The sequence below is a fragment of the Schistocerca serialis genome, chromosome 1 (assembly GCF_023864345.2).
Source record: "Schistocerca serialis cubense isolate TAMUIC-IGC-003099 chromosome 1, iqSchSeri2.2, whole genome shotgun sequence".
In the NCBI taxonomy this organism is placed as follows: Eukaryota; Metazoa; Arthropoda; class Insecta; order Orthoptera; family Acrididae; genus Schistocerca; species Schistocerca serialis.
The window spans coordinates 726,233,408-726,305,496 of record NC_064638.1 but is presented as its reverse complement, the minus strand read 5'-3'; the positions used below and the strand labels follow the sequence as shown (position 1 = coordinate 726,305,496).

Genomic DNA, 72,089 nt, shown 5'->3' with positions numbered 1-72,089 from the left:
ATGTCTCCATGCTGATCATTTATTAATTTTTTAAATTACAGACAGACATGTTAGTCAGTAATTCCTACCCATCACCGTTTACACATTCGAGCAATAGATAATCTTCTGCAGAACAGGAAAAGTTGTTAAAGAGAACCGTTTTCAGTTTATTTTCAAATTTTTCTTTGCTGTCTGTGAGACATTTTATATCACTGGATAAGTGATCAGAACTTTTCGTTGCAGCATTGTCAACCCTTCTTTGTGCTGCAGAGAACCTTGACGGCATAATGAATTTTTTTTTCTTTTGGTACTGTAATTATGTACATCACTGTTCCTGTTGAAATGCAACGGATTATTCACAACAAACTTCACGAGGAAATAACTATATTGCGAATCTGTTGACTGCTGCCGGCCGCGGTGGCCGTGCGGTTCTAGGCGCTACTGTCCGCAACCGTGGGACTGCTACGGTCGCAGGTTCGAATCCTGCCTCGGGCATGGATGTGTGTGTTGTCCTCAGGTTAATTAGGTTTAAGTAGTTGTAAATTCTAGGGGACTAATGACTAAAACGTTAAGTCCCATAGTGCTCAGAGCCATTTGAACGATTTGTTGACTGCTACTAAGAGGCCGAGCAATAGACAGGCACGACGAAAAGAGTGTTCACGTAAGTTTTCTGCCAAAGACTTCTTCAGAAAGGAAGCAAAACACACACACACACACACACACACATATTACCCTGTCTCCGGCTGTTCTAGCCAGAATGTTTTTTAAAGAGAGAGAGTTAATGTGAACAACGAATAATTATCGGGGGGAGGAATTTAGACCATGCGATGCTGCACAACCTATCAGTGCGGCCACGTAGCCGTGTGTTGCGCGGAGACGTGTCTGTTGATACAGTGCGGATGTCGGATCGTATGCGGTTTGGAAGGCAATGAAAAACACAGGAAAGCATAAAAGTGAACAGCGCAGCGAACATAATTCATGTATGCAAAAGAAAATATTACTTGCATGGCTCCACTTACGAATGAAATGTTATTCCTTTAAACTTCAGTTTACGATTGGATCAATTAGTACACCCGTAACTGATACAATCTGGCATTTTTGGTGAAACAATGACGTCTTCGTACAATGAAATCACCAGATACTAGTTGGGATTCGGCCACAAAACTCGATAGACATCCCAAACGGTTGAAACTGGGCATGACAACGTCAAAGTGACATCATGAGGAAGTACCACTGCGGTGAATCACGGGGGTATAAATACGGAGATACTAATATTTGCGGCTACGTAAGATGGTGGACGCCGACTTCATGTTTGTGACGTAATGACAACTCCCTTCTTGGTTTTACCCTCATGGTTGCCCCTCTATTGTACTCTGTCTCTTTGATGCTGTTGCTTGCAGTCAGAGAACGAGTTACACTGTCAAAAACATGGAGGTAATAAAAAAAAGGGGGAGGTGCCATTACGTCACAAACTTGCATTCTTAACTACCAACAAAACATTAGGTTCACCGCATTCATATCTCCATAGTTCACCACGGTGATACTTCCCCGTGACGTCACTCTGACCTGTCCGTGCCGTTTCGACAGTGATGGGTGGTTTGATTGTGTGGAGACGTAGTTCTTTCATCAAAAATGCCAGCTTGCGCTGTTTATGGGTGTACTACTCGATCTGAACGTAATCTAAAGTTTAAAGAATCGCATTTCATTCATAAGCGGAGCCGTTCAATCAATATTTTCTTTTGTATACATGAATTACTGTCGTACTCTTTACTTTTATTGTAGCGGTTTTATTTCTGTCATTTGACTTTAGATTTGGCTTACTTTACTCAGTGTTCGTTCTGTCTCTTCTTTCCTGTGCTGTCTCTTCTTTCCCGTGCTTTTCAGTGCCTTCGAAATCGCAAACGCTCCAACATCCTAGCCACACTGTATCATCGGTTTTGTTCCAGCACAACTCACGGCTACGTAACCGCGCTGATTGTTGGGGCAGCATCTCATGTCCTAAATTCCTCTCGTCGATAACTGTTATTCATTGTTCACATTTCCTCCCCATTAAAACAGCCTAGAACAGCCGGAGACAGCGGTCATGTGTGCATGAGTTTTGCGTGTATAACTGTATGAATGTGTATGCTTCCTTTCTGGCGGAGGTTTGGCTGAAAATTTATGAGAACACTCTTTTCGTAGTGCCTGCCTTGTGGTCGGCGTTTGAGTGGCATTCTATCCGTTTCACAGTATAGTTACTGCCTCAGGAAGTTTGTTGTAAATAATACACTGCACTTCAACAGGAACAATGATGTACATAACTACAATACTAGAAGAAGAAAAATCCCATTCATTACGCCATATTAAAGTTTTCTGTAGTACAAACAGGGGTTCACAATGCTGCAACCAAACGTTTTGTTCACGTACCCACTGATATAAAATGCCTGACACGCAGAAAAGTAAAATTTGAAACTAAAATGAGAACGTTTATCTTTGACTACTCCTCCTATTCCGCGGAAGATTGTCTATTAATGTAATGTGTAAACTGTGATGGGTAGGACTTACTAACTAAGATCTGTCTGTCTTCAGTTAAAAACCATTAACACTAATAAATGCTCAGCATGGAGGCATATCTACAAAAAAAACTGATGTCAGTATTTAACGACCCGTTCCATATCATTATGATTTATCGGACAAATGGTATGTGGAACATGAAACAACTAACTGTTGGTATATCACAAAGCATATATACTTTGAAAACCTCAAAATGAAATTTGAAAGTAAAATCATGCGGATGATCAAAGTAGACGTACATTCCAATTGTACTATGTTTGGTTATTCCTAAAAAAAAACTGGCAGAGTTACTGGCTAGAAACATTCCGAGAAAAGAAAAAAACAGGTTGGGTCTTAAGCGTTTGAGACTACTCCTTTAACAACATTTATAGCATTCCACAATGCTGGAAGACGTTTAAAAAACTATACATTGTTTTTTCACCCTGTACATTTCTATTATTAGCCACACACTGAATGACGTGTCGAAGATGTCAAAGTTAGAAGATGGGTAAACTACAGCGAAACTAACGCACTGACAATCTAATAACATAAAAACTTTGTTCTGCATGGACGTATACCACTACGCAGTTCTATTTCTTTGACGTTTCAATAATCGTTCGTTTTGTTGACATGTACAAGATGCGATAGCATGTCTTGCTTCTTTCCTCATTACACACGTTTATGAGCTAACAAAGAACACGTAGGTAAGTGTTTTGCAAACGTGAACATAAAAATGTGGTGCATACCAGTTGAAAGCTCAACATGTACCGAACAAGAGCAGTGCCACTAAGCAAACAAGCGTTAGTTTCCGAGTTCCAGTTTAATTTGCTATCGATACAAATATACTACAAGTGGAATAAAATGCATTACGAAAGCATCCTTTTTACATGATATCCTTCTGTTCTTCGTTATTCGAAATCCATCAAAAAAACAAGTTACATTAATGAGGTTAAATATGTCGTATTACTAGAGCAAACACGCATCAAGGAAACAAAAACGTTCGAAATTGGATTCCTGACACTACGTTATTCAAGTAAGCACCGTAATTTTTAGTATTTATAACAGTTGTTGAATGTACACGATAGAAATAATGAGCAAGAAGCAATCGTAAACAACAGACTGCTAATGTTTTGGGCTACTTAAAATGGCGGCACGCGCCGCTCTCTCCGGCTTCAAAACAACGTACAGCGTAAGTCTGTTGTGACATCTCTTCTTTTTTTACCTGCATGGTCAGACAGAAAAGAATGTGTGTATATAAACTCTTTTTAAACCTGTGATACGATAGTGTGTGTTCTGAATTAAAAGCGTTAATTCCTTCCCCTAAAATCGCTAATAATGACGAATATATTCTGCAATATTAAAATAATAATGCCTAAACACGCAGAAAGAGGAGAAAATCGAAGAAGATATAAATACGGGGAGATATTTAGGAGATCTAGCCTCGAATATTACGAACATCTCACATTATGTTTAGCAGACAGGTAAGTCGCAGCATTCGCTATCCGCCTTTGCATGCATGCTAGTTGCTTATTTCTAATTGGCTACATATGGGTCTGTGATTGCAGAGCGCAGCCTCGTCAGCAACAGTGCTTTTAAAGAGTTGGTCGTTAAGAAATCATCTAAGCGCGTCATTTGTAATCTCTGAGTCTTCAATATTCACACGGAAATGTAAATATTCTTGCATGTAATTAGGAATGAATACTTAATGCCTTACTTTTCTGCCATATGGCTAATTGCACTGTCCTTTCATGGATGCGGTACCGGCTGTAACGCTAAACGGATCTTCGCAATTACTCAGTTCGAGGATAATTACGATTTCACGCTAACTTGTACATGTCGTAACAATACAAGTCTACTTCTCGCGGTTTTTGTCATACAAAATTGTCTTTCGCTTCAATAATGCTCTGCAGAAGCACACATTTAGACAAATCCCGCTGGATAGTGGATCTTTTCATTAAAATTCACGGCAATCGGACTGTTAATAGAAAGAATTGATTACCACTGCAAACAACGCTGTTCTTATCGTTATATTATACTCACAGAATGGCAGATAAGTAAATCACAAAACTTCCGTACCAATTTTTGTAAATTCCAATTGACCACCATTATACAGACAAGTTGATTAGAAGCTGAAAATTAATTCAGTTAATTCAAATGACTCTTTCGCTATCTCTCTTTCGTTTCAGCAAATTCCTACTCACACACATTCAGACATTCACAGAGTGACCTTACTTACATTAACTACGCTTTCATTGATGTTGCTCCACTATTGAGCAAGGTGGCTTTATAATGGTTAATTATTAAACATGTATGCCGTTGCTTCAAATAACGAACTGTTCATTACGCCACATTAGTGGAACGTGGCAGTACTGATTAACGAAGCCACAGTGAAAATCAGAGATTGAGATACTGCGTTACATAATGAATCCAGAACAATGAAAGGGTCATTCTATGGTTAAGGATGTAACAATTGTGCAATTTACATTGAAGCATTAACATTACAATAAAAAACAGATAGACCAAAATGTGAACAATACGCAGCGAAGGTTTGATGATGCGAGCCGTGTTGATTTTCCACTAAGGAACAGGAAGTGCTACAGATGTAGCAAAACCTTCATTTTTCATGAAATGACCCGGAAATATTGAAAATTGTAAGAATGGTACAATTCCTGCATTTAACCATAACACACGTACGTACAGTTATCCTAAATAATTATCTGAGGCCTGTTATCCTAAATAATTATCTGAGGCCTGTCCACAGCAAACAGAAATTGGACTGTAGGCTAGGGTTTTTGAACGCCACACACCCATACTGGACATCAGTTAGATGTATTGCTTTATTTTCTTAACACTAAATGAAGGTGTAGTTACGTGAGCTAAGCCTTTCTACTACACGGAGCAGCTATCACCTGCAGATGTTATTACTATGTAGTACGTGTTACCCCCTCAATTTCGCCTGTTCATTCTCTATACCTCACTCAACAAAACATTACATACGTGCTGCCGATAATTCATCTTTCTGAAACTGCCTAATAGCATTACGGAGGTCTACATGTCCCTGTTGAGCACAGCTATCTATCGACTGAACTCTCCGGTGGCTACTGTACACTTGCCCGCACAATTCCTGCCTGTCTTCCATACAATGTCAGTTTTTTTTTAATTAATAACGCTCTACTCTGACCTTCATACTAATATATTATTTTATATGTTTAAACAATTTCAGAATATTGCCGTTTTTAGACTTCCTGTAAAGGCTGTCATTACATCAGGATCATATAACAGTTATCGCTCTATACAATATACAAAATGGAAAGCATCACACACGAATATAAAGTTGATAAATTTCGTGCAGTTAGCAGCACTGTTCAAATCAGTCATGCGCTACAAAGCGTCGACAGAAAATATTCCAAGTAGCACAAGTTAATGATTACACAACGTATCGAAATGATAAGGCGAACGAAATACAGCTGTACAGGAGTCTGGCGATGGCTGTATTCAGCGTGACACTCAGCTGTAGTCCACAGGGGTTCACTGAAACTATTGCGCGTTCTTAATTTTTCTGTGCTACTCGAGATGCAATTTATTTACCTGACAAAAGACGTTATTATCGAACGTAAATCGATGGATTAAATAGAGGTCTGCTACGGCAGAGTTTCCAGTACAATAGGAACATGGAGCAACAGATGTTTCAGAACATAACACAATAATCTACGACCACGTATGCGGTCAATGTTTTCCAGCTAATACGACAGAAAAAGTCTGGACTCAAGGACTAGCTGCTGCTTCATCGCGACAATGACTCTGCATGTGGACTTCAAAATACATTGAGACATCAACAATGAAAATCGTGAGTCATTCCCTCATACTTGAAACATGATTCCGTGTGACTTTTACTGTCATTAAAAATACACGAAGGACTCGCATTCTGGAAATCTCTAAACCGCTTGAATCATGTTCTAAGATGCATTTGGAAGTACACGGTCTATATGCTTCTCTATCCTTGGCCTATCCGAGTTTGTGCACAACATCTAATGATTTCGTCTTGGACGAGACGATAAACCTTCAACTTCCATCATTCCGAATAACAGGATTAAACATAAAGCCAAACAACTAGCACCAGTGCAAGCTAAACAGTGCAAACAGCGATTTAAAAATATCCTGAGAGTCCGTAGTGGGAAAACATCAGGTATGACGTAGTCTCCGAGGATCTTGTTATAAGCTAGATTTCCTTGTCACGGCACATGTTGTGTTGGGTAAGACCAGTCTCATCTACGCGCTCTGTTCATCAACAGTCAATTAATCGCTCAGTTCCTCCATGACTACCATTATACTGCCACATCGTTTATCTCGCGAAGGGGCCGCGAGAGTAAGATCGAACAGATAACGACACGTACAGAGGTGTCCAGGCATTCATTTTTCCCCTGCCCAGGATGCGTGTGGAACATGGCAGGAAACCGATAATACTGGCACTACGTGCTATCTTCCACGGACTGTGCAGTGGCTTCTGGAGTATTTCTGTAGATGATAAAGATTGAACAGTTCACTGCGCTTGCAGCCGTTTTAGGTAGTGACGTAAGTGGGGTAACTGGCACCCAGGGCAGAATTTGACTTTATTCCCCCCACCGGGCCGTTATCCCACCACTTTTTGGTTAATCCTCAACGCTGCTTAGCCTGTTTATTCCTGTGTTAGAATCAACACGTCTTCGCAATTAAATGGAAGGCACACATTTCAACAGTTATACAAACTAGCTGCCAAACCGGCATTGCCCGGGTATCCATGTTGCCAGTTTTCTATTAGAAGCGAAAACAAAAAGTGAACAGTGTTGGTAGCGTAATATCCCGAGCAGTTCCTGTACGCTAGACGCGGCTGCTTCGCGCGTCTACAACGCGATTTTGTAAACGTTTCTATGGCAATGCCCCTTCATAGTTGTACAGATGACGATTGTTTTCGCTTACAGCCGTTTGTGCTTCGCAGTAAAAACCTGTACAAAACGCTAGAAGGTGTTAAGAAATTACTTGAGCTGACTCGACTGTAGCAGTGTCTTAGTAGTAAAGAATAAATGTAATAAAAGTTCATGCGTGATGCAGCATTTTTTCAAGCAATTTAGTGTTTATGACGTCACAGCCTTTGAAATATGTGTCGTACAGTATACTCGTTTAATAGGTACATTCCTACCTCGTCCTCTCTCTTCTACCTGTTTTCTTTTCTCAGTCGTCATTTTTTCTCGGTTGTCCTAAAACTGCAATCCCATGAACAAGGTGCCCAGGGATAGCATCCCGGCTGCCATACACATTGCTCTGCAGAACTTAAGTATCGCCGGCCGGTGTGGCTGTGTGGTTCTAGGCGCTTCAGTCTGGAACCGCGTGACCGCTACGGTCGCAGGTTCGAATCCTGCCTCGGGCATGGATGTGTGTGATGTCCTTAGGTTAGTTAGGTTTAAGTAGTTCAAAGTTCTATCAAAGTTCTAGGGGACTGATGACCACAGATGTCCCATAGTGCTTTTGAACCACCTTAAGAATCAGCTACATACAGTAAAAAAACTTGCAGCTTTTTGGGTCCCATTATCTGTGACCCTTGGTCACTTGTAATGTGTAATATCCTACTAACTCTGATATTAAAGACAACTTTAAAACATAAGCAAGTGAAGCTGTTATCACCCGAAGGTTGGTTTACACACCGCAGTGCATTACTAGGCATGGTGTTATGGAAAGCGGTACGCCCTTATTTTCTTTTGACCCGTGATTCAAGATATGCATACAATTCAAAATATTCCTATGCGATATAGTGTCCTCCATTGATGTTTGGTCTCCGTTTTACAGGGGCGCAGTTCCTATTACCACTGAAAGCCAAACCGAGTAGAGTATAATGCCGTCCAGGACATTTCAGTAAAATAAAAAATTAAAAATATCTGAGCAATGGAACTCCCTAGTGGGTAACTGTTTCCATTGACCGTAAATTTCGAAAACATTTCGTAGTGGATCTCTAAGATGCACTTGTTGTTGCACAGAAAGAGTTCACTAACCACTAATTTTCACAGTATAGTGTTGATAATTGGTTATAATTTTTTCTCCTTTCACGAATAACTTCTATGATGATTTACAAGTCCACGATAGAAATACTGTAGCAAGATGCTATAGAAACGAGTTAAACACCTAGAACGAGGAGGGAAGAAAATAAAATGAAACTTTACACATGGTGTTTCACGTGGTTTTATTTAAGTTATTCATCAAATTAAATGAAAGGCAAAATTTGTAGTTAGAGCACAGTGCTAGTCTCATGTGAGCAGGATGTTGCATAGCGTTGAACCTGGATGCGTCCGCTGGTTCGGCCGCAGATGATGCCATACAACCATGGTACATACATACACATATACATTAATACTTGCTCCATAGATCATGAATATGACATTTCGTAATGATGTGGAACGTGTCACTTTAACGTAAGTTTTCTTTACACAAAATAAATTTTTTTACACTTACTAGTTATTATCAAAAAATTCGTCTATTGAGTAGAAGGAGTTGTCATTGAGAAATTCTTTTAATTTGTTGTTAAATGTTGTTTGACTATCTATCAGACTTTTAATGCTATTTGGCAAATGACCAAAGATTTTTGTGGCAGCATGATTCACCCCTTTCTGTGCCAAAGTCGGATTTAACCCAGAATAGTGAAGAGCATCCTTTCTTCTAGTGTTGTAGCTATGCACTTCGCTGTTATTTGTGAATTGGTCTGGGTTATTAGTAACAAATTTCATAAGTGAATATGTGTATTGCGAAGGTACTGTGAATATCCCGAGTTCCTTAAATAAATGTCTGCAAGTTGATCTTGGGTGAGCTCCAACTATTATTCTGATTACGCGCTTTTTTGCAATGAATAGTTTTTCTCTTAATGATGAATTACACCAAAATACGACGCCATATGAAAGCAGTGAATGAAAATAGGCGTAGTAGGCTAATTTACTGATATGTTTATCACCAAAATTTGCAGTAACCTTATTAGCATAAGTATCTGAACCTAACCATTTCAGCAGATCACCGATGTGTTTCTTTTAATTCAATTTCTCATCAGTGCACACACCCAGAAATTTCGAATATCCTGCCTTAGCAAAAGACTTCTGTTCATAGCCTAATTTATCAATGACGATAATCCATTTACTGTACTGAATTGTATATATCGTGTTTTCTCTAAATTTAGTGAGAGTCCATTTTTAGAGAACCACTAAATAATTTTCTGAAAGACATCGTTTGCAATTTTCTCAACTGATTTTTCTTGTTGGATGTGATTATTATACTTGTATCATCCGCAAAAAGAATTAGCTTTGCACCTTAATGAATATAGAGTGCACATCATTAACATATATTAAGAACAATAAGGGACCCAAGAGTGGACGCTGTGGGACACCATTCTTGATACCTGTCCAGCTAGGGGACTCTGCTGACTTTTGTAGACTATGTGTGGCGTAATTTGCAATGTTCTGCATTCTTCCAGTTAAATACGAATTAAACCATTTGTGCGCTGTCCCGCTCATACCACAATACTTAAGCTTGTCTATAAGAATTTTATGGTTCACACAGTCAAAAGCCTTTGAGAGACCACAAAATATCCCAATGACTGATATTCGGTTATTCAATACATTTGATATTTGATCAGTGTAAGCATATATAGCATTTTTTGTTGAAAAGCCTTTCTAAAAACAAAGCTGACATTTTATTAGTGCTTCATTTTTACAAATATGTGATGCTACTCTTGAACACAATGTATCATCTCCTGCGCTAAGTTGACACACAACTGTTGTAACTGGACCTCGATACACTGGATATCGGCTCTGGGATAGAGCTGACGTCCAAGCTAACCCCTCACATGTTCCGTTGGGGACTGATAGTTGGGTCTTGCTGATCAATAGAGCATCTTAACATTGTGCAGGCAGTTCACAGATACAAGAGCTTTTAACACTACAACCTAGTGCCTCGCGTATTTTTCAGATACTTGATTTCAGGAGTGCAATACAATTTTTGTGACTATATGTATTTCTGAAATTTATCGGTAATTAGCGTTTATGGAAATATATGTATGCTGAAAGAATAAGTGAGAAATTATGTCAAATCGTTACGGAAAACACGCTTGCAATGTCAGGAAAATGTAAATTGTACGAAACACAAAGAATATCTTTCATGTAACAATAACATCACACCACGAGCAACTCCTCACGAAGTACGATCCAGCCAGTATTTTTATAGTTGTTTAATGGGCATGTCAGCTAAGTAACTTTTTTGGAACATTAGGGTGTCTTTAGTAAAAGCATGAAGTTCCGAGAAAGTCATGAATGAAAGAAATAGTTAAAAAAACAGATTCAGTTAAATTTACAGTTGATTATCACTCAAGTAATTATTTTAACAAAAAGCAGTTGTAAATACAGTGGTTCATATAGTGTTGCACTACTACTGCAGACAGTCAGTTCAAACTGTAAGTGATTTAAATGACTTCATATTTCTCTGACAAAGGATACTTGGCTGTCTTGTAGTCTAAGGGATTTTATGATGTGTTCTGTAAACGATATTATGTGCGTATGCCTACGAAACATTAGCACTGACATAACTGTTGCCGTGACTGAAAGTTTTACGGTATCATCTGACGAGCAATCACTACAGAGCAGTAATTACATTTGATCACGATTATACAAAAATCTAAACAGACAGCATCACTGTGAGTTATGCAATACAACATTGATTCTATGACGTGTTGCTGGTCGTAGCATATTATTGCTTTTCAGAATTATAATTACCATAATTGCATCGAAAATTAAAGTCTTTAGTCCAGCTCGCTAATGTGCGCTTTTTCAGTTACCGCATTTTCATTTGTGCCCAATATTTGTGTGATTTCAAAGTCACTTACCAAATATAACTTTTGCTCTTTTTGGAGCTGTCGACAGTTTTTTCTGCAATCTACATTCATTCAAGCAATTTTGGTATAAAAAATTACGGGAAACTACAAAGAAAATTTAACTTATTACTTTTTTATTTCGACCATTGTTGTACACAGTAAACACTCGTACGATAAGGACCAGCTTGTATCTATATTCTGTCGATAAGCATTTATCTTTATATTCGATGCCTTTACAACACTGCAATTGTATTTACGTAGCTTATAAATCAAATACCAAGTTTGGCTTATTATGTACTATGCCCCAACAGAACAAAGTAGTCCTGTCACGGAAAAGCCACGTATAACACTCCTGTCCGCTACTGCTATACCATAACCTCAAAGCTGGAGGCAGTTTGTAAAATGGAATTATTCTTATTCTAGTAATTATGGTATAAAGCAACTGAGCAGTGTTACCCTCTGAGAGGAATTTTGTTATGTTGACCGTGTTGTACCTAACGGAGGTGGATCATCGGAAGTGAAAGTCAGAATTACGTAAATATTCAAACAGTAATTAATAATGTTTTACCTAGCTACACTGTTTAAAGAATAAGGAAAACGGTCGTCAGCCTAATTAGGCAAGAGAAAGATTAACGTTCTTGTAAAAGAAAGTAGGTATGAGTAACTTTAACGGATAACACAACCTATATTTTATCACACGCGAGTGCAATGAACTCTGACACCTGCATATGTTAGCGTTAAGGTTGGAAGTAACAGCTAGAGCAGCACAAACTATTTGCATAAATATAACAAATAACGAAACACACTATTACTTTCAGTGCTTATTCAGACTGAATGGTTTTTATATAACGTTATTATTACTATTCACTGCAGAATCATTAATTGGACATAGGTTCAGTATTTTTGTTCAAATTATAAATGCAGTTCACTGCATTTTTATGGACTGGTCACAGGTTAAATATATCTCAACTATATATTATTCTAATTAGAATGAAAGTTAAATGGAATTCACTAACAGGTTACTTCTCACTGTCTTTTGAATAAAGAAATTATGGTTTTCATAAATAGTGGTCTTCCTGTTACTTGTTACCTAGCATTAGCACAACAGACAAACTGTGGATCCTGTTATACTATTAATGTGCACTTCCAATACACAAGAGAAACAAACACTTAGTAAACATGAATATATAACTATCCACTATTGCAGTTTTCCACTTTTACTACAGTGAAACATAATGTTGACAAATTTGCAAGAACTGACTCACCTTTTAAAATATACTACAAGCAGCACTATGATCATTAACTAATCAACACTTTATAAGCCTCAGTTTTAAGAGCTTTTAATCTTTAAAAGAAACTGCAAATTGTCTTTATTACCACAGTCTTCTACTTTCAAGTAAATGATTAAATAGGAGACTTTGAAACTCCACAAAACTTTAAGTTAGACTGTTTCCATCCCTGGTAGGCTTTTACAAGACTACATTTACTACCTCCCGCAATTTCACTAAATCCACGGTAAATCTGAATACTCCCTTCTTACCAAAGATCAAACAACATTATTTAATGTTCTGAGGCTTTCATTTTTTTTCCACAAATTAGGACGCTCAGTAATCATAGTTTAAAGGGCGAGGAAACTGAAAGGTGTTGTTATAGGGAAAAATCAATGTAGGTACATGAATTCAATTATAATTTACCTTATATTTGAGTACACTAAAACATCTAATAACCTGATCCTTCACTGTACATTATTATAGCATTCCGATACAGTGATTGCGCAATGTGGTGGCAACTACATGTTGGTAGGTGGATTTGCAGGCAGAATTGCTGGACTCTGTCCCTTCTTGGTGGCGATGATGGATACCAATTCCAATCGTTTCAGCTATCTATCCATCCATCCGAGGCATTGGAAAGTGGCAAAAAAAACTTCTCTCGGAATCAGCACAATATACAACTTTTACATGGCAGTGCACAGCTTGGTAGCTCGTCCCCGAATGACTCTCAGTTCCAGCTTTTCTACCTAGGCCAACCACAATTTGTGCGCGCTACTAAGTTCCGTTCCCGAGGGGAACCACACTATCTCTTACACGCAAATTAACTAAGAATCCTAAGTGAAGGTCAGCAGTTTACATAACAGCAAACAAACATTTTAAATAACACAGAACATTTGCACATATTGATATTTCTACAAAAAATTATTCACACAGAAATTACAATTATATATAGTAAGTTTTGTTCCCTCCAAATGGGACAAAGAATTTAAATGACGGATAAATTACATTGCATAGAATCAAACCACGACATCAAAGTTTTAACAAAGAAAGGAGTATTCAGTTTTATGTTATCGATTCAAACACATTTACAGATACTCAATGTTATAACATTAAACCAAAGCAAAAGGCAAAATAAATCCGTACAACATTAGAGCTATGGTGTTTCTGTTAATCACTGAACGTTAAATACACGTGTCACAAAAACCATTTTTACACTAGATATTAACTCGTAGGTACGTTATAAGCTGTGTATGTAAGAACATTGTCGTGTTCGAAGACGGTATCAGAATCTTGTCTCATGAAACATATCATATTAGGAAGAAGGATATTTGTGATTTTCTACTGTGGAAACATTAATTCAGTATGCTGGCCGTTCTAGCCTTCCAAAATTTGTGCAGTTCTAATCATTCGAATACCAGCTGGTGGTATGTACGTGTATAGAATTTCTTCTACATAAGACTGTTACATTTTTGACAGTTAGCGAAATTTGATGAACGTAATTATTTTGTTTGAACATTTTAGTAGCGAATATCTCTACACGCCTATATTTTTGGGATCAATTGGCAATTTTTTTGTGGAAATTAATTACTGAGCATCTTTGTAGTCTATTGGATGTAATCTACTTAGGCTAAGCGCATCCACGCTTGAATGGGAACAGAATTGATGATTATTGATTGCGTATGAAGCTTTAATGTAAAACACAAGGTTTCACTTTAATGGAAATATTCGGTAAACCCCTCTGAAGAAGAAAGGTTGTTAGGTAAGGTCTATAGCGAGCTCATTAGGGAGGGACCAGGAACTTTGTTTACACAACGACTGAGGAAATCGGTCGTAGCCTCGCGCGAGTAATTACATTGCATTCACGTAGACTGATGAAGGAAAACGACGCAGAAAATAAATTACAGCCGGCAGGCTCGGATCCTGTTTTCAAAGCGTGGGGTTTTGTTGCTGGTTCGTAATGAATGGAAGCAGTAAATTGTATTGTTCAAGAAGAAGACGAAACACATTTTTTTGTAGTTTACTCTCTCGGTTCCGTGTTGGAAACACAGAAACAGGTGGGCAGTAGCTGACAGTTCACGCGCTTTCAAAAAGAAAAAAACTTTTCTTCTTATTTTCTGCCGTTCCTTCGTTTCACTCCTCTCCAAGAGATTAGGAAATCGATATTCGATATTACTTATTATCAAAATGTGGCGAATTACTGTGTGTTGCTCGTTGCTACCGTACTATACGGTAACTCGTTTCCGTTGTCGAGATCGGTAATGCACACTGGCGCAGTGGCAGTTAACTCTGACGTAGCCGGTTCCAATCCCACCACCAGAGTGAGTTTGGCAATCAAGGGAAGAGGTGCAACCGTTCAGCTTATGATTACTGTAGTTTGCACCAATCATCTGTGTTTAATTTTGTAATGCTTTCACGAGTCCAGTGGAATGAGGATATTTATTATAACGTTGGCGGTCATATACCCGGCGAATAATTGCGTTAAGCTCGGCGGTCCTTTTGGTGTTAGTGTAGGCTATGTGACGATACGAGGTTTGATGCCTTCTGTACCATCGTTGAGAATAACAAAAACACGACGCTGAAGTCTATACGTACTTGTCGCAGCCACCAACACTGAACCGTCAACTACAACGCAACACACGTTTCCTGAAGGAACACTGCTGTTGCGCCCGAAAAAAGGAAACATTTCCAGTTAGACTTTTGAAGAAACTTTTGCTGTTCTCCCAGCCTTCAGTACTTTCGCAAACTGCATTGTCCCGCGCTGAATCCCAAACCTCTCCGTAGTGTTTTATGGAGTGAGAGCAAGCGTCATGGTTCATGGACAAGAACGGTACGTTCGGAGGACCCTTTTCTGATGTTAGAGCGGATAGGCTTTCCATAATTGTAGATAACGCGTCAAACAAAGTGTACAAAACCTATAGATACGACACAGTAATTTAGTTGACACGTTATGCTAAAGAAATAAGAGGACTCTGAAATCAGTATGCCAACGTCGTGCTAAAACTTATATAAATGGACTGCAAATGTTTACTCCATCTACTGACGGGAATTAGATTATAGCAAAAGAAAAATATAATTGATTTCGATAAACATGAGAGCTCACTGCTGAGATTCTAAAGAACAGATCAGTTGCTTATTCAATAGTTCGTGCAATGCGGCACGAACATTCGATCGATAGGTGTAACTATGCGATAATCGCTATTACGCCTGCTACACAAACAGAATACCTTTAGTAGAGTTTAGCAGTCACATCGCCTCTGATTAGGGAAGTAATACGTATTATGGACCAAGGGAAGTGTCAGTAAGCTACGCCTATCTATGGCAGGTTGACTGCCACAGAGGAATCACAAAGTTTGGTCGAAATTAAGTCCTTCACAAATTTATTGTTTCTCTGATGGGACATAGGCCAGCCGTAGACGTAGTAAACGGCAGATTTCGATTCGCTGCCATAGCATGGGAGAAAAATAATTTGTATGCGGAAGAGACTGAGTGAAAACCGTTGCACGGACAATACAAGAATACTTCTCAAGTTTATGGGCCATATAAAGTCAGACTAACAGGTGAGATATAAAGAAGAGCAGTGCGATTGTGCATAAGTCTGACTGCTTCGCGTGCGACTGTAATACAAACGTTAAAAATGTGAACTAATTGTAGAAAAACGACAAATACCCTCTCGAAGTCATTCTTAGAAAATTCTGTTTGCTCCTCTTTAGCTACGATTTCTTCAATTTCCATCCGAAACTATTGCCCACAGACCGGTAAGATACTCAGCTCACACAGACAAACGAAAGTAGTCATTGTTCCTACGTTCCTACGCGCGAACCGAATGGGAAAAGCCATAATATATGACACCGTATAAAGTGACCGCTGCCATGTGCTTTACCATTAATATGGAGAGTATAGATTTAGATGTACATGTCAAGCCAGTTTGCGCTACAAGGTCGTGGATTTGCATAGCGTCAGTTAGTTGAGGAGTTGGCCATTAGATTTATTTACAATTAAATACCATAGAACCAACGGCGAAACAGTGAAATTCCACACCAAACAGTCCAATAACCGTTGGCGTTCTGTGTGTAATTTAAGATATAAAAAGTATCTATCCTTCTTTTAATAGTCATCAAATTTTATTCAATTTAGTATATACATGCAAGTAGCAAAACTTATTAACGAATGTTACATTATTTTTCGTTTCAGTTTATCCTTTTGAACTTCTCTCTTTTATTACATTTCCACTGAATATGTTTCGCGTGTTTTAGAGTTCGTTTTCTTTTTGGTTTGAGGATATTTTTCCTTATGTTTATTTTTGGAAAGCTTTCAGCCTTTTTGTGACGTTTTTGAATTAGGTTTGTTCACTTCTTCCTTCTTTGTGTATGAGTTTTTTGTTTGTCGATTGACGTCAACAAATAAATAACTTTACGTTATTAGCATACACATTTTTTAGAATACAGATGTAAGAGGGTAGGTTGACAGATTGTACTGTTACTAGTTTGCAGTGAAATTTTTAGTATATATTGATTTTCGTAGGACTTCACTATATAGTTTGGAGAACAATATTGTATGTGGAAAATGTGACATATTTATCATAGGGGCAATGCGATTAAACACTTAAGCTTATAATACGGCTTACAATTTTAACATTACTAAGACTTTGACACGGAGACTGTGATACATAATGAAACCTAAATAAAGGAAATGTGAGGAAACACGTAATGTGTGTGAAATCTTATGGAACTTAACTCAAAAATGTTCAAATGTGTGTGAAATCTTATGGGACTTGACTGCTGAGGTCATCAGTCCCTAAGCTTACACACTACTTAACCTAAATTATCCGAAGGACAAACACACACACCTATGCCCGAGGGAGGACTCGAACCTCCGCCGGGACCAGCCGCACAGTCCATGAGTGCAGCGCCTTTGACCCCTCGGATAATCCCGCGCGGCAGGAAACACGTACCGAGGGATAGTTTAAATTAGTCACCTCATGTTTATAGTGATTATGCACGAGGTTTAAGAGTAGTATTAGCTTTTTGTATGGGTGCGTTTTAGCGTAGTAATATTCTTAGCACAGGTTAATTTAAGCATATGTAAATTCATTAAGCTCTAATTTTTGGTTGATTATTTGATACTGTTTTTGGCAGAGAGAGAATATTAATATTACCTTCTGATTTCTCATTTCTCTGATATTCACTATTCAGTGGAATTGGTGATGACATCCGATGGCACTAAAACAAAACAAATCTCACACGAGACTGAATCACTGCCCTCTGCGTGTTTTGCAGGGGAGGGTACTGTTCAAGAGGGGCATGGGTGGAGACACTGACCTTCTCTCAGCTGGGGCCCCTGCCGGTGAGGGGGGGGGAGGGGGGAGGCAGAGATGTCACGCAGCCTGAGTGGCTTCCTTGAAGGTCATCTCAAGGGTTTTTTGCAAAATGTTCCTGAATTCTGATCGGTATCTTTTGGAAATCAAGTTTTTTTCCCTCTCCCATAAGTATGAAAGTTATTCTATGCTGTTTTTGTGCTTTAATTCGATTACTGAATACACATTCAGGCCTAAAATCCATTTGGTGCTTAGCCTTTTTTGTTTGGGAAAAAGTTTTGGGTTCGGTGCGGTCGGTAGCTCTAAGTTTATGTTTAACGGAGCGGTTCTGTTGATGAACGCTAGCATTTCTTTGCATGCTTAGCATGTTCTTGCTGTGTTCCCGCGCTGGAAGCGATGTTCTAAAGTGTTACTGGAGTCACAATTATGGCATTTGTCAATTGTTCTCAGGTTGATTATTGCAAGTTTTATACAATTCGTTTATTCCCTTATACCAGGTTGTTTTTACTTTGGTATTTAATGCAACTTGGTCCAAGTTTTGCCCTCGGTACGTGTTTCCTGCCGCGCGGGATTATCCGAGGGGTCAAAGGCGCTGCACTCATGGACTGTGCGGCTGGTCCCGGCGGAGGTTCGAGTCCTCCCTCGGGCATAGGTGTGTGTGTTCGTCCTTCGGATAATTTAGGTTAAGTAGTGTGTAAGCTTAGGGACTGATGACCTCAGCAGTCAAGTCCCATAAGATTTCACACACATTTGAACATTTTTGAGTTAAGTTCCATAAGATTTCACACACATTACGTGTTTCCTCACATTTCCTTTATTTAGGTTTCATTATGTATCACAGTCTCCGTGTCAAAGTCTTAGTAATGTTAAAATTGTAAGCCAAATTTGTTTCCATTTAAGGTTTGTTTGTTCTTATTTCAATTCTGTTTCGTCGCTTTTCTCCTCTCACTTCTGCTTAAAGCGTTTTTGTTGTCCTTACGCGTGGGTCGTCGGCTATTTCTTGTACGTATCCTTATTGCAAGAAATATTTCCTTACGTGTTTTAGTTTGAAAGGAATCTTTGCTAGATTTACCGACGTCTTTTTTCTGTCTGGCCGGTATGCGTTTAACATGGCGACTGTCAAGCAGTTCGAACTGTTTTTGCGACGGCAATCAAACGGTGGATGAGAAGTACCGCACATTTCCTTTGTTGGTCGATAAGGTCCACTTCTTCTTCGTGTATATCCAATGTGCACGTGGTGCGTTGCACTTCAAAGATTTCGGAGAATGACTGAAACCTTAGGGCTATTTATGACAGCGTGGTCAGGTCAGCATGCAACGTGTTCTGTGGCAGATCCTGCACGGGCTTCGAAAGAGTGACCTCGGGAGAGGAATGAGTACACAGTGATTACAGATGTGTGTGTTGATTACAAGTCTAATATACTTAATTTTAGATGCCAGGTGATATCTAATCGCGGTATGTTTCGTTCGCAGACTCGTTAAACAAAAAATTTTCATATTTTTCTTTTAAACACTTTACTGCAAAGCGAGATGTGAAAAGGAACACTAGTCACAGATGATCGATAATGTTAAAAATTTACATGCAGAAAATTTCATTATTCGTGCGTCTCATCCTATTTGATATGCGCTTCAACTTAATTAGTAACTCATTTACTTTTGAATCACTTAGAGGCCCTTAACAGTACTTAAAATTATTACTGGAGGCGCCGGGTATCGATCCCGGTACCTCTCACATGCTAAGCGAGCGCTCTACCATCTGAGCTACGCCCCCAGACGTAACAAAAACGCTGGAGAGCGATATCTACCGTGCCGTCAGCCTCTACTTTCACCGCTCCGGTTGGCGGTGACCTGGTCTGACGACAACACGCTGCGCGGCTGAACTAGCGCGCGTGTCACGAACCAGGTGATATTTGTAGTTTGTTCACAAGGAGCGGCACCAAATGTGAAGGGGTCGCGGGGAGCAGAAGAAGCAAGCTCCGCCCACCGACTTCCAGCACGCTGTCATCCGAGGGGTGAAGGGCAGTGGTAGGGGAACAGACCGCGCTAGCACTACCCTCACGCTCACATGTCAGTTCATGCTCCATGCGGCGTTAAGAGCGACACCTGCTGGCCGCTGTGTCGACTGTCAACTGCTACGTATTGCGCGTCTACGAAAGCAAAAACTGAGTCAGAGGCATAGTCGAAACTTACAGGAAACGTGAAATCACACACGGTTGTGTGAATTATGGACCCAGGTGTAACACCTTGCATCCGTTCTATTACACCAGCTGATTAAGTTAAACTTTTTTTGTTGCAGCTTTGATAATGTAATGGATCATAGAAATTCTGTTTCGTTGGTTACCCGCAAACCAGGCCCCATCAGTCTTTTAGACTGCAGGCTGTCATATAATACCAGAGATCCTAACCTACACAATAGACGGTCCTACGCCTGGGGACCCCTCCTGGCAAGAGAAACATTACCAGGAACTCCTGCAATAGATACGGGTATATCTCGGGAGAAGGCCGTGAAAATAAAATGAGAGAGATTCGACCCCACACATAGGCTTACGAGCAATCGTTCTTCCCGCGCACCATACGCACATGGGTCAGGAAAAGGGGAAGTGACAGTGGTCCGGAAAGTACCCTCCGCCACACACCCTAATGTGGCTTATGGAGTGCAGATGTAGGTGTAGTTGTAGATGAGACACTCAAACACAATGACCATTTTAAAGCAATTCAGATAAAGGGGAAGACAGTTTAAAAGCAGCGTCGTAGAGAAAATTTTGAAATGAAATTTACATCTTTGTCCCAGGAGTTCCTGGTGACTTCCCAGGTATTATCTTTGCAAATATTTCGAATTCTTCTCACGCTGATGAATCTTGCACCTGTGGACGTCCCTGCTCGTGTCATCGGCTGGAAGAGCGGGCGGCGCAACTCTTTGGTTTCATACTCCTGCTCGCAACGTTCAGCGGCATTATCAATTATTTTTCTACCTCTACTCCATACGTACTACCCCTTTCCCTTCCCCGTGTTGTGGAAAGAGTATCTGGCGTTGCTCATAAGGGCCACGAACCCCTTGGTCATTGATCAAGAGGCGTATTAATCTGCGATACAGCACAACAATTACTTCGTAATGTCTACACACACAGGGTTCTGTATTAGACAGCTGTTAGCAGCGGCAGGACACAAAACAACAGCAGGACAAAGTCGACCGATTTTTATCGACTTCTGTCGAGCCAGAACTACGGAGCCCTCGTTCCTTTGTGGACGGACTATAGGTTCCTTGGCAAGCCACAGATGTTGGCATTCTAAATGCACATCTCTTCTGTATTCTACTTTATGCCTTTCGTAATAGTACCGAAGTACGAAAGGTGGATACCATTTAAAAACAGAAAAGTAGAAAGAATGCACGGACGTAGTAGAATGCGCAAAAGGAACTTTCCCAACGTACGTGACACTATGACTAATATACAAGTAAACTGGGGTTTAGAATCATATTCTTTCAACTTTGTAACAGTGTGCACTGTATGGTATTGCCTGACAGATTAACATTGTGTCCCGAAAAGGAGCTGAATTCAGCCCTTGGTCTTTGGCAAGCAACGCTCTTAACAACTGAGCTATCTAGGCGCAACTCAGTACAAGCCCACCCGCTTTCACTTTTGGAGGCCAGCGATTGTGCACTGCTATGTCAGTGTACGGTGTACAGTCTTAAACTGGCTTTAGAATAAAACGTGAGGAAATGTCAGTAATTCGCGCTCCTCAAGATAAAAATTCTTAGTGCATATGTTGTGTTCTTTTCGCTCTACCTTTAACTACATAACTACACTTTAATTACACTTCAGCTAAATAAAGGGATGAACCGTATGAACAACGGAAGCAGGTATGAGACGTTCAGGAGCGAAATGCAGACCCAAGGCACGTAAAAGTCTTGAGATCGTTCTCTCTCAGTTTAGAGGCCATACAACGGTGAATATTGTAATCAACGGCTACTCTACCGGCATTACATGCAAATCAACTATCCGTATCTACAAAAACTGAAACACAGGAATGGTTATATTAAGAAGATCTTAAAAATGTGTAGCATAAGCAATTATGAAGACAACAGAAGAAACTGGTATCACTACAATACAAGCACGCGTACTGATCGACAGACAGTCTTCCAAAATAAAAGCTGTAAAGCAAGAGGGCGCAAAAACCTGGGCAGGTATAGTAAACAATGGCTGCTCTAACAGCAAAGCGTCTATATCTTGATGACCACGCGTTGTTTACTGATTTCAATAACCATTTGTGAACTGGTAAAGAATGAGGACGTAAATTAATAATTAACGGTTTAGTGATATGTGTCACATTGATGTATCCTATAAATCCACACCCATTACTTTTCTAACAAACTTCCCAACTGTACACAAATAGAAGTTTTAACATTTAGAAGAATTCTGCAATGAAGACATTAAAAGAGTTTTGGCATAAAGTTCTTTTCGTTATTACGTATCTACTGAAAAGCGATCCAAGACACTTTTATAAATGAAAAATAATGGGTGTGGATCCTAATGTACGAGGGTAATACTTGAAAACGACGTAATAAAAGCTGGCCACGTCCTAGGAGGATTCGTGCACCGTACAAACTTAATTATTTCTATAGACAGTTCACCTAAACCAGGAATCGAGAATCTCTACGACTTTTGCCTTTACTGACATTGATAGTGACAAGATATCGGTCCTGGCAATTTCAACACTTCCGATAATGTTCTAATTTTAAGTTTGAAGTCAGATTACTAATGACAAAAGAAATATTTTGTCGTGTGTAATAATCAAAAATTAACAATTTTCTAACTTTTCCTTTATCTGTACTGTGCAACCTTGCTTCTGCCAAATTTCACGATCCTAGGCCACCGGGAAGTACCCTATACGTTTTTACGAGTGAATTTGCGACTATCAAAATATATGACATAAATGGTCGTATCTTTTGACTGCATGAGTTAGGAGCTTAAACTTTGTCCACTGACAAGGAACCGTAAACCTTAGTACGAGAGATGGATTGCAACTTGCTATGTCTACCCGTTCCTGAGAAAAAGGGGTTTAACAGTCGGACAGACAGGCAACGAAGTGATTCTATAAGGATTCCGTTTTTACTAGTTGAGGTACGGAGCCCTAAAAATGACTGCATCATCCTCAGACTCTACACTAAGTGTTGATACACTGTGATATATTTCCAAACTGGCCGATGGTGATACGGTATCTTTGAGTACACAACATGATCATCTCTACTTTGCATAGCTGGTAATTTTGACATCAGCAGTTACATGTTAAGGCCGATGGCTCAGTCCTGTCCTCGAGTTCTTCGTGACGTTATCTTTTAACAAGATAACGCAAGACCGCTTGCTGCTTGCATTGTCCTTGCCTACATCGATACAGAGGGATTATCGACCATTGTCCCCTCCAGCACGTTCTCCATGTCTTTCGCCGACTTGGGCTTGAGTCTCCGAAGGACTGGCGCAACACCATTTGCCAGCCACTGTGATAGATGAACTACCGCAGAGTGTTCAACCAGGGTCGAATAAAGTTCCCGTTACACAGATTCCACAAATAAATTCTTGTTGGTTGTCTGGTTGATGTGGGGGAGGGGACCAAACAGCGAGGGAATAGGGAAGGATGGGGAAGGAGGTCGGCCGTTCCCTTTTCCAAGGAACCATCCCGAATAAATTCTAGTTAGTGGATTTACGTCGATTTTCAGAGTTACCTGACTGAATGACAAAAGCATGCCATTGTAATGCTCGTATGGATCTTAACATAAACTTTAAAGTTCATGAACCTCAAACGAAAACAGAGACTGTAAACCTGCTGGTTAATCAAGGAGCACGAACATTCAGTACAGCAATGATGGACCTGAACAGACGATCGTACAGATGTCTGCAAGTGCGGAACAAGAAATGCCCTATCACGCCAATGCTGCTACTTACGCGCACTGTAATTATTCACAGCCAGCAAACCGTAGTGAAAGCCACTGTTGTGCCAATGGCTCTGCAGTAGAGAAGCCGAGAGCGCATTGCTGCTGCCGCAACTCTGGACCCCATTCGTCTCCTAGGATGTGCGCTGATCTCTATCTCCAACATACCCAGCTGGTATGCACAGCTCCACACCCCTTCCGATCTGCTCTCCTATGCGCGAAACCATCGACTCCTCAAATTTTCATTGATCTCTACGTCTTTTTATCATTTCCCACCATACACTGCATGCCAGCCAATAGTGAAAGATGCATACACATTGGCTGAACAACAGCGTGTTTCCATCACACAAAATCCCGCCAAGACAGTGCATCATGCTACCAAACTAATCACATGACAGAACGCCTTCTCATCTCAGAAAAGGGCCGGTGCACCTCAGTCACAGTGATGTCATTGACTCATTTAGCAATAGCGCGTTTTGACACCCGGCACTAATCGCATCAGAGGTCCTCTGAATCTGGAAAGCAGGCCATAAAGCTAGACCGTTATGTCGTGCAAGCTATGTCTTTTTCGGGAAAGCGAGCGATGATTATCTGCAGATAGCTCTCAATAATACACTACTAGTCATTAAAATTGCTACACCACGAAGATGACGTGCTACAGACGCGAAATTTAACCGACATGTAGAAGATGCTAAGGTTGGCGCCGGTGGTGACACCTACAACGTGCTGACATGAGGAAAGTTTCCAACCGATTTCTCATACACAAACAGCAGCTGACCGGCGTTGCCTGGTGAAACGTTGTTGTGATGCCTCGTGTAAGGAGGAGAAATGCGTACCATCACGTTTCCGACTTTGATAAAGGACGGATTGTAGCCTATCGCGATTGCGGTTTATCGTATCGCGACATTGTTGCTCGCGTTGGTAGAGATCCAATGACTGTTAGCAGAATATGGAATCGGTGGGTTCAGGAGGGTAATACGGAACGCCATGCTGGATCCCAACGGCTTCATATCACTAACAGTCGAGATGACAGGCATCTTATACGCATGGCTGTAACGGATCGTGCACCTACGTCTCGATCCCGGAGTCAACAGCTGGGGACGTTTGCAAGACAACAACCATCTGCACGAACAGTTCGACGACGACGCCATACTGGCGTATCACCCGGCGTGATGGTATGGGGTGCCATTGGTTACACGTCTCGGTCACCTCTTGTTCGCATTGAAGGCACTTTGAACAGTGGACGTTACATTTCAGATGTGTTACGACCCGTGGCTCTACCCTTCATTCGATCCCTGCAAAACCATACATTTCAGAAGGATAATGCACGACCGAATGTTGCAGGTCCTGTACGGGCCTTTCTGCATACAGAAAATGTTCGACTGCTGCCCTGGCCAGCACATTCTCCGGATCTCTCACCAATTGAAAACGACTGGTCAATGGTGGCCGAGCAACTGGCTCGTCACAACACGCCAGTCACTACTCTTGATGAACTGTGGTATCGTGTTGAAGCTGCATGGGCAGCTGTACCTGTACACGCCATCCAAACTCTGTTTGACTCAGTGCCCAGGCGTATCAAGGCCGTTATTACGGCCAGAGGTGGTTGTTCTGGGTACTGATTTCTCAGGATCTATGCAAAAAAGTTGCGTGAAAATGTAATCACATGTCAGTTCTAGTATAATATATTTGTCCAATGAATACCCGTTTATCATATGCATTTCTTCTTGGTGTAGCAATTATAATGGCCAGTAGTGTACATGAGCAAGCAACACTGTCCTGCTGATAGCGAGGTGTCCTGGTCACAGTTCGGCCACAGGGCAGGGCCCAAGTTGCAAATACGCAATAGACAGCTACCCCCTGGATCCGGATTTTAAAAATAGACAGCCGCAAGAGGCACTAGGCTGCGCTGATGGAAAAGAATCGCTTCTTTTTGTAGGTTCCTTTGCCCTACCTGTCTCTAATCCAACACGCTGTGCTTTCCCAACCACACAAAAATCATCCAGAGAACAAGTCATTCCAGCACCACGTTTCACGAAAGGAAATGAATACAGAAAGATTGCAGTTTGTCCAGTCACTGTCTTTCGATACATCTAAATAGAAACATTGCCTAAGGAAGTGGCACCGTTAGTTCCCTCCATTTAGATAATCAACCTGGAAGTGAATGAAAAAGGCGTGTGAAAATCCTTGTGGCGTTTCAAACAAAATTTAGTTATTTGCTATCCTTTCTGGTGGTGGTATTTTAAGGTCTAGCAGGAATTTTATTATAACTAAATACGTGTTAATGTTGAAAAGGGCGTAAATATTTTAAATTTATTATGAATGTTCGTGTATCGATATGTATAATTTATTTCCACTGTTCGAGAGAAGTTTGATATTTTATTTTTTTTTTGAAAATATTTTATGTTTCAATTACTGAGATCACTGTCCCATTACACAATGATTTTGCTTCCCCGTTACGCGGAGCAACAGTCCCAATTCTCATCTTGAGGACAGCATCAGCAAGAGCTGCTTTCGAAAATGATAATTCAGTTCTGTAGTCATTAAAGCTACAGGAGCTACAGTGCGAATTCTTGTATTAACTAGCGAGCATTTGCATGAGGAACATTACCGTCGGGAATAAAGCGTAGCCGGCCGCGGTGGTCTAGCGGTTCTAGGCGCTCAGTCCGGAGCCGCGCGACTGCTGCGGTCGCAGGTTCGAATCCCGCCTCGGGCATGGATCTGTGTGATGTCCTTAGGTTCGTTAGGTTTAAGTAGTTCTAAGTTCTAGGGGACTGAAGACCATAGATGTTAAGTCCCATAGTGCTCAGAGCCATTTGAACCATTTGAATAAAGCGTAGCAGCCTTGGCCACCGACAGCCACGTTAAGGCAGCAGCTGCAGCTGTGTTCTGCGCCGCGCTGTGTAGGCAGCCCGCAGGGAGGCGGAGCCGCGCTGGCGGCGGGCCAGATGTCCGCGCAATTGGATTGCCCGTAATCGCGTTTGATCCGTTCACTGGAGGCTCTCCTCGCCATTTATTTGCCAGCGGCAATTCCCATTAATACAATTCTCTGAAGCTAAACAAGTGGTCACTGTAATTAAATGAATACTCCCTGCTTTTCGGTAACACACCAACAACTTTCAAACAGCTTCGAAATAATTTTTTTGAATAGTAGTCATAATAAATTTATAATTATAACTGTATGGATCTTGCTTTCACAGGGAAATCTCTCAATAATGGTGCGGGTAATGTGCGAGTTACATACTGAAACCATGTACAACGCATTTCATTTATTAGACAAACCGTGTACATGGGATAGTTGACGTTTTCACTATAGCCTCGAAAAAAAATACAGTGTATTTTTCTTATTTTCTAAAGTACATGTCTCCAATATCGGTACACCAAGGTGCGCAATTTTGTGTACCACGACTGTAGGCATTTACCTGCAAACAAACAAAAAAATAATTCCCTAACGACATTTTTGGGATGATAATTAGAACTTTGTAACTACCCTCTACATCATCTAAAGATTATTCTTCCACTTTTCGACATTCGCTGAGGGAAACGGAAAAAAGATAAGCCATGAGTACGTTTGACCGCATGTTACCAAACTGATACTCCAATATTTCCACGCCTGTGATACAAGTTCTTCAAAATTTCGTCGTTTTGCAGACTCGGTACAAAAAGAAGCTATTCCCAGAGACGAGGAATAGTCTGAGTTCATGAAGGGTCTTAGGTGTGTGTGACGTTAACTGAATTTCTGAAGCGAAGATAGCAACGAAACAAGCCCAGAGGACGTACATGGACATCTTACCATCATATTTCGGACTTTGGCAAACATCGTATCATTGGCATGACGGCTATGGAAGCATAAAAATAGTTCAAAAGGCTCTGACCACTATGGGACTTAACTTCTGAGGTCATCAGTCCCCTAGAACTTAGAACTACTTAAACCTAACCAACCTAAGGACATCACACACGTCCGTGCCAGAGGCAGGAATCGAACCTGCGACCGGAGCGTGGAAGCATCATACTGACAGATCGCACAGATCGCCAGATTTGACTGAGTCACTCTGTGGTGTTCAGCGATGAATCTCTCTTCTCATCGTGGTAGTCAGATTGACACACACACTTCGTAGATGACCTGATACCAGAGCACAGGAACCATTGATTCTTGAGACCAGTGCTTCTCCAAGTTGTGGAATCATGGTGTGGCGAGCTATCGGATATCACAACAGGACTGCTTTGGTAATTGTTGGATGGAGGGTGATTGTTCACTAGTAAGTAGCGAAAGTGGTGAACCCTGTTGTCATATGCTTTATGACCATGGAATAAAATTGCATACTTCAACAGGAAAATGCAAGATGGCATACGATTTCACACCACAAACACCTTGAGGAATGTACGAATAACTTACTGGCCTACACGCCTTTCGCTCCCGATCTGTCACCGATAGAGGAGGTTGGGGATGCAATGGGCCTCCAGCAAGTAATTTTTCACGACCTAATACGGCATTGTTTCAGGCATGGCAAGAGGTTCCTCAAGTTGACATTCGCAAGCTGTGTGCTTGCATGTCACAACGAATACTAGAGTGTATTCGTGCCCGTAGGAGACGCATCTCATATTCATGATGGCTATGAACAACATTTTCGAATGGAATGTATGTTTAATTATTTAATACACGTGACATGATGAGCATCTTCACCAAATTTTAAATTTTGAAAGTATCTGACTGGTGCTTCACGGTCTGACTGGTGCTTCACGGTGTAACACTTCCCACTTGCATCAGTGTAGTCCCGATTTCTTTGCACACGTTTGTCGCATCGCCCAGTAAGTCTTAAAATCTGCTTGCAGTGCAAGTCAGTTCCTCTGTCACGAGACAGTGTCTCATCGTTTTCGACCATCCTGATACAGGTTTTCAGTGATTTCCCTAAACCACTCCACGCAAATGCTGGGATGGTTCCTTTGAAAGAGCACGGCCAACTTCCTTTCCCGTCCTTTCCTATGTAATGTCTCTTGCAGCGGTCTCTCCGCGATATTTTCAGAAATTTTATAAATTATATAACTTAGTACATATCTCGAAATATCTCTTCTTATCTTACCGATTCCTGAACTTCAATATCAATGCAAAGTAGTTTCAAGCCCTATTATTCCTTGGAGCGTCCATTTACTCCATGGAATAGCTTCTCTGCTATCTATGTTTTCTCTTATGAAAAGAATGAAGGAATGCTTGCCGATTAGCCGTGAAAGAAGGAGGATGTATATGTATGTATTGTTGAGCTAGTCGCCATCTTGATGAGATTCTGTGTGAGAAGGAATTTAATACATGAACTAAACTAAAGTAAGTGTGTTCGCGTATTATTTAACTGATTATTATTGACTGTCTGCTTACTACGCTGTGTTGCACAGGATCAGTGGGGAACGTCTGATTTACACTGGACGAACCTGCCGTTTTGTATGCTCAAGATATCCAGTTACTTCAAATAAATAGGCTAACACGGTCTTACCAGCAGATCTCCGGTCTTCCCCATGTGATCACCGAAAGTTAATAATTATTACAAATGTTTTCAGGAGATCGACTGACAATTTTCGTCGCACCGAGACTTCGAAATTGCTTCACTGCCTTATGGAATTTAAGTTAAGCTCAATTTAATCACGATAGAACAGTATTGAATTGTTTGAATGCGATAAGCCTGCTTTGTGAATGAAAATTCCCTTAACATACGCATGTTTTTACTATCCTGATCAGTGAAGCTAAATCAGGCCAGTGTGAGAGAGGTTTTTAAATTTTTTTGAATACCACAAAAAAAAATTAAACCTACTCCGATGAGAGCGATCACCTCGCTGTTTGTTCTCCTCCCCCAAACAACCCAACTCTCACCGCTTTCTGGGTGTCCTCCAGAGTCTCATACCGCTGTCTTCGCAGGAGTTTGTTCACAGAACCGAAGAGATGGTAGTCGGTGAGCGTGAAGTCGGAACTGTAGGGAGAGCGCGTAAGATTTTCGCACCCAAATTTTCTTCGGAAAGGTGTGAGCAGTGTGAGGTTGCACTTCATCTTCTGTGAGCGTTTATCCGTAATTCCATGAGTAAGCTTCCCATGTGTCGTGACCAGCATTTTTGGTCTGTCTGGGTTCAGGAAAACACAAGAGATTGCAATGTTCCGCATCCTACAATACGGTGCTCATAGCTTATCCGTAAGTCCCGTAAGACCGTACTCTCTAGCTTTCTTTTCCAACGGCAAATCCAAATGGTGCGTTTCTTTACTTGGCGTTTTGTTACAGACTCATAGTGACAGAATCAGCTATCATCTCCTATCACAATACTCATTAAAACATTTGAATAGGTGAATAACCGCAACAGTTGCCGCGAGAAAATCTATTGATGTCAATTATTGGTTCACAACTAGTTTCCTGACTTTAAAGTCACATTCTCAGATGCCAAACAATTGACCACGGGATTAACCTGGCTACCTACACACAGTAGTACAAGCTTATATGCCAAGTAGCTCTGCAGATGATGAAGAAATTGATGAAATGTATGATGAGATAAAAGAAATTATTCAGGTAGTGAAGGGAGACGAAAATTTAGTAGTGATGGGTGACTGGAATTCGAGAGTAGGAAAAGGAAGAGAAGGAAACATAGTGGGTGAATATGGATTGGGGGACAGAAATTAAAGAGGAAGCCGTCTGGTAGAATTTTGCACAGAGCATAACTTAATCATAGCTAACACTTGGTTCAAGAATCATAAAAGAAGGCTGCATACATGGAAGAATCCTGGAGATACTAGAAGGTATCAGATAGATTATATAATGGTAAGACAGAGATTTAGGAACCAGGTTTTAAATTGTAAGACATTTCCAGGGGCAGATGTGGATTCTGACCACAATCTATTGGTTATGAACTGTAGATTAAAACTGAAGAAACTGCAAAAAGGTGGGAATTTAAGGAGATGGGACCTGCATAAACTGACTAAACCAGAGGTTGTACAGAGTTTCAGGGAGAGCATAAGGGAACAATTGACAGGAATGGGGGAAAGAAATACAGTAGAAGAAGAATGGGTAGCTTTGAGGGATGAAATAGTGAAGGCAGCAGAGGATCAAGTAGGTAAAAAGACGAGGGCTAGTAGAAACCCTTGGGTAACAGAAGAAATATTGAATTTAATTGATGAAAGGAGAAAATATAAAAATGCAGTAAATGAAGCAGGCAAAAGGGAATACAAACGTCTCAAAAATGAGATCGACAGGAAGTGCAAAATGGCTAAGCAGGGATGGCTAGAGGACAAATGTAAGGATGTAGAGGCTTATCTCACTAGGGGTAAGCTAGATACTGCCTACAGGAAAATTAAAGAGACCTTTGGAGAAAAGAGAACCACTTGTATGAATATCAAGAGCTCAGACGGAAACCCAGTTCTAAGCAAAGAAGGGAAAGCAAAAAGGTAGAAGGAGTATATAGAGGGTCTATACAAGAGCGATGTACTTGAGGACAATATTATGGAAATGGAAGAGGATGTGGATGAAGATGAAATGGGAGATACGATACTGCGTGAAGAGTTTGACAGAGCACTGAAAGACCTGAGTCGAAACAAGGCCCCGGGAGTAGACAACATTCCATTGGAACTACTGACGGGCTTGGGAGAGCCAGTCCTGACAAAACTCTACCATCTGGTGAGCAAGACGTAAGAGGCAGGCGAAATACCCTCAGACTTCAAGAAGAATATAATAATCCCAATCCCAAAGAAAGCAGGTGTTGACAGATGTGAAAATTACCCAACTATCAGTTTAATAATTCACGGCTGCAAAGTACTAACGCGAATTCTTTACAGACGAATGGAAAAACTGGTAGAAGCCGACCTCGGCGAAGATCAGTTTGGATTCCGCAGAAATGTTGGAACACGTGAGGCAATACTGACCCTACGACTTATGTTAGAAAAAGGATTAAGGAAAGGCAAACCTACATTTCTAGCATTTGTGGACTTAGAGAAAGCTTTTGACAATGTTGACTGGAATACACTCTTTCAAATTTTAAAGGTGGCAGGGGTAAAATACAGGGAGCGAAAGGCTATTTACAATTTGTACAGAAACCAGATGGCAGTTATAAGAGTCGAGGGGCATGAAAGGGAAGCAGCGGTTGGGAAGGGAGTGAGACAGGGTTGTAGCCCGTCCCCGATGTTATTCAATCTGTATATTGAACAAGCAGTAAAGGAAACAAAAGAAAAATTCGGAGTAGCTATTAAAGTCCATGGAGAAGAAATAAAAACGTTGAGGTTCGCCGATGACATTGTAATTCTGTCAGAGACAGCAAAGGACTTGGAAGAGCAGTTGAACGGAATGGACAGTGTCTTGAAATGAGGATATAAGATGAACATCAACAAAAGCAAAACGAGGATAATGGAATGTATTCGAATAAGTCGGGTGATGCTGAGGGTATTAGATTAAGAAATGAGACACTTAAAGTAGTAAAGGAGTTTTGCTATTTGGGGAGCAAAATAACTGATGATGGTCGAAGTACAGAGGATATAAAATGTAGACTGGCAATGGCAAAGAAAGCGTTTCTGAAGAAGAGAAATTTGTTAACATTGAGTATAGATTTAAGTGTCAGGAAGTCGTTTCTGAAAGTATTTGTATGGAGTGTAGCCACGTATGGAAGTGAAACATGGACGATAAATAGTTTGGACAAGAAGAGAATAGAAGCTTTCGACATGTGGTGCTACAGAAGAATGCTGAAGATTAGATGGATAGATCACATAACTAATGAGGAGGTATTGAATAGGATTGGGGAGAAGAGGAGTTTGTGGCACAACTTGACAAGAAGGGACCGGTTGGTAGGGCATGTTTTGAGGCATCAAGGGATCACAAATTTAGCATTGGAGGGCAGCGTGGAGGGTAAAAATCGTAGAGGGAGACCAAGAGATGAATACACTAAGCAGATTCAGAAGGATGTAGGTTGCAGTAAGTACTGCGAGATGAAGAAGCTTGCACAGGGTAGAGTGGCATGGAGAGCTGCATCAAACCAGTCTCAGGACTGAAGACAACAACAACAACAACAACAACCTACACACCTCTTACCGAAATAAATGTGGGCAGTAATCTTAAGCAGTCGCTTCTTTAAATTCAGAAGTCGGTAAAAGACCCTTTAGTCACGCTAGGCAAACATACATTTCACTTTGTGAGTGAGGTTGCTACAGCTGTAGGGATCCATTTGAAAAAATAAATAATCGCGGTTATGCCGAAGTCTGAGATGATTTACAGCGGCAATTTTTTCTCTTTAACAAGGTATTCGACGATAGTCTGCTTTCGAACAGTAACAGCAACGGCACGAGGTGCAAATGACAATGATGAATGTAGTGTGACGGCACTGAAAGTATGAATTAAGAAACGCCCTCGGTCACAAATTTTCATGTTTTGTTAAATACACGATGCATTTCGATACCTGTGGGTCCATCATCAGGTGTAAATCGTCTTAACACATGATTTATTTTTGCTCTTGAATGAGGTGAAATACATGTTCCTGTCATTAAAAGGTTTGAGGTGAGGTTATGAATTTCATAAGTCAAATGCGGAAAATACGTGCGAAACAGTGGAAAAATAGACAGTGTAAACTTGTCACGCAATCCAAGAAAACCCTTCGTAATTTTTTAAAATCATCATACTTTGGTTTCTCTATCCTGTTCATGCATACCTCATCAATCGAGTGGCACAAGATCTTCGAAGTGTTTACAAAAATATGTATACGAATGTGCCTCTTGAGCGAAGTGATATGCAAAAACAGGATGGAGAAACCAGTGTATGATGGTGTTAAAAAGTTAAAAATGTTTTTCTTGGATTGTGTGGTAAGTTTACACTGTTTATTTTTCGACTGTCTCGCACATATTTTCCGCATTTGACTTCCGAAATTGATAACCTAACATCAAACCTTTTCATGACAGGAACAAGCTTTTCACCTCATTCACGAGCAAAAATATGAGGGTTATCCAGAAAGTAAGTTCCGATCGGTGGAAACCATTGGGAAAATCCGGTAAAGCTTTGCACATATGTGTTGGGCAGTGTGTCTAGTATGTCCGTCGATCGTGTCGCGTCGCTCTTTTCAGTTTTGAGTGAACAGTGAGCACGTAAAGATGCGTAGGGAATAGCGTCTCCGGCCAAGTATGGGGGCCTGGTTAGAGATTTCGCCTGTGTCATGCAGCCCACATAACACAACTGTCGAGCAGTTCCTTCTTCATGCCAATTCTTGGCCGCACACTGCAGGGGGAATATGGACGCTCCTGCAGCTTGAAAGGTGGCTACACTGAGCCACTGCGCCAGAGATTGCGCCAAAGAGTATCGTCATAGTCTCTTCGCGAAACTTCAACAAAAGCTCGTACCGAGCTTTTTTTTTTTTTAACTGGATAAAACATGGAACAAGCACTCCTAACTACAACATCTCGACAAGCCTTGCCCAATCTCTGGCGCAGTGGCTCAGTGTAGCCACCTTTCAAGCTTTTCCGATGAGAAGTGTTTGATCACCCACAATACAGTCCGTAACTGACTCCCCCTGATTCTCATCTCTGCTCACAAGAACTGCTAGCTATGAAGACAAATTTTTTCCACAGACAACGAGCTGCAGACCAATGCAGATAACTGGCCGAAAGCACAGGCGGCTGCTTTCTATGATGAGGATATTGGGAAGTTGATGCCACACTACGACAACATTCGAAGTTGGAGCGACGACTGTGTAGAGACGTAGGTGGAAGGTGTACCTAACTGTTGCAAATAAAACGTTTCTGGTTTTCACTTTGTTATCCATTTCGCGGCCGATTGGAACTTACTTTCTGGACAACCCTTGTAATTCATGTATTAAGACGATTACACCTTATGATGAACCCACAGGATCCGAAATACTTCGTGTATTTAATAAAACACGAAAAAGTGTGACTGAAGGCGTTTTCTAATTTTTACTTCCAGTGTACTGAATACAGTCACGTTTGCAGCTGCAAAGTATGGATAAAATTAATGTGACGACGCTGATTCCCCTCAGAACCACCGCACACAAGTACCATGGTTTACTTTAGCAATCGTCCGATGTGAGAATGCCTCTCTACCTATTGGAATACTTCGCTGACCGAGATGTCATCGCTTACAAGACCTGGCATTGTGGAATAGATGCTAAGTCCCAATCTAGACCTAGTTATGTATATTCTAATATGCCTTTTACACTGTATACCCGCTCATGTCGTAAAGTTAGTAATGATGAAAAAATACATGTATGGATGAAAGGACTTGGTGTACTTGCTGAAAATGTAACTCTTAACTGGTGATGTAACTTTGTACTATAATTATTAATAAAGTGTGATCTGTAGCGTCAGCCATTAACCGGACAAGAGTACAGAATGGGCACTCATCCGGAAAGACCACAGCGCGCCACTCCTGTGCTCTCGTTGTGTGCACCACGGTCGGCGCGTCTCTCTTTGCTGCCGCATCGAGCAAGCTGCAACGGTGGTCGGCGCTCTGACCGTCCGAGGTGCTCCAGAAGTCATCGCGCTTCCCATGTGGATTCTTTGTCTTGCTGCAAACGAAGCCAAAGCTAAACAAACTGGAGGTATATGAAGTGGCGCTACGATCCTGAACGGCAGAGCAAACATGTCTAGCATACTTGTCGCTCTGCGCCACTATGGCCCCGCGTAGCGTTGAGTGTGGCACCTTTGCATTCCATATTCGCATGATAGTCGTCGATTGCTGACAAACGTCAGCAGCACCATTGCGGAACGATAAACCGGAGTCCCGACAGGCCACTATCCTGCCGCTACCGGATTGAGATACCTGCTGGTAGACGTTTTTTCTTCCCATACTGGGAATAACACGATATTCTCATAAAGAAGCAACGTTCAGATAGGATTTCTGATAGAGTAACCCGATGGTTAAACTTTCCCAGAATGTGAAACCTCCCCTTGGAAAAATTTATGAATTATTGTGCTGGTACAACCTCTTACGTTATTTGATTTTCAAACAGCTGAGCAGAAATGAACGTGCTCAGACATTTCTCTCTTTACTTATTCTGATCAACATTAAACTGACACACAATATTTTTAGCACAACGCAATCTGACTTTCAACAATCCCTACAAAAGAATGGCCCTGACCAACAATAACCTATACCTTTAATGAATCACTTACCTCACAAAAATCTTCGTTACTCGAACTACTGCAATACAGCGAGCGCCAATACTGCCGGCTATATAAAAGATTCTAATTACTGAAGGCACTAACTACTGATAGGCATAGTTAGCAAATGAAAGATTTTGATAGAGAACAAACAATGTATTTACCTTAATAGTGTTGAAAAGTCATTATATATATATATATATATATCAGTTCATGACATCCAGTCTTACAAATTTCGTTTTTCTGACGGACACACGTCCAGGTCGTCCGCTCTCAAAACTCTGCCATCTCTCTTCCCACATCCACCACTGCTGGCGGCTCACCTCCAACTGCCCAACGCTATGCGCTGTTCACATACAGCTGCCCAACACTACAATAGCGAATATTCCAACAATGCCAACCAGCCACAGACTGCAAACAGCACAGCCAGTGATTTTCATACAGAGTGCTACGTGGCGTTACCAATATAAAAACCTAAACAGCCTACTTACAAATGTGAAAGGTGTACCTACTTTGTATGGGTTACGCTGAAATGACAAGTAACTGCGTATTCAAACATGCCATACACTTCTTGTCACTTTAACCTTTGGTGAGAGCCGCGTTCACGGTATTGCACCTATAACGGACGGCACTTTACACAAAAGTGACAAAAGCCATAGGATTCAAAAAATGTGTGTGAAATCTTACGGGACTTAACTGCTAAGGTCATCAGTCCCTAAGCTCACACACTACTAAACCTAAATTATCCTAAGGACAAACAAATACACCCATGCCCGAGGGAGGACCCGAACCTCCGCCGGGACCAGCCGCACAATCCATGACTGCAGCGCCTGAGACCGCTCGGCTAATCCCGCGCGGCCCATAGGATTCCTTTTACCTCGATTACTGCACCATCTCGACGTGGCATGCGCTCAACAAAATGGCTCTGAGCGCTATGGGACTTAACATCTGTGGTCATGAGTCCCCTAGAACTTAGAACTACTTAAACCTAACTGCCGGCCGGAGTGGCCGAGCGGTTCTAGGCGCTGCAGTCTGGAACCGCACGACCGCTACGGTCGCAGGTTCGAATCCTGCCTCGGGCATGGGTGTGTGTGATGTCCTTGGGTTTAAGTTTAAGTAGTTCTAAGTTCTAGGGGACTGATGACCTCAGAAGTTAAGTCCCATAGTGCTCAGAGCCATTTTAAACCTAACTAACCTAAGGACATCACATACATCCATGCCCGAAGCAGGATTCGAACCTGCGACCGCACAGGTCACGCGGTTCCAGACTGAAGCGCCTAGAACCGCACAGCCACAACGGCCGGCTGCGCTCAACAAGCCGTTGGAAGTTCCTGCAGAAAAAATGAGCCGTGCTGTCAATAACTGCTAAAGTGTTGCCGATGCAGGATTTTGTGCACGAACTGACCTCTCGATTATGTGCATAAATGTTCGATGGGATTCATGTCGGGCGATCTGGGCGGCCAAATCATTCCCTCGAATTGTGCAGTATGTTCTTCAAACCAACCGAAAACAATTGTGGCTCGGTGACATGGCGCATTGTCATCCACAAAAATTCCATAGTTGTTTGGGAACATGAAGTCAATGAATGGCTGCAAGTGGTTTCCACACCAGGCCACACCATTATTAATACAGCACCAGCTTGCACAGAGCCTTGTTGACAACTTGGGTCCATGGCTTCGTGGTATCTGCGCCACACTCGAACCCTACCATCAGCTCTTACCAACTGATATGGGGACTCAGCTGACCAGGCCATTGTTTTCCAGTCGTGTAGGATCCAACCAATATCGCATCGCCATGAGCCCAGGAGTGATGCTGCAGGAAATCTGTTAGCAAAGGCACTCGCGTCGGACGTCTGCTGCCATAGCCCATTAAATGCCAAATTATGCGCACTGTCGTAACAGATATGTTCATCGTACATCCACATTGATTTCTGCGGTTATTGCATGCAGTGTTGCTTGTCTGTTAGTAATGACAACGCTATTCAAAAGCCGCTGCTCTCGCTCGTTGAATGAAGGCCGTTAAGACACTGCAATGTCCGTGGTGAGAGGTAGTGATTGAAATTTTTGTACTCTCCACAAGCTCTTGTGGATCTTGGAATATTGAATTTCCTAACGTTTTATGAAATTGAGCGTCCCATGCGCCTAGCTTCAGTTACCAGTCTGCGTTCAAAGTGTGTTAATTTGTGCTGCTCAAATTTCTGCTGGATATGTTGGGCGCCGCGCCAGAGATATACACCGAACACGATGGTCTTCCCTCTCGGTAGTGTCACTTGACCGTCCGCGGCCAGGCCTTCTTGCGACCGTACATTCTCGTGAGCGCCGCTTCCACCAGTCATGTATAGTGTCTACATTCCGGTGACATCTTTCTGCAGTACGAACATCCAGCTTCTCGCAACCATATTACACGACCTCTTCAAAGTCTGTGACATGCTGATAACAGCCTCTTTGTCGCCTTAAAGACATTCTTGACTAACATCAAATGGTTCAAATGGCTCTGAGCACTATGGGACTCAACTTCTGAGGTCATTAGTCCCCTAGAACTTAGGAACTTAGAACGAGTTAAACCTAACTAACCTAAGGACATCACACACATCCATGCCCGAGGCAGGATTCCAGACTGCAGCGCCTAGAACCGCACAGCCACTTCAGCCGGCTTGACTAACATCAACTCACCACGTGAGATCTCGACGGCAACTAACGCTCACGACCGTTACAGCGTGTATTTAAAGCAAACCTCACAGTGGCGCTACTAGCACCACTCTTATGCGACTGGCGCGAAATTTGAATAGACATCATTTTTCAAATGGAGAAACACACCTACAAACTTTCGTTTATGTCGTACAACTCCTCCTTGGTGTAGAGAATTTTTTCCGACAGTGTATCTGGAGTGAGTTACAACGTATAAAGTACGTGCTAAACCATTCCCGAATAGCGCGCCACCGTTTCTGCTCAGTTCACTCAGCTACATCGCGAGCTCACCGCTTTGAAACGACCGCCACATGACGGGTCAGCGTTTCCTAGTCGTAGCCATGAAATGTATTGGCGACTGGTCCCAGTCAACAAATATACCACAATGAGGCAAGATAAGTTACTCAGCAACCTGAATGAGTGGGGATGGCCCCCACTTTGATGGCGATACTTTCAGAAGAAAGTTTATTGAAGCATCGCCAATTCCAGGTATTCTCACTAGAAAAGAAGTCTCCTCACCCAATAACTTTTATAAAACTCGTTAGGGGAGTATCTTCGAAGTCTTGGAGCAGAAGACAGAAGACTCAGTTCGCCACAGCATACATACAGGGCGAGGCAGCCCTATGGGCGACTGAAAATGCTAAGAATTGCATGACATATGATCACTGTGAGAAAACATTCCTGGCCAAGTACTGGTCACGAAGCATGCAAGGCCAAGTACTGGCCACGAAGCATGCAAGAACGAGTTAGGAAAGTGGTTTTTAACCAGGAAACATGCAACCTAATGTCAGGTAGCTTGAAGAAATACTTTACCCAATATATTAACAATGCTCGCTAATGGGATGATCCCGTACCGCATAAAGATGCGTTGCAGGTTTTGAATGCTAAATTACCTATCAACTTTTGTGAAAAATTAATTACTATATCAGACTGTAACCTGGAACATTTCTATTAAAAATGAAACTCCTCCAACTGCTCTTAAGATTTTATATTTATTTGGCTACTAGTTTCGACGTTGCGTCAACCCCATATTCCGGCCCGCACACTTTGATGATATCAATTGTGTGTGGCTGAGTACTAGAAGTCCGCGGTGAGACCAATACGAGCTCCAAAAAGTGTACGGGCCTGAAGATGGCGTTGACGCAACGTCGAAACTAGAAGCCAAATAAATATGAAATCTTAAGTACAGCTGCAGGGGTTTCATTTTTAATAAAAATTATACCAGCTGATGTCCCACCATTGTCCAACTTAAATATGGATGTTCGAAGATGGAACATTTCTTGTCGGTCCTGTATCCGATCGACTTTGTACAGAAGGACTTTACATGTTCTAATGGCAAAGGTGGCGTGAGCATGCAAATTCCAGTGGGAACGCCAATAAACATGAGTGCAACACCGGCTATCGTGGCAACGATGCGGAGCCGCAGTCCGGAACTGTAAATCAAAACAATAATGTAAACATCCAGAGCTCACCGCATTTTCACAGGCGAACGAGGAACGATAATAATAGGTTCATGCAAACCGCAATGGATCCCACGGTAACTAATGACACTCGAATTATGGCAACCACTGGCACCCAAACAAAGTGAGTCCACCACCGCCACAACATCCTAACATAACAACAGACTGGTGTCCAATGCGGGACCTCCACCGGACTAGCCACCGCCTAAAAACCGAAACATTCGCGTAGTAGAGGTGATAGAGGAACGCCCCTCATCAACAAACGAAGCGACAGACTAGATGTGACTTCATCGCACTGTCTGATGACAGTCGTAGGACTGGACGGGAGCACCATTTCCACTGAGATTTCTTATAATGAGAACATCGGTATCAGCTCAGTGAAGAAACTGAGTTGTGTACAGAACCTGCACAACAACTTGTGCAGGCAGCAGTTAATGCTGTTGTGGGCGGAATTCCAACCTTCATTATATTTGACACAGGAACTAGCATGAATGTCTTTGCTGGTAATTTATTTAAGAGACTTAGCGACACGCTGAAAGTGCCCATTCTACCACTGCAGAACTGTTTGGTATCTGTTGCTATTCGAGGGCAGACGCCACAGAATGGATAAGTAAGCATAGATTAATGTTAAATTTGAGGATGGAGCCATTAGTTGCACGCTTCTCGTCGTGAAAGGCTTAACTGTGAACTGCTTGTTGGGCATAGACTTCCTGTGAGGAAGGAATGCGAAGAACAACCTGCCAAGCAGCCAGTGCCATTTGATAGTGGATGGTAGAAATATTGTTTTAAATTTAATTAAAACTAAGGTCCATCATGGCAGATTCTGTCTAGGAGTTAGAACAAAAATCACACAATCGCGGGTGCCGTGCACGCAGTCACTTTGACTATCCGAGTCCAGCACCTGTTTCACAAAAGTGACTCGAGTTAGCAATCTTATTACCATGTTATGTTTGTGTCTTCTCCAGTAGACCTGGAGTAAGTAAAGGACATCAGTATCATACGGAGGTGGTTCCCCATAAAACATACTGTTATATGACTATTCCATCCCGTGGGCTAGAAGAGGGGTCGTAAAAAGAGGAATTCTAAAGATGCTGCAACTGGATATTACAGAGGCATCCTATTCAACTTACAGCAGTCCGTCATTAGCCCTGTCGAAGTCTGGAGGAAGTGTATGCCAGGTTTTGGATGCAAGAACCATCAATAAAACTTTAGTTTCAGACATATTAGAAGAGTAAATTCAAAAATTCAACGGAGTACGCGTTCTGTCCATTATAGACCTCCACTCTTCCTACTGACAGACGAGATTAACGGAGGATTCACTCAAGTTCACCGCCTCCATTTTTGGAGGGGGTTTATACCCATTTAAAGTACTGCCCTTTGGCCTAAATATTAGCTCTGGGGGTCTTCATGATGGAGCTAGACACTTTCCTTGGCTCGAAACCATTTGACAAAATTACAGTATACCTAAGCGACTTGCTATTAGCCACTGCGACTTGGTAAGAACATATTAAACTGATACTGTTGGGAAAATTCGGAAATAATGGGGTCACTGTCAACTTGGAGAAATCGAATTTTGCAAAAGATACTATTAACTTTCTGGGACACATCATCTCGCCGACACATAGGCGCCAGGCACTGTTCTTGGTCGGGAACCATTGGACAGAATTACGGTATAGCTATAAGACTTGCTAATAGCTACTGCGACTTTGCAAGAACATATTACACTGTTCCCTTTCGTGTTTACGGTGTATTTCTTTCGATATTTTTTTTTTTTTAAATTGCCGATTCGTGCTGGGGTATGTGACGATTTATTGCATGTGAGAGAAGACAATGGACTAACGAGTACTGAAGATCGTTCTTCTATTATTCGTAAAGAAAATAAGGATTTGGTTGTAAGTAACACGCCACTGAGTTAAATATCCAAGATCACATTCCCATCTATTCAGAAAACAAAGATTCAGTACCTTATATCATTTATATAATTGTTGTAAATATCATTTCACCCTTGTAATAAAAAAAAAGAAGTTTTACGATCTGAGGAACTAAAACGAAATAGACTTTATATGTTCCTACGTGAATATAGGCCAGAACAGACATGTATGTGACCTTCATGCCTATCAGTCAAACTCGAATTATTAAAGTAATATGTATAGGAGGCTGACGCGGGCGATGTCGTTAAGTAGCACACAGAAGCGGAAGTTGAAAAACATTTGAAATTGCGCAGTGCCTCACTTCTGATGATCTGGAAAAGATGTGAAATAGAGTAATTAATTTAAGGACGCTCCTCGTTTTCTGTGAATCCTGCAGATGATGATAAGTGCAAGCACTCCTAAATACATACGATTCCGGTGGAAACGGCAGCCTCGGACTAGCCGCTGTGAACGCCAATAACGTCGCTGCAGACTCTGCGTCGCCGCGTCTCAAGCTACATATGTGGTGCACAGAAGCAATAGATGAGGGTTATGGATGTTTAAGCTACTGTGACACTCACTAGTTGCCTGTCATGAATACTCAAGTGATTTCTAGGGGCTGGTATGTTACATGTTCCGGCATAAGCTGATAAAGACAGTCAGTGTATAAGAATGTTACGTGTTTACACCAACAAGCAGGGTTACCAACTCATGGTTAGTAAACAGCGAAAGTCCCTATCAGATCCGGGTCGTATAGGTGTACCCATATTCACTGCCAGAAAAATATTAGTACACCCTTTTAGAGTTTTCTAGTTCACTCACGATTCATTGTTGCAACAGTGAATATGAAGTAAATGAAATGATTACATTTACACATCAATAGCACAAGCGGTTCTGAAGTGAAAGGCATCGACCCACGTTGAAACACCCACATTAGTACGTGGTGTAGCCTCCACAGGCGGCAATGCAGGCACTGACTCTGCCGTCCAGTCGATCGCACAGATGGCAAATACTGTTCTGGGATACGTTATCCCACGTCAGTTCCACCTGTTCACGTAGTTCTGTAATTGTTGTTCGTTGACAAGTCGCACGAGTCACTTCTCGTCCCATCATATCCTACACGTGCTCCATTGGAGACAAGCATGGAGATCGTGCTGGCCAGGGAAATTTCTGCACGTCTTGCAAGCACATTGAGTTTCAGAGGCAGTGTGTGGGCGAGCAGTATCTTGTTGGAACAACGCATCACCTTCCTGTTTTAACAACGGCAAAAGAATGGATCTAACAACATTCTCCATGTACCAAGCGCTGGTTAGCATCCCCTTCACACACATCAGAGGTGAACGAGAGTTATAGCTTATCGCACCCCAGACCACAGGGCCTGCGGTGGAGCCAGTGTATCTTGAACGAATGTAATCTACGAAACATCGCTCACCATTACTACGTCGTACACGCAAACGACCAGCGATAACATGCAGGCAGAATGCGCTTCCATTGGTGAAGACCACGACGCGACATCCCATCTGCCAAGTGATCCGCCACTCGAGCCATGCACGTCGATGCTACGGCTGTTGCTACGATATCGTTATATCGATACTTTTTCCAAAACATATCAATATATAACGGCGTTATCTTTTACATGATATATTGATATCAAAATGGCGATATCGAATGCCGATTTATATTATATTTTTTCGCAATTTTCGGTAAATATTTCAAATTATTCTTTTGAGGTTGTAGTAGAACATAATTTTACTTTCACTGTGTGAAGGAGTCTTACTACGTTTTGAGCTTTCATCACGTCCAGTCTTTCTAAAATGGTTCAAATGGCTCTGAGCACTATGGGACTTAACATCGGAGGTCATCAGTCCCCTAGAACTTAGAACTACTTAAACCTAACTAACCTAAGGACACCATACACATCCATGCCCGAGGCAGGATTCGAACCTGCGACCTTAGTGGTCGTGCGGTTCCAAACGGTAGCGCCTAGAACAGCTCGGCCAGCCCAGCCGGCTCCAGTCTTTCTCTTTGACTGTGAGAAGCACATACAGGTGGCACAAAGAAGAAATCCGTTTGCACTGCAGGGTGGCGGTGTGAATGGATTAACAAGATTTCCGTGGGGACGAAAAAACATACCAGTTGCGTTAAAAAAAACGCAACTGGTGTATTATTTCTTCACAACGGTATTCTTCAAAAGCAGTTACTGAAAATGAATGACAAAAATCTAAATGACAAGACTGGTCTTTGCGGTGGTCAGAGACATGTGAAGGGACATGCTGACGTAATCGGCGCTCAACAGAAACTGCAACGTTTAACTTCACCACAATATTTTGACACTATAACTGCTAGGTAGCTGGCGCTAGCAGGAATGAATGAACAGGGAAGTCGACATGAAGTGTTCTGTACAAATCCGATACGTGACGAAACTGAACGACGGACCCAACGGACATTTTTTATTGTGCCGCCTACGCAGTTCCCATTGTTGACGAAGTGGTTATCGCCAAGCCTGAACGTGCACCGTTTTCGTTTCAATTCTTGCTCTAACGGAAATAAGCAGATTGCTAGATTGTTGATTAACAGCATTTCTAATAATAAAACAATACTTAAATAAATAGCTCCAAAACCGGCAGTATATTTGCAATGCGCAGCAGATATTTTTATAGGCCGGTACGCTGATATTTTTCCGTCGATAAATCAATATTTGGATACTCTTTTTACGATTTATCTAGGGCCGATAATGATATTTTCTTAAATATCAACATATCGGATTCGCAATGTTACTCAAAATATCAACAGTCCGAGTCGATGCTGCGGCGTGAGTGGAAGACGGGTTAGGTGTTTGCATCCCCGTAGTCACTATGCTAATAACGGGTTTGCAACAGTTCGTGTTTACGTGTATGTGATCAAAAGTATCCGGACACCCCTAAAAACATACGTTTTTCATATTAGGTGTATTGTGCTTACCTACTGCCAGGTACTCCATATCAGCGACCCCAGTAGTCATTACACATCGTGAGAGAGCAGAATGGGGAGCTCCGCGGAACTCACGGACTTCGAATGTGGTCACGTGGTTGGGTGTCACTTGTGTCATACATCTGCACGCGAGATTTCCACGCTCCTAAACATCCCTAGGTCCTCTGTTTCCGATGTGATAGTGAAGTGGAAACGTGAGGGGACACGTAGAGCACAAAAGCGTACACGACGACCTCGTCTGTTGACTGACAGAGACCGCCGACAGTTGAAAAGGGCCGTAATGTGTATTAGGCAGATATCTATTCAGACCACCACACAGGAATGCCATGCATCAGGATCCACTGCAAGTACTATGACACTTTAGGCGAGAGGTAAGAAAACTTGTATTTCATGGACGAGCGGCTGCTCATAAGCCACACATCACGCCGGTAAATGCCAAACGACGCCTCGCTTGGCGTAAACATTGGACCATTGAACAGTGGAAAAACGTTGTGTAGAGTCGCAATTTGACACCTTTTAGACTCGCTCAGGTGACTATAGGAAACACGTGTGCTTCTCCTTGGCATGGCGTCTGCTTGATTCACTCGTTTACACCACACTGAGCCTACTGGCTGTGGGCATTCCCTATAAAAGGGTAGACACAGACTGCGCTCTGGCAGCTATACCACCACGCTATCTGTTGGCAGACTGTTGAAATCATTATCAGTACATCTACGATCCCTCAAGTGGCACATGCCGTCATCGGATCAAAATCGACGTCGTCTTTCCACGTGTAATAATCTTTTCCGGCAGTGTATGTGGTATGTGCGCAAATTAAAAACCGTGTAAAATAAATGTACTAAACCGATTTTATAACAGAGCAGCTTTGCATGTCAAGTCATTATTAACATCCATACTACCTGTCCAATTGTTTCATGAATTCCTTCACGAGCTGATTCAAGAGCATAACCCAGTCCGACCAGGGCCGTTCGTCAGCTGTCCCTTCTGATTACGCACCCGCACGGCAACTGTCAACGCAGTCGTCCTCGCATTACCTGATACTGTCGGCCCCTACTTCGTTCGCTCGCAGCCACGCTCTGGTCCACGAGCCATCGATCAAATAACACTTTTATTATTATTATTATTATTATGTACAAGAATTTTCGTAACAAGACTTTCAGAGGAACATATGTGTTAAATAGACAAGGATGTATAGTGACTTTACAGATCAATTTACAGTTATAAGAGATGACCTAATTGAACGCTTCCAACACAGACAAATTATTTATGTAAACATTTGAACATATGGAAAATCTGTAAAATCTTATGAGATTTTAAACACATTTATACCTTATAAACATGTAACCTGGTACCTGTTAGTAAATCATGTAAAGTTTTATAAAGCGACAACAGCATCAAAGGAATTGTAATGTCTCTCGCTTCGGTTTTTTAATTGGCTCTTTTTACTTGCAATCCGCCCTCGAGTAGGGCAGAGTACTTGAAACGCATTAAATGAGTCAGATAAACCAGTTCAGCTACGAGTACTAAGTTCTCATCAAATGCTAAAAATTATATCATTTTTGTCATCATCAGCTTACTTGGCATCTTAGCGTTTACTCCAATGGTTTACTCCGATGGTTTACCATCGCTGTAGACACTCGAATGGAACAGTTGTCAAACATTTTTTATTTCTTGTTCCATAAAATGTGGCTTCTTACTAAAACTTAATACAAAAAACTTACGCTGAGAGACGATTACCCTTGCTGCAGTAGAATGCTCGAAGTGATTACTACGAACGCGATAGCTCCAAGCATTCAAGGGTGGCAATGAAGTGTATCCCTTTTTCTTATCCTCTAACTGAGTCGGTAGTGGTCTATTTTAAAAGACAGATAAAGCACTGATACATACATCTGGTAAAATGTCATCTTGAATAAACCAGTAAACACTTTTGTAATTCCAGTGAACATTTAAAAGGGGAGAATTTTACAGAACTATAACATAATTTAAAACAACGGCGCTGAAAAAAAAGTAGGGGCAGCTTCACTTGTCTTCGCACTTTCTTCTTTTCTTTGTGGTACCGCTCACTGACACAACAGTCGCGACGCTTCGTCTCGTTCTTGTTACCCGCAGCGATAGCAGCGCCCCAAGTGTCAAGCAAGTGACACTTTTGAATATGATATGGATGACCGGGAATACTAACATTTCTATTGATTTGTAACATAGTTTTTACAGTAAGGAATGTATGTAGTACCATAAAAATCCACAATAACTAAAAATTCTCACCACATTTATGATCATTTGGTTTCCTAAGGATTCTGGAAGATACTAAACGGTGCATTACGGGACAGATTCTTTACGATTCTGTTGTAGCGTACAAACTCTTACTGAATAATGTCGTTTTCCTTTAATAAAATGAAATTGCTAGTAAATCTCAGAATACCTGATCTTTTGTAGAAAGAGATTGTGTATATACCCAACAAGGCAGAGTTTTGTTAGCTGCACTTTGAGCCAGATCAGTGAAATGTGGACCGTAGAAAACCTATATGGAATGTAATACTTGCACTATTTAATGTGTCCAATAATAAACCAGAACTGTAGCTTAAGGGAAAACCACACAGACGTGATAATAAACCGTCAAAAGCAATAAAACTGTTTCCCAGGATAGAGGAAACCAATTCCACAATTGGTGCTACATCTGAACCAGAAACGGCAAGAATATTCAATACATTCGCTTTTGAAGCAACAGCAATTAGATTTAAAAAAATATTCGCGTATTGGAAAGTCGAGTGAAGTGTAAGAAAGCGAATCATTGGACCCCGCAAAAAGTTTTTAAGTCTCTACGCAAGGACTTATGGTAATAACAGACAATAACACAAATACACGCTTCTCATGCATGAAATGTGTTTCTGCTCTCTTGCTTTCATTAGAATAAGTTGCAAGTATAGACATATTCTAAAGTATCTCTCTATGAATGAGTTGTAGCTTATGTCATAGAATAAGTGTGGTTCGGCAGCTTTTTTCATGTATTTCACGATAATTCATGTCTCTTGGTAACTTATTAACGCATGGAACGCGAAAACGTAACAACTATTCCGTTAATTAAGTAGAAAATAATTGAAAACAAACAGTATTCTTACGACGCATCTGACTGACTGCTTTCTCGCCGCTAGTACTGCGACGGCGCTCCATCTGTCAAACAGTAACAGCTTTGCACCGGAGAGTATCATGACTGTATGTATTAAACTGTGATGGTAGCTTGTATGGAACATATTTAAACTGAGTCGAGTGGCTTACAAAATGTCTATTTTCTCGTAATTAGTGGAGTTCATTATTTTACATGGACAATCATACCATGTACTCAATTTATATTGTACCTTTAACTGTGTTTCAGTGAAAGAAAAGGAGAGGCTGGCGGCGCACTGTTCTGAGGCAGACGACCGAACAAATGGTTCAAATGGCTCTGAGCACTATGGGACTCAACTTCTCAGGTCATTAGTCCCCTAGAACTTAGAACTAATTAAACCTAACTAACCTAAGGACATCACAAACATCCATGCCCGAGGCAGGATTCGAACCTGCGACCGTAGCGGTCTCGCGGTTCCAGACTGCAGCGCCTAGAACCGCACGGCCACTTCGGCCGGCCGACGACCGAACACTATCCGTGTTCTTTCGTTAACGGCTTTAAACTGGAAAGTCAGAACTCCTTGACATATTTCAACCGATCATTTCCCTGGCTGCACGAAACACTTTACTGTGAGAATTACGTGCGTCTGATCGATTACCCCTTTCAAAGAAAGGGACGGAGCGGTCTGTTCACTGGCCTGATGCACATCCAATTAAAAGACAACGTTCAGACAGTGGACCATAATGAAAAATACTTCAGTTAGAGCAAGTGTAATTTTAATGAGCTGTACAGCAAGGTGCTATCTAAAGAGATTCTCCATCATCAGTGTGAACTGTCTCACGTTGCGAGTGTTGGGTTATGCAAAGTCACATATCTCGTCAGCTACTAATCAATGTCGCCTCGTTGAGAAAAGTCCCAGTGAATATCTCACTGCGAGACGTTTGGTGGCGCCATGAAAGTATGATACACGTGCCATTTTTATCAGCGAGTCAGCGCACGTGGAAGGATACTACACTGAAGCGCCGAAGAAACTGGTATAGGCATGCGTATACAAACACTGAGATATATAAACAGGCAGACTACGGCGCTGCGCTAGGCAACGCCTATGTAAGACAACAAGTGTCTGGTCCCGGCGGAGATTCGAGTCCTCCTTCGAGCATGGGTGTGTGTGTTTGTCCTTAGGATAATTTAGGTTAAGTAGTGTGTAAGCTTAGGGACTGATGATCTTAGCATTTAAGTCCCATAAGATTTCACACACATTTGAACATCTGAACAAGTGTCTGGCCCTTCCGCAAATTGCTTCAGATTTCAATGATGGGCCATCAACATGTATCAGCATGCGAACCATGCAACGAAACATAATCGATATGGGCTTTCGGCACCGAAGGCCCACTCGTGTACCCTTGACAACTGCACGACAGAAAGCTTTACACCTCACCTGGGCCCGTCAACACCGACATTGGACTGTTGATGGCTGGAAACATTTTGCCTCGTCAGATTGTATTGAGCGGATGGACGTGAATGGGTAAGGGGACAACCTCACAAATCCACGGACCCTGCATGTCTGCAGGAGACTGTTCAAGCTGGTAGAGGTTCTGTAATGGTGTGGGGCGTATGCAGTTGGAGTGATATGGGACCCCTGATACGTCTAGATACAACTCTGACAGGTAACACGTACGTAAGCACCCTGTCTGAGCACCTGCATTCATTCATCTCCATTGTGCATTCCGACGGACGTAGGCAATTCCAGCAAGCACAATGCGACACCACACACGTCCAGAATTGCTACAGAGTGGCTCCAGGAACACAGTTCTGAGTTTAAACACGTTCGCTGACCACCAAACTCACCAGACATGAATATTATTATGCGTATCTGGGATGCCTTGAAACGTGCTGTCCAGAAGAGATATCCACTCCCCGTACTCATACGAATTTATGGACAGCCCTGCAAGATTCATGGTGTCAATTCCCTCCAGCACTACTTCAGACATTAGTCGAGTCCATGCCGCGTCGCGTTGCGGCACTTCTGCGTGCTCGCGGGGGTTTTACTGCTAACAACACAGTAGTCTCCGCCTCCTTTTACAAATATACTGGCGGGTCCACCTCTCGTGACATTCGGTGGTCAGCTACGCATTAAGTAAGGTTAACCGAACTGTTTTGATCAATATATGTCGACTGGAGTCAATAAGAAAGAGCGTAGGGGTTCCAGTACTAGAGAAAGAATTTAAAAGAGCTCTAGAAGACTTAAAATCAAATAAAGCAGAAGGGATAGATAACATTCCATCGGAATTTGTACCTCTTCATCTACATTACTCCGTGATTTATTCAATTTTCAAATTTATACTGACTTTTTGATCACCCAGTGGATTCCAGCATCGCATCGAAACGACAAGATCCTGAAGAAGTAGCAGCGGAAGCCTCATAGAAAAGTTTACTTTTACGGACAGTGCCCACGATAGCTCGCAGCAATGTCATCACGGATAGTAAAATGTAACTCTGGAGGCGCCGGGTATCGATCCCGGTACCTCTCACATGCTAAGCGAGCGCTCTACCATCTGAGCTACGCCCCCAGTTGCACAGAAAACTTCACCGAATGACTTGTATCCCAAGTCTCGCACCCGAACTTTCTCTGCTCCACTTGGAGCCGGTCCAGCCCAAGTATTGTGAAACCGGACTGGCCATTCAGCAGAAGTAACTCCATTTAATAGCACTTCGGCACACTAAATGCTGTCTGGGGGCGTAGCTCAGATGGTAGAGCGCTCGCTTAGCATGTGAGAGGTACCGGGATCGATACCCGGCGCCTCCAGTACTATATTTTTTTTGGGCACTATGCACTACAACGGAAAACGAAGCAACTAACGTCTGCAACAGGGAGATGCACGATAATTGTATAGCCCACGAAAACAAATTGTACAAGACATGTGATATCCACCGGTTCCGTGGGAAGGTACTGAGAACGACGCATGCAGACCTGCCGCCGCGCCATCCTCTGCCAATTCGTCATTGTGATACGCTATGGAGAGGGTGATGTGTTGGTAAATGTGCCAACACCTTGCAGATAGAGGCGGCCGAAATGCACACTATCTAACGCAGACGGGCGTGAAATCTGGAACAGGATAAGTAGTGAATTCTAATAAGAAAAGTATGCAGCTCCTCGAATACTTATCTTTTATTCTTTGATGTGAATACAGCCTTCTTGATGAGACATTTCATACGATAGCTATCAAACTATGTAAGGCTAATGGCGCCTTGCTAGGTCGTAGCCATGGACTTAGCTGAAGGCTATTCTAACTGTCTCTCGGCAAATGAGAGAAAGGCTTCAGTGTAGTCGCTAGCAAAGTCGTCGTACAACTGGGGGAGTGCAAGTCCGTATCTCGAGACCTGCCTTGTGGTGGCGCTCGGTCTGCGATCACACAGTGGCGACACGCGGGTCCGACATGTACTAAATGGACCGCGGCCGATTTAAGCTACCACCTAGCAAGTGTGGCGTCTGGCGGTGACACCACAGAGGGCACAGCTCAAAGGTCTCCGGGTTACAGGAAGATATTCTAGTTCATTACAGTCTCAAGGATTCGTTAATTCGTACTGACTGCTCCTTGGATTTGGACACATCGTCAGCATACGCTTGGGGATGCATCCATATTGCCTGGAAACCAGCGTGTACATGATGACAACAATGTTTTTGATCTCTCACTAGATGAACTGAAGGAGTTAAATTAGACTGATTGAAACTCAATTCTGATCAAAGAGATTCATCCAGTGCTTTCTTGGTCTGTCCAATGGCCTCCTTTAATCGGAAACAGAATTCAGGCTCGGCATTTCTTAATAGATTCACTGATACCATTTCATGTCGTCGCTTTTCACTGATTTCATCCTCATTGGTCCCATCATTTTCAGTGACTGTGTATCTATGTTAACTGTAGTCGAACTCGCCATTGCGCTCATTACGTATCTGGTACCAGACCAAGGATTTCGCTCGGGAAGAGAGCAAAAATGGCTCTGAGCACTACGGGACTTAACATCTATGGTCATCAGTCCCCTAGAACTTAGAACTACTTAAACCTAACTAACCTAAGGACAGCACACAACACCCAGCCATCACGAGGCAGAGAAAACCCCGGACCCCGCCGGGAATCGAACCCGGGAACCCGGGCGTGGGAAGCGAGGACGCTACCGCACGACCACGAGATGCGGGCAGGAAGAGAGCAAGCAGTTGCCTGGGACGACAGTAACATCGATTCTCAGCTTGGTTTGGAGGATCACTGTGATACCAGTTTGGCGCGGTGAGTCGTCTATCAACAGCGGTCTTAGGTGCATGTATTCCGTAATAATTTTGTTTCCTCGGCTTTCAAAAAACTGTGGCTGTAGTAACCAACTTGCAGCGAATTGATCCGAGATAACTCGCAGGTAATCCTCATTTGATTCAATTACAAGAAGATATTCTAGTTCATTTAAGTCTCAAGGATTCGTTAATTCGTACTAGTTTCTCTTTGGATTTTGATACATCGTCTGCATTGCCTTGGGGATGTCAGTAAATTCAGTTTAAACTCTACTGAAGTATCTATATTGTCTGGAAACCGGCGTGTACCCTGATGACGACAATGCTGCGTAACTGGCGTCCACCTTGATCACCCTACGATGACAAATACTACTTATGTAATAAAATGAACACCTACAGCCGTCCTTTCGATGTCATTTACTACATGGCTACCAATTGCGGTGCTTCAGTATACCATCTTGAGGCCTTAACTGACGCTGAAAGGGTTAACTCCAATCGTATACACCATTCCATCAGCGGCCACCATCTATGAACTGGATTTCGCAGCCGGCCGGTGTGGCCGTGCGGTTCTAGGCGCTTCAGTCTGGAACCGCGTGACCGCTACGATCGCAGGTTCGAATCCTGCCTCGGACATGGATGTGTGTGATGTTAGCTAACTTAGGTCTATTTAAAAAAAAAAAAAAAACGCAGTTGATATCCGTTTGACCTATGGCAGCGCCATCTGGCGGGCCAACCATAGCGCCATCTAGTTTCCCCCTTCAAGCTAGACAAGTTTCGTTCTTTGTAGTTTTTTCGTTTGACGCTTATTTCGTGAGCTATTTGGCCCGGTCACTATCAATGGATCATCCTGTATGGGACTACGAGGGAAAGCACAGAGAAACAGGATAGAGGCCAAAAACCAGATATGAATTGGAAACAAGAGTGGAAAAACTTGAACGAAAGCGCACTTCACACGAAGATAGAATCCATCTGATACAAAGTTACAAACGAGACAATACTGTCCAACTGCAATTAAGTTAAGGCCGTCGGAGAAATGCCACACGTGCGATTAGAGGGACACGCTACAGCACCGTTTCCAATGCGCAACGCAGCAACAATATGGGATACCTGCAAAGAAATGGTAGCGCTAATAAACAGAACGGTACCAGCAAACATAACACGCGAGCTTCTGACGGCATCAGACATAAAACCCTTTCCGAGACAAAACAACAACTTCATGGATCCCAGGCCAAATAGTCCACTCAATTATAGACCTCAAACACAAAGACAAAATTGGATATCTCACATACCTATGGGAAGAAAATAGAAAGGCCATGGTGTCCAAAAGCTACCGAACAGAATTCGTGAATTTTCTACGGATAGCCCTGGAGCCGGCTAGCCGCAGACCGCAGCCGCCACCCCCACCTCCAGCCACGCCCCGTCAACCGCTCTCCGCTCGCGTCTCAGCAACAGTGCCCTAGTGAAGTGCACAAAAGTAGTCAATGTTCCCCGGTGATTGTGCATTCAAAAGTGATACATCTACATCTACATCTACATCTATACTCCGCGAGCCACCTTACGGTGTGTGGCGGAGGGTACTTATTGTACCACTATCTGATCCCCCCTTCCCTGTTCCATTCACGAATTGTGCGTGGGAAGAACGACTGCTTGTAAGTCTCCGTATTTGCTCTAATTTCTCGGATCTTTTCGTTGTGATCATTACGCGAGATATATGTGGGCGGTAGTAATATGTTGCCCATCTCTTCCCGGAATGTGCTCTCTCGTAATTTCGATAATAAACCTCTCCGTATTGCGTAACGCCTTTCTTGAAGTGTCCGCCACTGGAGCTTGTTCAGCATCTCCGTAACGCTCTCGCGCTGACTAAATGTCCCCATGACGAATCGCGCTGCTTTTCGCTGGATCATGTCTATCTCTTCTATTAATCCAACCTGGTAAGGGTCCCATACTGATGAGCAATACTCAAGAATCGGACGAACAAGCGTTTTGTAAGCTACTTCTTTCGTCGATGAGTCACATTTTCTTAGAATTCTTCCTATGAATCTCAGCCTGGCGCCTGCTTTTCCCACTATTTGTTTTATGTGATCATTCCACTTCAGATCGCTCCGGATAGTAACTCCTAAGTATTTTACGGTCGTTACCGCTTCCAATGATTTACCACCTATGGCATAATCGTACTGGAATGGATTTCTGCCCCTATGTATGCGCATTATATTACATTTATCTATGTTTAGGGAAAGCTGCCAGCTGTCGCACCATGCATTAATCCTCTGCAGGTCCTCCTGGAGTACGTACGAGTCTTCTGATGTTGCTACTTTCTTGTAGACAACCGTGTCATCTGCAAATAGCCTCACGGAGCTACCGATGTTGTCAACTAAGTCATTTATGTATATTGTAAACAATAAAGGTCCTATCACGCTTCCCTGCGGTACTCCCGAAATTACCTCTACATCTGCAGATTTTGAACCGTTAAGAATGACATGTTGTGTTCTTTCTTCTAGGAAATCCTGAATCCAATCACAAACCTGGTCCGATATTCCGTAAGCTCATATTTTTTTCACTAAGCGTAAGTGCGGAACCGTATCAAATGCCTTCCTGAAGTCCAGGAATACGGCATCAATCTGCTCGCCAGTGTCTACGGCACTGTGATTTCTCCCCACAGCAGTGCTAATCTTAAATCTGTGCCACTCTCTCCCATTAAACTTGATTCGACGAAACTCAAAATCGTGCCGAACCCATCTACCCCTGTAGTCCTTCACATTTAATTTCATCCCTTCTTGTGTATATTAGTGCTCTCGTATTTAAATTCCTTCCCTTTTCTGATTTTTTTGTGACATTAATATGTGTTGTGTTTCTTCGCTCCAAGCCTCTCGTGTAACCTTTGCTAAAACTAATACCCTTTCTCTGTAATAATTTGTACAGTATATTTGCCACTGTTGTTACTGTACTCGTATTTACTGCCACGCCTGAAAATTAACGAAATTGGCATTGATTGTAGCGAACTGTGTACCTAAACCAGAATACAAGCAAATAACTCTGAGGAACTATGCCATGAACTCTTGACATGAAGCCAAACAACGAAAGCAAAATATGAAAGGAAAATTTAACACTTGGAAAAAATTGAAACAAAAGACGAAATTTATAAATTTTATACCTCACTGTCATCTTCGTACATCGTTACAAGTATGATATTGTTAAAAAGAAAGTTTCGATTCCCGTCGGGGTGAGCGATTTTCACCTGCCCCGAGATGACTCGGTGTTGTTGTGTCGTCTTCATCATCATCATTCATCCCCATTACTGTCGGGGGAAGGCAACGGCTAACCACCTCCATTAGGACCTTGCCTAGTACGGTAGTGCGGGTCTCCCGCATCGTTCCACTACGCTCTGTCAAGAAGCATGGGACTTCATTTCTATTTCCAGCAGCAACAGAAATATTTTTTCTCAATGGTAACCTCATGTATATACATGGGAGTGTTCAATCTTTTCGTCATGCACAAGTATTCCCACCTCTTGGGCACCACAGTAAAAGTATCAGCACGTGCATGTTGCAATGCGCAGCAGGTTGTGATCGCCAGAATTCACGGAAGTTGTTGGTTAGCTGTACTCCATTGTGGAACTGAATATTTTTAGTATTATTTTGCATGGCAATTATTAAATTATCAGTTTATTTATAACGACAGTGAAAATTTCAAAATTAGTTATTTTAGGCCATAAAAAGAAGCCAAATGTTCAAAGTATGTATTGAAAATGGGTACAAGAGTTTGTATAAATTATGCGTCTAAAATCACTAAAAAATCACTTGACAGTACTCCTCCAGAAAAAATCCAAGTCTGAAAGGTCTAAACAAACTGTCAGTCAACGTTCCTGGACCTGATGGTGCTCTCCAGTTTTAGCAAAGTGTCCACGTACCGCAGTGCATTAATCGTGGCGCCGTATTCCAGAAACTCAGTGGGCAGGGGGTTGTCAGACGGCATAATTCTGTTGCAGGGTAATTTATGCGTTGATGTTGCTAAGGTTATTTCGACTACTCTGCAGAAATTTCTCTGGGAAGCTCTTGCACATCCTTAACACATTCCCAACCCCCCCTCCCCACAGAATTACACGGTTCCGTAGGCTACGGCAAACATTTTTTCATGAAGTCATTAAGCATCTTGTCTCACCATGTGGTGAATGTGTTAACAGTTATGCCGATTACATTTGAATATTACTGACAGTTGTTTGTGATTTCGCTTCTTCTTTGGTTCAAAAATGGTTCAAATGGCTCTGAGCACTATGGGACTTAACTTCTGAGGTCATCAGTCCCCTAGAACTTAGAACTACTTAAACCTAACTAACCTAAGGACATCACACACATCCATGCTCGAGGCAGGATTCGAACCTGTGACGGTAGCAGCAGCGCGGTTCCAGACTGTAGCGCCTAGAACCGCTCGGCCACTTCGGCCGGCTCTTCTTTGGTTCGTCATCTTTTGTGTGAATCTGGTTTAGCACTTGACAACGTTTACACGTGCTTCCCCTAATAGGATCTAACTCCGAAGGGACAGTCACAAAAATACGAAACGGATCACTTTCACGACGGACAAGGCGTGTAGCTTCTCGATTAAAAGAAACATATTGGTCTAAAGTACTTAAGGTGAGACACGAAATTGCATAGGAGGCATGGGACCATTATGTAAACCTGAATTTTTATTCACTGCTGAGTATATCGCTAAAATAACTATTCACTTTGCTGTTCAGATGCTGATTTATTGAACTTAACTCAAGTTCCGATACTGATAAATGCTACACATGACTCCATGCTCTCTATGAAGACTTTGTTCTTATTTCTGATATTTCTGGTGATGGGCAGAGCCCGACACTCGTCAATAAATCACTTCTAAACAGAAAAGTTAATAGTTATTTTAGCGACCTATTCAGCAGTGGATAAAAATTTAAGCTCCAAAATACTTTAATTTTCGCATATTCTTAGTTGGCTTACAGGTGTATGTAAAGTGGCGACTGGATCATTCTCAACGAAATTACCCCGTTGATATTCAGCGACGAAGATCTCTGATTCTTTATGCAATATCTGTAAGAATCTACATCATTTAGTCGAAATGCAGTCGAAATCGATATGTGTAATACCCACAGGAAAAAAATTGATACCAACAAAAACCAATAATACAACTGAAGGAAGATATAATTTGGGAGTGAACAGCACTGTTCAGAAATGGAACTTAATCTAAAATGAACCACCACATAAGAGTCGAAATAAATCTGCATTTCATATTTTAAACAAATTTGGCGGATGAAACATTTTGCACACTGTGTGATTTGCGTGCACTCAGAAGCGACAGTTTGCTTTCATGTAGATTAATATCAGTTTAGCGAATATCAGCTGCCTCTTATTCTTTGATGTGATAGCACTTTTAATTTCGCATTAATTTAGTTCACTATAAATGTAAATGCTCCAGACATTTCGCTCCTGCACCGACCGGACCGTGTTGCGTCCGCTAACAGGCTTCTTTTCTTTCTGTACGGACACTCGGGTCTGTTCTGATCCACACTAACGTAATGGAACTCTAAAATAACTTTGTAATTGATCCGAGTATGAAAAATTTTGAAAAAAAAATGGAATCGACTTCTGACGATCCCCAAGGAAGCAGAATAGGATTGTAATGTTCTCTATGTACATATGTGTTTTGTGGGATAGGATCAGCAGCACTAGAAGATTGTTCGCTAACGATGTTTTTGTCACAGAAATATGTGGAAAGTGTGGTCGTTCGAGGATCGTGAGGAAATAGAGATTAGCTCAGACAAAATTTCCACTCGGTATAAAGTATGACAGCTCTCTCAATTTGGATAAATACATAATAATGCCTACAAGAAAAAGTACGAGAAAGTATCTGATCACAGGGTTAATAGTGAACGTCTTGAGGACTGGACTTAAGGACTGGACTTAGTATAAGTATTTATGGGTAATACTAAGAAGCGATATGAAACGGGACGATCACACAAAATCAGTATTAGGGATGGTGAATGGAATACTGATATTTGTTGCAAGGGTTGTGGGAAAATCGAAGGCATATGTAAGGAAAATCATATACGAAGTTCTTATCGACTAGGTACGGCAGTAGAGTGCCCACCCGGTTAGCCGTGCGCTCTAACGCACTCCTTTCTGGATTGGGAAGGAGCGCCTGGTCCCCGGCACGAATCCGCCCGGCGGACTTGTGTCGAGGTCCGGTCAGCCGGCTAGTCTGTGGATGGTTTTTAGGCGGTTCTCCATCTGCCTCGTCGAATGCGGGCTGGTGTCCCTTATTCCGCCCCAGCTACACTACGTCGGCGATTGCTGCACAAACAAGTTCTCCACGTACGCGTACACCACCATTACTCTACCACGCAAACATATCGTTCAAAATGGCTCTGAGCACTATGGGACTTAACATCTGTGGTTATCAGTACCCTAGAACTTAGAACTACTTAAACCTAACAACCTAAGGACATCACACACATCCATGCCCGAGCCAGGATTCGAACCTGCGACCATAGCGGTCACGCGGTTCTAGACTGAAGCGACTAGAACCGCACGGCCACACCGGCCGGCGGAAACATAAGCGTTACACTCGTCTGGAGTGAGACAGACGTTCCCGGGGGGGGGGGGGGGGGGGGCAACGGGGGCCGAACCGCACAATAACCCTGAGAGAGTGGTTCGGTGTGGGGCGGCGGAGGAGTAAAGTGGACTGCGGCTGTCGTCGTTGGGTTGTGGACCACTGCGGCTGTGGCGGGGACGGAGCCTCTCCGTCGTTTGTAGGCCCCTGGTTTACATATAATACAATACAATACTGCAATAGACATGGAACTAATTCAGAGACGCGCTGCTAGGATTGTAATACGTTGGTTTATCCCATGCGAGAGTGTAACAGAAATAACTAGGGAACTTATAAGGAAATCATTGGAATAAAGAAGGCGTACGCGTACTTCTTGCTAAAACCCCCTCCGTAAATTTGGAGACTTGTATTCGGAGAAAACTACAGAATATCTCGGGTAGGGATTACGAGAATAAGATACGAGATACAGGGGCGCGTACACCGGCTTGCAGACAGACATTTTCCCCCTTTCAGTATCCGAGTGGGTCAGCACACAAAAACGTTAATACTGATACCCAGTACCCTCCGCCATGCACTGTATACACTAACGTGAGAAAAGTCATGATATCCTTACTAATATCGTGTCGGATCTCCTTAGTTCTGACGTAGTGCGGCAATTCGACGTGGGACGGACCAACAAGTAGTTGGAAGTCAGCTGCAGAAATACTGAGCCATGGTGTTTTTATAGCCATCCCTAATTGCGAAAGTGTTGCCGGTGCAGTATTTTGTTCACCAACTGACATATTCCATGGGATTCATGACGGTCGGTATGGATGGATAAATCATTCGCTCGAATTGTCGACAATGTTCTTCAAACTACTGTGGGTCGGTGACATGGCGCATTGTCATGCATACAAATTCCATCTTTGTTCAGGAACATAAAGTTCATGAATGGCTGCATATGGTCTCAAGGTAGCCGAACATCCGGAGGACCCAGTCCATTCCATGTAAACACAGCCAACACCATTATGGAGACACCACCAGCTTGCAAAGTGCTGTGTTGACAATTTCGATCCATAACTTCGTCGGGTCTGCACCACCCTCGAACCCTACCAGCAGCTCTTACCAACGGAAATTGAGACCCATCTGACCAGGCCACGGTTTTGCACTCGTTTAGGGTCCAACCGATATACGGGGTGTTCAGAAAGTCTCTCCGCAGTGCCGTATGATTGTTAGCCGCTCGTGCCGTATGCCGCAGTGAATATAGCGAAATGAAACTAAGTGAAATGCAACTTATTAATTTATTGCATATTCATTTTTACTTAAAATTTTCACATTAAATGTTGAAAGTGCCCCCCCTCCCCCTCCTGTTGTTGAATACACAATTAAATTCGCCTAATCGTGTTTCCAAACACAAGCTCTATCATTTCTTCTGTAACAGAAGCAGTGAAAGTGGATATTGCAGTTTTCAATTCATCGATGGATTTTCGACGGTTTTTATTGACAGTTGCTTTCGCTGCACCCCAGAAGAAAAAGTCGGGTGGTGTTAGGTCAGGCGATCGTGGAGGCCAAAGTCCCTATGAAATTATGCGATCACCAAAAACATCAGCAAGCAGTGACATTGAAACGCGAGCTATACGCGCAGCTGCACCATCTTGTCAAAAATAACCGTTCAGTTTTTCACTTAACACAGATTCTCCTATGAATGGGTACAGAATATCACTGCAATATCGTTATGCGTTTATTGTTTCGTTGAAAAATATGGGACCCACAATCCGACGTCTAGAAATTGCAATATAAACTCCCTATTTTTACAGAATGAAGTGGTTCCTCATGAATACACATACGAGAATTTTGCGAGTCATGTACCCGGATAAATGAAACCACGCCTCATCAGTGAAAAACGTTTCATTAAGAATATCTCTTCCATTTTGTTGAACGAAATATTTGATCCATTGACAATAATGCAGTCTCTCGCCATGATCAGTACTTTTCAGATCTTGCACGACTGTCACTTTGTATGGGAAAAGCTCTAATTTTTTCCTTACAGCTGTGTGGGCCGTTCCGACACTAACATCAAGTTCCTGGGCGAGTTTTCTTACTGACTTGTTCGGACTCATGGACATTTTGTCGGAAATACCGAGTCTGAGGATACTCAGACAAAACGGTAGGACGACCACTTCTCGGTGCATTTGTCGCTGAACCCGTACTTCGAAATTTGTTAATCAAATCTCGCACAGTATGGCGATGTGTGAGTGTTGTCTCCGGGAAAACTGAATTAAATGTTTGACGAACTGAAACTGTGATTTACCGCCAGCTTTGAACGCTTGTTCGACTAAAAACACACGTTCTTCAATGGTTAGCATTTTAACACTGACAAAAACGAAACAAACGAACAAAGGAACTAGACTTAAACGTTCACGTCAGCACGTAACGACACACACCAACGATACTACTGACGCTGGCTGAGATAAACGAAACAGTGGAATGTTGGGAGAGTCCACCTGAAAGGAATTAACCCAGGCAGGCGAACAATCATACGGCACGCGTGGCTAACAATCATACGGCACTGCGGAGAGACTTTTTGAACACGCCGTAGTTACGAGCTCAGAAGAGCCCGCAGCTCGTGGTCGTGCGGTAGCGTTCTCGCTTCCCGCGCCCGGGTTCCCGGGTTCGATTCCCGGCGGGGTCACGGATTTTCTCTGCCTCGTGATGGCTGGGTGTTGTGTGATGTCCTTAGGTTAGTTAGGTTTAAGTAGTTCTAAGTTCTAGGGGACTGATGACCATAGATGATAAGTCCCATAGTGCTCAGAGCCATTTGAACATTTGAGCTCAGGAGAGGCGCTGCAGGCGATCGTGCTGTTAGCAAAGGCACTCGCGTTGGCCGTCTGCTGCCATAGCCCATTAACGCCAAATTTCGCCGCACTGTGCTAACGGGTACGGGTATGTTGCCTGTTGGCAACTCTACGCAAACGACGTTGCTATCTGTCGTTAAGGGAAGGACGGCGGCCACTGCGTTGTGCGTGGTGAGAAGTAATGGCTGAAATTTGGTGTACTCGGCACGCTCTTAACACTGTGGACCTCGGAAAATTGAATTGCCCAACTATTTCCAAAAAGGAATGTCCCATGAGTCTAGCTCCAACCATAATTTCGCGTTCAAAGTCTGTTTATTCCCGTCGTGCGGCCATAATCACGTCGTACACCTTTTCACATAAACCACCTGAGTACAAATATCAGCCCCCCCCCCCCCCCTCCCCAACGCACTGCCCCTTTATATGTTGTGTACGCGGTACTCCCGCGTCCGTATATATGCATGTCTTTATCCCCTGATTTTTGTCATCTCAGTGTAGTAGCTTACGGAGTTGTATATAGATGTGGTACATGTAGATATAGACCCTTCCTAAGATACATGTAGGTATAGATCATCCTAAGAGGACCGCGATTGAATTTTTGTGCTACCTTTGCCAAACAGAGTTAGTGATTCGTCTCCAGTGATTGCCAGTAGCTTGTCCCCTCCTCTTGCTAAACGGTCGGCAGATGCGACTGATGCGCCGGAGCCGGCGGCTCAGCGCCAGCCTGGAGCCCTGAGCTCTGTGCTGCGGCCCCGGCAAACAGCGCGGCGCCACTCTCAAATGGAGACGGACGCGTCCCCAGCGGCCATACAGAGCTGCAAGCCACGCGCGCACGCCTTAGACCCGCACCTGCGGCTCCACACTCATTACTTACCAAGGCTTTGGCCGAGGGCGAGCCTAGTTCCCAACTTCACAGTTTCAACAGCGACGCCTTCACACAAGAACAAGCAGCAATCGCTCAGTAAAACAAAACTCTTAAATCGGAGACCCATGTTACTCGCATGTCGACTAGCAAATTAACGGCGTTTGACAGCCGTAGAATCCTCATGAAGACGGCAAAGATTCGTTGTACAATGACCGATCCATCCGCTACATGCCCAAGAAACTTCCAAGCTACACTGAAGAGACAAAGAAACTAGTACACCTGCCTCATATAGGTGGGGCCCCTGCGAGCACGCAGAACTGCCGCAACACGACGTGGCATGGGCTTGACTAATGTCTGAAGTAGTGCTGGAGGGAACTGACACTATGAGTCCTGCAGGGCTGTCCATAAACCAGTAAGAGTACGAGGGGGTGGAGATCTCTTCTGAACAGCACGTTGCAAACCACCCCAGATATGCTCAACAATGTTCATGTCTGGGGGGTTTGGCGGTCAACGGAAGCGTTTAAACTCAGAAATGTGTTCCTGGAGCCAGTCTGTAGCTATTCTGCACGTATGGGGTGTCGCATTGTCTTGCTGGAGTTGCCCAAGTCCGTCAGAATGCACAATGGACATGAATGGATGCAGGTGATCAGACAGGATGCTTACATACGTGTCACCTGTCAGAGTCGTATCTGGACGTATCTGGGATCTCATGTCACTCCAACTTCATACGCCCCACACCATTACAGAGCCTCCACAAGCTCGAACAGTCCCCTGCTGACATGGATTCATGAGGTTGTCTCCATACCCGTACACGTCCATCCGCTCGATACCATTTGAAATGAGACTCGTCCGACCAGGCCACATGTTTCCAGTTGTCAACAGTCCAATGTCGGTGTTGACGGGCGCAGGCGAGGCATAAAGCTTTTTGTCGTCCAGCCATCAAGTGTGTACGAGTCGGCCTTCGGCTCCAGTAGCCCATATCGATGATGGTTCGCTGAATGGTTCGCACGCTGACACTTGTTGATGGCCCAGCACTGAAATCTGCAGCAGCTTGCGGAAGGGTTGCACTTCTGTCACGATTCTCTTCAGTCGTCGTTGGTCCCGTTCTTGTAGGATCTTTTTCCGACTGTAGCAATGTCGGTGATCTGATGTTTTACGGGATTCCTGATATTCACGGCACACTCGTGAAACGGTCGCACGGGAAAATTCCCACTTCATCGCTGCCTCGGAGATGCTGTGTCCCGCAGCATAAGCCGATCTAACAAATGCGCCAGACACTTGTTGTGTTATATTGGCGTTGTCGGCAACAGCGCCGTATTCTGCCTGTTTACATACAATCGCACCAAAAAGTATTGGCACAGTTACATTTTAGTGGTTGTAGGTTAAACGAAACATATATTTCAGAACAGAACCCATACATGTGACACCTTACATTACATAGTTTACAAATATGTCAAAATCACCTGTCCTTAAAGTAACATACAGTGTCATGAAAAAAAACATCGCTCTTCTGCACCCAAAAAAGTATTGGCACACGCATATGAATCGGACAGTGTGTTCGTTTTCTTCATTGATGTTCACCATCTAATAGCTAGTGTGCATCCCTTTAGCATCTATAACAGCACGTAAACGCCTAGGAATGCTTTGTATTAAATTCCGGGTGATATCAGGGGTAATTTTCGACCATTCCTCCAGGAGCACTTTCTCCAAGTCGTTTTTACCGGACGGACGCCTTTTTCTGACTTGTGTGTCAAGATGAGCCCACAGGTTCTCAATGGGGTTCAAATCAGGGCTCTGAGGTGGTGTTAGAACCCTTCTGGGGGCATTGTACAGTAACCACTCCCGGGTTTTCATGGCGGTATGTTTTGGGTCGTTGTCTTGCTGGAACTGAAACACCCCAGTAAGGCCCAATTTCTGTGCACTAGCGTGTAAATTACCTCGCAACACGTCAATGTATCTCATATGATCCATTGTGCCGTGAATTACAGCTAGATTTCCAACGCCGGAAGCCGCCATACAGCCCCAGACCATGATACCGCCCCCACCGTGTTTGACTGTGGGATGCATGTGTTTGATGTCGAGGTGCGTATTCGGCTTGCGCCAAATTTTCTTTCTTGCATCAAATCCGAACACATTGAACTTCGATTCGTCGCTAAATATCACAGTGTTCCAAAACTCCATCGGCTTGCTGATGTAGTCCTTGGCAAACTGCAGGCGTTTCTGCCGGTTAATTTCCGAAATGTATGGCTTCTTCCTGGGAGAACGTCCATGCATGTCAGCCTCATTCAACACATTTCGTATAGTCTGAACACTAACCGTCTTGTCGGACGTTGTCTGAACAATCTCAGCAATAGTTGCTGCACTTGTAGCAGGTTCCTTCCGAGCAAGTGCGATGATATGGCGACGCTCTCGGGTTGTAAGCACTTTTGGACGTCCAGGACGACACTTATTCACTGTTGTTCCAGTCTCTTTATATTTCTGAATGATGGCTCTTACCGTGGTGTAGCTCACAGACACCTCTGCTCCGATTTGTCGATAGCTTCTCCCTTGTGAATGGAGCAATACCACTCTCTCACGCAACGCCACTGAATGTTCCTTCTTCTTCGGCCCCATGCTGACCACTATCGCGCACTACAGCAACATACTGGCGACCGGGCCGTCAACAACACGCAGTGTCTAATGTGTCAGCAGATGGCGTTCCGGTACCTGAAAACCCAGCAATATACCGAGATGCCATGCTCTGTGCCAATACTTTTTGTGTGCAGAGGAGATACGTGTTTGCCCATAACACTGCATTTCTTTGTTAATGGTAGGCACTATGGGCAGAATTGTAATGTCTGGTATGTGAGGTAGCACGTACATGTACTGTGTACCGGAAAGTGCGGCGTTTGTAACCAGCAACGATAAATACGCACGTGTGCCAATACTTTTTGGTGCGATTGTATCTCTGTATTTGAATAGGCCGGCCGGTGTGGCCGTGCGGTTAAAGGCGCTTCAGTCTGGAACCGCGTGACCGCTACGGTCGCAGGTTCGAATCCTGCCTCGGTCATGGATGTGTGTGATGTCCTTAGGTTAGTTAGGTTTAATTAGCTCTAAGTTCTAGGCGACTGATGACCTCAGAAGTTAAGTCGCATAGTGCTCAGAGCCATTTGAACCATTTTGTATTTGAATACGCGTGCTTATATCAATTTCTTTGGCGCTTCACTGTGTTTGAGTGACCAATATCAACTTAAAGTTATTAATAAAAAGTCGAGTTGCTTTTGTTTCCCTTGTGAGATAAACGGACCCCTTTTGGCGTGATGATCCACTTCTAGAAACTCTAAGTTTGTAATACGAATTATGGACATCCTGTAGAGTATGGCCGGCACGGGGCGAGTTTTCATTTAGTAATGCGGTGTGCATTTTTTCGGTCGACACAACTCTCTTCATTCCGGCAGAATCGTTGAGTCAATGCTCTTTACGTGTCGCTATTTGTCCTTGGTACGAACGACTTTCACAGGTCCAGTGGCTGTTTGTACAGAAAGCGATATAGGTCACAAGAGTTCAAAACTGAATATGAGTGACAGAAGAAAGGGAAGTAAATTCTCAGTATGTCTTATGCAGTCACATAGTGAACGGATACTGCAAATTTTTACAATACCATACAGAAACAATTGAAAGATTTAGTTGACGTTGAAAGAGCAAAAATTTACGGCGATCGACAGAGGGGATTCATTGTTCTGCACACAGAGAAGCATTTTGTGCTATATTTACAGGCATAGAGCATGTCAACAAATTGACGTTACGAATAGTAAAATTCATAAAGTTGCATGCATTGTTCTATTGTCAGTTGCAATAGTTTTCGATGGACCTGAACGTAGTGTATGGAGACGTTATATATTACGGCAGTGCACGTTGGTTAAGCCAAGGGTCGTGCCTGACACGATTTTTCGATTTAAACCCGCTGTTGTTGAATTTATTTAGGATACAGGAATGCAGAAAAGAAAATAAGATAATTCGGAAAGGATTGTAGATCTCGCATTTTAAGTGGAGTTGATTGCCACCGCGACAATAATATATTGCAAGGTGAGGAAAAACTTACAAAAAATCGCATTGTATAAGGGAAAATTCTGGCAAAAGCAGCTCAATCTCTCAAGTATACAGTGTTAGAGGAAACGCGAGGGTTGAAGAATTCATTGTAGTCTTTAAAGAATTACAAGGGTAGTTTCTAAACGTTTTGAGAACACTGTAAATCGTACATTTATTTCGAGCTGTTTTCGAGACAATTTCTCGTTTCAATTAAAAGCAGCCCTGCGCATGTGCAGGTGTGACTGGTTGGTCCGCAAGGTAATTCCCGTTTTAAAGACTGATCTTTTACATAAAACTGTACAGGATGTCTACACTTTCGATCTCAAGTGGAGTTTCTACGTCTCCACAATGAGGTTGCAAAAGTGCTACAATACTTCGATCAACATGTGTGTACGTGCGTAAAAGACGCTTTTCCAGTTAAGAAACTACATATGTCATGATTACATCGGAACCTGAGAGCGAAAATCTGAAAAATTGTATCTGTCCGAACGCCGACAGTCTGTAGCGGATAAAAATTATGTCTCCAGCACGCAAAAAATAATTAACTGATAGTGAAAATTTGTTTTGTTTGTCTTGTACGTTGTTGACAAACGTGAAATACAAAGCCGAGTGATATGCTGTGAGGCTGCGTTATCGTTTAAACGCGATGCGATCGCAGCTTTCCCCTCCTCACCCCCAGACGGTGGGGTAAATGTGCAGGCAGGCTGACTGCTACGGCACTTGTGGCACGTCATGGCTAATGAACTTATATCTTGGCCGGCACTGCTGTAGAGAAACCAGGCACATTTAAAACTATCTGAACGAACTGATATTTGAATATGGATCCATAAGAATATGAGTCAGTTTTTTTGACTGTATTTCGTCAGGACATTCATTAAGACATAAATTAATTAAAGACATTAGCTGCTAGTGTGCACTGATTTGAATCAATCGGGCAAGTCGGATGTTCTTGCCAGACTGGGATTCGACCTGCGTTTCCTACTTACTAAGCAGATGCGCCGACCACTACGCCACCTGGACACAGTGGTCAGCACAACCGCATGGATTACTCCAGCACATCTTGTAATGTTATGTGAGCCTCACTGCGCTTTTCGTAACTAATTTGTGCCTAATTTTATTCTGAGAAGCTCAGTAATATATGTAAATACCGTAAATGTAAATTTGATTCGAAACGTACTTGAAGTGAAATGAAGTGGAGCTGGACAACAAGAAACTCTTTAGCGCGTAACCCCGCAACAATAGTAGTTGTGAATCTTTGAGTATGGACTCAAAAAAAGGACAATTGATTTATTAAAAAAAAAGAGGACTGTTAATCTGTAACTTGTGGAAAGATGAGGTGTTGCTAGGCCGTCGCTCAGAACGTATTGTTACATTTAATGAAAATCGCTATTTCATTGATAAAACCGAGTAAAGTATGTGTAAGAGTTGCCAAACATTTATGTATACAAATTTTCTGGAAGTGAATAATAGAAATATCTTGTATTTGGAAAAGGAAGTGAACTTCATTGTCGTCGCCGGCTACCAATCGACAGAATTGTAAGTGTACAAAGTTCACTGAAATACAGGAAAGGAAATGCGTTCTCTATAGTTTCCATTCAATACGTAACGACCTCTCACCATTTCTTAATTACAGTAATTGGATTATATTCTTGTATAATAGTGTGGTGCTGAACTCCACTGACCAATTTTGATGTAGCAGGACGTGTAGTTTGAAGGAAGTTTATGTACCAAGCAATCTCCCTTTCTCACGAAAAGCAGATTGTTGTTTGATCTTATTTACTTACAACAGTGGTCCCTTAGGTATGAAAGGCTAAGAATACTTTAGCTCAAAGCTATCTGCAATACGAATGGTTCAAATGGCTCTGAGCACTATGGGACTCAACTGCTGAGGTCATTAGTCCCCTAGAACTTAGAACTAGTTAAACCTAACTAACCTAAGGACATCACACACATCCATGCCCGAGGCAGGATTCGAACCTGCGACCGGAGCGGTCTTGCGGTTCCAGACTGCAGCGCCTTTAACCGCACGGCCACTTCGGCCGGCTATCTGCAATACGGCCAAGTAACCAACAGAGTCGTATTTTAAATCTTAAAGAACAATAACTTCCTCCAAATTATAATACGTCACCAACTGGTGCAGAAGGTGATCATTTAAGGAGGCAGCAACCAAAATTCAGGTACCAGTTACGACTTACAGTAAAGTCTCAATCAAAAATCAATCTCTCTCTCTCCAGACACACACACACACACACACACACACACATATATATATATATATATATATATATATATATTCATTTTATTAAAAGTCATTTTAAAATCTCCCGCGAGACCCAAATTCTCAACTTACACCACACACTACTGATATAGTGTCCCTGCTCATTAGCCTCATTACTCACGGCATCTCGCCTATTCCCGTATGAGTCAGAGCTTGGTGTGCATTTGCACTGGAGGGATCATCGCCTTTATTACATATACACCGATAAGCCAAAACATTATGACCACTGCCCAACGATACGTTGGTTGCCGTCTGGCGGCGTTGCGAACACGTGATGCGGTAAAAAAAAAAAAAAAAAAAAAAAAAAAAAAAGCGGAGCAGACACGGACGGGGGATTACCCTTGCGAAGATATAAATTGCAAACGGGGAAATACATTGAGATAGGCGACTTTTACGAGGGACAGATTATTATTACGCCGAGCTTGTGAACGAGTATCTGGAAAACGGTGAAGTTGGTCGAACTTCACGTGCTAATGTCATGAGCATCTACGGAAAGAGGTAGAACTGTTAAACTACCACTAAGCGCTAAATGGTTGGACGTTCTCGACTCTTCACAGAACGCGGGGTTCGGTGGCTTGTGCGCGCTCTGCAAAGTAGGATAGATGGTGAAATGTGTCATCTCTGCCGCATGAGCACAATACTGGTGCACGCACGGAGCACACCGTTCAAAATGGTTCAGATGGCTCTGAGCACTATGGGACTTAACATCTTAGGTCATCAGTCCCCTAGAACTTAGAACTACTTAAACCTAACTAACAAAAGGACATCACACACATCCATGCCCGACGCAGGATTCGAACCTGCGACCGTAGCGGTCCCGCGGTTCCGGACTGCAGCGCCTAGAACCGCACGGCCACCGCGGCCGGCAGCACACCATTAATCGTACATTGTTGAACATGGCGCCCCGCAGCAGACCACACCTACGTGTTCACATGACGACCCAACGACATCGTCAATTACAATTGCAGTGGACACGGGACAATGAGGTTTCGACAATCGGGATTCGACCATCTGTCAATTGAAACATGTTAGCTCTTCTGGTGAATCACATTTTTCGTACACTAAGTCGACGTTTCTCCACAAACGCCGTCATCGAGGTGAACGGGGGCTCGAAACGTGCAGCACGCCACGAACACAGGTTTATAAGAGCAGTGTTACGCTCCTGCGCTTGGATGGGACTGGTGGTAGTGATCTCCTGCACTTGGATTGGGCCTGTGGTAGTAATCGAAGACACACTGCGAACCACCAACATCCTTCATGCTTGATGTCTTCTGGGACGGCGATGTCATCTTTCAGCAGTATAATTATCCGTTTCTCGGAGCGAGAACCGTGCTACAGTGAGCATTATAGTGAACTCGCCTTGATGTCTCGGCGACCAAAGTCGCCATCTGAATCGCTATCTGGCGCCATCACAGTGTACGCTAATCAGCGGTCCATTTTTTTACGAATTACATGACCTGTCCGTCGACCTCTAATGTCACATACCTCCATAAACTGTCGGAACCCTGATACGCAGTGAGTGGTGTATTTTGTTCCAAAGACGGACAAACAAGCTATTAAGCCGGTCGTCATAATGTTTTGGCTCATCAGTGTATGTGGTGTCTGTTGTTTCAGACACGTCTTTAATTACTTTTTGTCTTGATCCATAGTGGCTGCAGGATCAGAATGGTGTCAGTTCTTTCGGGCTGAGACCAATATCGCTGTATCCACAGCAACCCTGATAATGGAGCACCACATTATCTATACAAAATGGCGTCCTAGTTGTAGGTTATCAATCCTAATTACGGCGAGACGTTACAAAGAGAACCATCAACCAACAGACGAACGACGACTAATTCCCACTGCTTGTTCCGTATTCCTCTAATCGTCACAAGTAAACCTGAACTGAGAACATCTAATATTCGTATTGTCTGGCAGGCGACCGCTCCGCGCTTTACATTCGTGCCACACGAGAGCACACAGAGGCACAGTTTCTGCGCCGGCAAGTCAAATAGCGGCTGCCCGCATTGCCCAGAGCAAAGCGCAGAGAGGCCAGGGGGCCAGAGTTGCGGACCGCCACGCCCTCCAGGGGACCGCCACCACCACCAGCCCGCCGGCACTGTTCGCAACTCTACGCTCCTGCGTGTCGCAGCTGCCTATGCGTCGCCGGCCGTTGCGACCAGAATTCGTGTGCTAATCTGCATCGAAACTTGGCACACGCAGCCAAGTAATTACTGCAAACTCAGGATGAAAGATAACCATATCTTCATTCGAGTAGTGAAACAAGTGAATGTTCTGCCAAAACCAGCGTGTCAATAGAAAGGGCTCAGGTACCCAGAGGCACGCATATACAACACGGTCCGAAAGAAAAGATTTGGCTAATGAAACCACGCTCTTGTGATTTAGTTAGTCACTTAGTGCATCAGGCTCGCTATGAAGCGAGATACCGTGTTGTATGTCTCTATCCCCACACCCCTACTCTGCCCTTCCTCAGTACATTCCACATCTGAACAATGAACTGGGTTTTCAAACAGCATCTACATCTACAGCTACATCTACATACTCATTCCGTAAGCCACCTTATGGAACGTATCGGAAGATACCTTGTACCACTGCTAGTCATTTCCTTTCCTGTTCCACTCGCAAATAGAGCGATGGAGAAACCACTATCTACAATCTTCCGTACGAGCCCTAATTTCTCTCATGTTATCTTTGTGGGCCTTAGCGAAATCTGCGTTTGCTGCAGTAGAATCTTTCTGCAGCCAGCTTCAAATGCCGGTTCTCTAAATTGTATTTATAGTGCTTCGCGAAAAAAACATCCCCCCCCCCCCCCCAGCGATTCCTTCTTTTGTTCACGCAGCCTCTCCATAGTAATCGACTGTTATTCGAAACTACCGTAACAAATATAACAGCCTACCTCTGAATTGCTTCGATATCCTCCTGTAATCAGAACTGGTGGGACCCCAAACACTCGCCGGCCGAAGTGGCCGAGCGGTTCTAGGCGCTACAGTCTGGAACAGCGTGACCGCTGCGGTCGCAGGTTCGAATCCTGCCTCGGGCATGGAT

General features: G+C 42.8%; 3 non-coding genes across 3 annotated transcripts; 1 reads left to right on the top strand and 2 right to left on the bottom strand.

Moving 5' to 3' along the window:
- Positions 1-19,671: 19,671 nt before the first annotated feature.
- On the bottom strand, positions 19,672-19,744 carry Trnaa-agc (transfer RNA alanine (anticodon AGC)). Its single transcript has one exon. It is a non-coding gene; the product is annotated as a tRNA-Ala (tRNA).
- Positions 19,745-50,638: 30,894 nt separating this feature from the next.
- Trnaa-agc (transfer RNA alanine (anticodon AGC)) lies at positions 50,639-50,711 on the bottom strand. Its single transcript has one exon. It is a non-coding gene; the product is annotated as a tRNA-Ala (tRNA).
- A 163-nt stretch (positions 50,712-50,874) lies between these two features.
- Positions 50,875-50,947, top strand: Trnaa-agc (transfer RNA alanine (anticodon AGC)). Its single transcript has one exon. It is a non-coding gene; the product is annotated as a tRNA-Ala (tRNA).
- Positions 50,948-72,089: the final 21,142 nt, after the last annotated feature.